This window comes from Staurois parvus, unplaced genomic scaffold (assembly GCF_062004578.1).
Source record: "Staurois parvus isolate SC_StPar_1 unplaced genomic scaffold, SC_StPar_1.0 ptg000352l, whole genome shotgun sequence".
Classification (NCBI taxonomy): Eukaryota; Metazoa; Chordata; class Amphibia; order Anura; family Ranidae; genus Staurois; species Staurois parvus.
In genome coordinates, this window is record NW_028318148.1 from 4,588,132 (window position 1) to 4,660,220 (window position 72,089).

The window sequence follows — 72,089 nt, forward strand, 5'->3', positions numbered from 1 at the left end:
GCAGTGCTAACACAGTCTAGTGATCACAAGTGATGATCATACTTGAGATTATCAAAAAATGATCAAGTCATCTATGGCCACTCACACTGTAACAAACATCTGTGCAATTACTACATAATACATTTGAGTGTAAGCTTCTCTACCAAACATACAGATGTGACTGGTGCAGTGTACTCTATACTGTACTAAGGAATATGTCAAAACTAATAATAATATTATTAGTATTAGGGTGTGACTGTGGTGGGACATAATAGTGTAGGGCCTTCTGATGCAAATGTAAATGGCGTAGTGTTTTCTGCACAGTATTGCAGCGTAAGTCAGAGTTATGTAAATGTATAATAACAGCATGTGACTGTGGTGGGGACATTAGAGTGTAAGCCCCTTTGTGGCTGTATCTGATGTCAATAGTATGGTGTTCCCTGTGCAGGTTTGCAGAATGCCAGAGCTGTATGAATATATATATGTATGTGACTATAGTGGTACATTACAATGTAAGCGTGCATGGTGAATTCACATTCATTTGAATGGCTCAGTATTCTCTGTACAGTTCTGCAGAAAATAACAGAGCTATATAAATGTATGACAATAGTGTCACTGTGGTGGGGCATTAAAGTGTAAGCTTCTGTGGTGCAGAAACTGATGTGAATGGTTTGGTGTTCTCTGTGCAACACTGTAGAATAGGGCAGAGTTATATAAAAGAAATAAAATAACTTGATAAAACTAGAACTTAACTACAGACAGACTGTATATAGTCCTTCCCCCGCAGCGTTTCTTCTTAAAACAGCCAAAATAGACACTAAACAACAAGGTGTACAGCAACAAGTACCCAACCTGGGGACTAGGGATATGTATCAGGGACTTAAAATGTATCTAAACCCAAAAATAAAAATGTAACATATTGCAGCTTACCAATCCTTAGATCTGGTGGCTGTATTTGTTTTTTTTTAAGCCTTTTCCCTTTATTTTCACCTGGTGATCCAGCTACTAACACTTCCTGTCTTAGGGTGTCTCCACAGTATGAGGGAACAACCAAGACATCTTGGACAGTAGCATTGTCTATCTGGGATAGTATAGTGTTATGCCTAGTACACACGGTGAGAAAATCAGATGAAAACTAGAAAAGCTACAATTTCTGGGGAAATTGTGTGAAGTGTTCTTGCCTGCTCACACACCTGGGTTCCTATGGCAACTCACTCTACAGAAACGGCAGAGAAGAGCGGTAAAAACAAACTGCTCCAACTTGCTCACTTCACTGATGGTTGCCATCTTCAAACGGTGGTAGTTTAATAATTATAAATCCTACACCGAAGAGCTTTATATTGTGAGAATCACAAGACCCGGACCTACATTTTGATGTATAGTATGTCTCTGAAATATTAAAAATGAAGGCACAGTCGCAGTTTAGAAATTGCCCTTCAAATTTGAGGTGGCTAGACTGGAGTTTCAATAAATGTCAATGGGCGGCGTGAGTTGCAAACAAATGGTCATATTGTGAAAACTATCAGGACTATGGCTTAGCAGTGGACATTTTTAGTGGCAGCAGGGATAGCTGAATGTTTTGATATAAGATTTGTGTAGATGGGCTTGAAAATGAGGGAGTGATGGCAGTTTAGAAATCATGTGCTGATTTTTCAGCTCACACTCTAGCTTTTGTCAGCTCCCACCCTAGTTTTGAACATTCCGCCATTCATTCCTATGGGACCAATTTCACCACAAAAATGCCGATATTTCGTGAACCATTGGTTGAAACGTTCCACAAAGTAATAACACACCAATCGGGAACAATCCGCACGTTTCGGTATCTTACTGTCTATGTAGTGTAAAAACTGTGGGAGGAGTTAGGGTGGTAAATGTGGCTATAATAATAAGAATATATATGTGAGATAACAGTAAGTGGTCTTGCCTTGCAAGAACACTTAAAAACAATTTCGGAACAATCATCCCACTTCTACTGCAACCTCCTGGGACATGTCATAGGTCTCAGGAGACTGTGGGACCATTCACACAGGGCAGCACGGCTCTCACATGTGCAGTGGGAAGCAGGCTATGAAGCCCCACTGTCACAGCCAGCTTCTCACAGTAAACATGTCAGTGCTGGGGGCCGGAGACCTGTGAAGAACCGACCCCTGGGAAAACAAAGCTGCATCCCTGGACTGGCGAGTGTCCTTTTAAAAGACAACAGCTACAGAATTTGTAGCTGCTGACTAATTTTTTTTTCAAACAGACAATGGTTTGTATCAATCGAACTGCTACTTTTGCTGGACAGCTTGGTGTGTTAAAGGAAGTTGAAAAACAACAGACATATTGGCAGGTCACCAGGTGAAAATAAAGGATAAAGGACTCAAAAAGAAAACGAATGCAGGCATTCATTAACTTATAATAATAATAATAATAATAATTAATTAGTAAGGTGCAATTTATAAATTTTTTAGATACATGTCAGAAAGAAAAAAATAATTAAACCAATTCCTGGTTACCCATGAGATCTATATTGTAAAAACTCAGGCGCGGTTACACGTAAAGCCCAGCTGTCTATAAGCCTGCATTTGCACCTGAGCAGAGTATATTCCTGGTGATAATTTTAAGCATTTTAAGATGTTTTTAGTTGTTTTTCAGGCATGTTTGCACATTTATCAAGTTTCAGGCATTTGCTTCCTGGGCTGGACAAAGGGAAGAGAGCATTTCTAGAGAAGGAAAAGAACTCTTCAGGTGCAAAAACATATGTATCATGCTTTCACAGGCGCTCCCATGAAGCAAAGTTTATGGGGCCTGAACATTAAAAAAAAAGAAGCTCATTTACTTTTTCTGAGTGTAGGGTGTAGTGTAGGATGTCTAAGCATACAAGTGAGAACAGGGACAATTAGGAAGAATGTGATTCTTCATGTTGAGCATAGTCAAGCATGGTCAGGTGTAGGGAAACAAGCTGATAAACACTCAGTGTGAATGGGGCTAAAATTATTACATACAGTAAATGACAGGAGGCTTACAGTTATCTTTGCACAACTGTTTGCTAATATATAAGAGAAAGCTAACATACTTTATAACACAGAAAAAAGGAGAAAGATTCTGAACAAAAAAGTCAGCTAGCTAACAAACTTGATTTTGTTTCGTTCTGCATACTGGTTAGACATCCTGCTCATGTTCCAGATGTAAAGTCTCTGTGGGGATTTTTTTATGTCTAATTACCTAGGCTTGTATTTACCAAATACGCAGTAGCAGATGAGCAGTGTGAGGATCTGGAACGGCTAATGGTTCCAAGTGATCATTGGATAATAACATCATCTGCTTCATCTATACTGCTGTGTAGCGTCTTAAAGCATGGTGCAAGCACTTCTGCAAAAACATCTTCGGGTCCTCGTGCTGTCTCGACATCTGCTTCCATTGGCTCTAGAAAGCATCTGTCTTTTTTATTTTATTGCAGTCTGAAGCTCAGCTTAAAACTCAGATGAACACTCTTTGTATGTAAAACAGTAAGATCCAATGACCCCATTATCATTTTACAAAAATTACTGGATTCCTGTGCCATAAGGCTGTTCATAGACAGTTTGATAAAGTAAGAATTGTTCTGACATTCAGCACTGCTTGTAATCATTTGGCTATTTCTACTCCTCGGTTGCTAATGGTCTCTTTTAAACATTTGGAAGTCTTTGTTATCACTCATGGTGATGATTTACTCTGCTATGGAGTGAAAAAGCAAGATAGAATGAATACTGCTGTCAGCACTGGGCACCATGTCTTAGAGCCAAAATGAATTATGTAAAGGGGACCTAGCATCTGATATATTTTTGATGTTAGATGCATACACATACACATTAGTGATGAGTTATTATTACACTTACAAATATTTATTACAATGTCTGCCTGATTTCTGTGGAAGGGGAGATTGAGTAAATGCTTCCTCCAGCCTACAGCAAACTGATAGCATCATCTCAACCCAGGCGAAATTAAGTGACTAAAGTTGTCCTTCTAATAATGAGCTCACAAATGGGCTTGTTGGAAAAGTTTTGTTCGATTAGCGCTGTAGCCAATCTGCTGTTGTGCTGAATAGTATATTCTGACTGCAGAGGAGTCCCTGCTGTTAGAATGCACTGGTACAGCAGAGTGGATTCCTCCATCCACCTTGCTTGTGTGAATGGGGAAATCTGTTCAGTTTTTTCTAAAAGCCTAAATCTCAAGGGCTGCCTTTTATGATAAAGGTGAAGCTTTTCTGAAAAGTTATACTGTTGCTGTATACTATGCCATGCCAGGAATGTATTTATTGAGAATTGTACAGTTATTATCAGGAGATAGTTGCCCTTCTATGACCATTCTAATAAAATAAACATTTCGAATGGAGCTTCCTAACTTTGTCCAGGTTCCTGTGAAGAAGTTTGAATTTAGATTCCGTGATGGCTTCATTTTATATACTGCTAGCTGACTGTGTATACAATGTGGTAGCACCAAATCTAATGCAGACCTGCCCAGTTATAGCAGGCTAAGAAAGAAAAGCAGACCTACAGTAGAAGTTCAAATTCAATTCTCTGCTTATGTATCTGGCAGGAAACAATGTATTTTGTTTACATATTGCAGTTTTTTTAAATCAATGGCGTTATGTTATGTTCATTTTATTTAGCAAGTGTGCTCAAGAAAGTACTGTAAAATTCTTTAAATCCAGCACAGCCTGCATCAGACATATCATTATTAACGCATTACAGCAAATTAACAGTTTTTTCTCCTCTGTGGAGTCCAATTAGTAAAATTGGAAGGAAACAAAAAGATGAGGTCATTGCGTAATTATCTGTTTGACCGACGCTTGTCTTGGCTCAACACCAAACAGGGAAAAATGCACAGAAAAAATGGTTTAAAAAAAGCCATCACTTCCAGAAAATATATACTTTCCAAGTTTCCGTCACTCTTTTTGGGGAAGAGACCCCCTCCCCCGAGCCAAGTAAAGCAAAATTCAGAAAGTGTGCGCTTAATTGATTCGAAGTCGGACAGCAGCAAGCTCTACAAAGTGATTCTTTAAGTGTAACCTGATGAGAGAACTTGCATGCCTGCAGATGTCAGGCAGAGTTCAAAAACAGCATGTGAAACGAGTTAAAATTTAACCCACAGCCTGCGAGAGGCTGGGCCCCGAAGCGCTGAGCACACTGGGTAAGCGCCTTATGTGTGGGTTCCAGTTTGTTCAGAGGTTTTTTGGATGAGACTGAACTAGTGAAAAAGACAGGCAGCTCCACAAACTTCTACAAGCTTCTGGCAATGGTAGTACAGCTTGGCTTCAGTGACTGAGAGGGACGCAGACTCCCTGAGTGCTATTTTTGTGTTAGCTGTATTATGCAATCATACAGGCAGACGTATTGATTGTGCCTGGCCAAGTCTCTTCTCCATTACCTTTTTTCTTCATGATAACGGGGCATCAACACACTGTGCAGATGTGTGCTGGATAGAATACTTGGTCCTGGAAACAGAGAACCCTATAGCCAGGTCAGTGTTCTAGCTCTTTGGCATTTCCTTCCATCGTGGTGGGTGCAATGTTTAAAAAAGAAGATTGGTATAACAAAGTAACACTGTGTAAATAACTCTATGATTGGCCATTGTAGGTCTAACTGCAGCCTACCCAACAGAATTCACTTCTTCCAGATGCAATACTTGCGAAAAAAAACCCAAAAAACAATAAAACCAATATGTATGTTGTATACTTAAAGTACACTGCTCAAAACACATCAGATCTCAATGGGGAAAAATATCATGCTGGATATCTATACTGATATGGATTGGGTAATGTGTTAGGAACGGAAGGATGCCCTATTGTTTGATGGAAATAGAAATTATCAACCTACAGAGGACTGAATTCAAAGACACCCTGAAAATCAAAATGAAAAAATTATGCAGCAGGCTAGTCCATTTTGCTGAAATTTAATTGCAGCAACTCAGAATGGTACTCAGTAGTTTGTATGGTCCCCATGTGCTTGTATGCATACCTGACAACATTGGGGTATGCTCCTAATGAGATGACAGATGATGTCCTGGGGTATCTTGACCAGGGCATCACTGAGCTCTTGGACAGTCTGAGGTGCAACCTGGCGGCGTCGGATGGACCGAAATATGATATCCCATAGGTGTTCTATTGGATTTTAGTCAAGCAAGCATGGGGGCCATCCAATGGTATCAATTTTCTTAATCCTCTAGGAGCTGCCTGCATACATCACATGAGACCAGGCATTGTCGTGCACCAGGAGGAACCCAGGACCCACTGAACCAGAGTAGGGTCTGACAATGGGTCCAAGGATTTCATTCTGATACCTAATGGCAGTCAGGGTGCTATTATGTAGCCTGTAGAGGTCTGTGCGTCCCTCCATGTATATGCCTCCCCAGACCATCACTGGCCTACCACCAAAATGGTCATGGTGAACGATGTTACAAGCAGAATAACATTCTCCGCGGCTTCTCCAGACCCTCTCATGTTTGTCATATGTGCTTAGGGTGAACCTGCTCTCATCTGTGAAAAACACAGGGTGCCAGTGGCAAAACTGCCAATTCTGGTGTTCAATGGCAAATGCCAATCGAGCTCTATGGTGCCGGGTAATGCGTACAGGGCCCAGTAGAGCACTCAGGCCACCCTCATGAAGTATGTTTATAATTGTTTGGTCAGAGACATTCACACCAGGAGCCTGCTGGAGGTCATTTTGCAGGGCTTTGACAGTGCTCATCCTGTTCCTCCTTGCACAAAGGAGCAGATACCAGTCCTGCTGATGGGTTAAGGACCTTCTATGGCCCTGTCCAGCTCTCCTAGAGTAACTGCCTGTCTCCTGGAATCTCCTCCAGGCTCTTGCTGGGAGACACAGCAAACCTTCTGGCCATGGCACATATTGATGTGCCATCCTGGGGAATTGGACTGCCTGTGCAATCTCTGTAGGGTCCAGGTATCGCCTCATGCTACCAGTAGTGACACTGACCCAAGCCAAATGCAAAACTAGTGAAAAACAGTCAGAAAAGATGAGTAGGGACACATCATGGGGTTCATTTAATCAACACTTGTATTTTGGTTTGAGAGCACATTTTCAGGGAGGTGCAGCATCACATTATTTGGCTTATTTACATTGAATATAGTGGGAACACTTTGTTGTTTGCAGCCACCTTAGTTTATTGTTCTTTTATTAGACACAATTCATCTTTTTGATATTAATTAGACATATTTTTTGGAGGCAATAATCATATTTAATATTTTTCTTCCTACAGATATACTTTAAAGCAGTTGTTAAGACAGAAGGTGTTTTACTTTACTGCATTGTATGCAGTAGGGTAAAATAAAACCTTCTGTGCGCAGCTCCGTCCTGAGCATGATCTCAATCCAGCAATGTGCACAAGAGCCAAGGCTTTTTCAGCTCACTTGCTCCTCATTGGCTCAGAGACCGTGACGAAGAGCAGGGGTGGGGCTGAGCACCTCTCTGTGAACACTCACGAGTGCTCTCAGAACAAGCAAATTGCTCTGGGGGCATTTGGCAGGGGGTGGAGCAAGGAGCATCGGCGGGGACCCGAGAAGAGGAGGATCAGGGCTGCTCTGTGCAAAACCATTGCATAGAGCAGGTAAGTATAACATGTTATTGTAATTTTAATAAAATAAAAAACAAAGCTTTACAATCACTTTAACAGTATGTAGCCAGACCATTTTTTTTAGAATAAAATTATGGCAATGGCAATTTTTATGGTGCACATTATCTGTGCATCTGTTTGTCAAATCTATGTTTTAGTACATACTATGCAGAAATTAATTTTAGTACACACAAACACAATAAAATCTCCATATTTTATTTAAAAAGAATGACAGATTGGCAAAAAAATAGATGCCAATTATGTAAAGCCTTTGTGTGAGCTTATGAAACAACCAAAAATTGTTACCCAAAATTGGCCATAGGAAACACTTAAAAAAAACAACTTTACTTAATTAACTAATTAATTTAAAGTTACTAATAAATGATTACCCTAAAACAGTAATGGGCTGAACACCCCCATTCAGTTTGCAAACATTTGAACCTGACAAAAGTTTGACCGTGAACTTCGAACTCAGTGCAAGTCTATGGGACTCGAATTTGTAAATTAAAAAATGCCCTTTTTAAAGGCTTATATGCAAGATATTGGCCATAAAAGTGGTATGCGGATTCGGGTTCTGCCCTGAGGGACATGAATGAGTGGGAAAAGAAAATTCAGAAAGTACCGTTCTAAAAAGGGCAGTCATTTTTCATTGCTTAAAGTAAAAAAAAATGATCATTCCTGGGGGATCCCCATAAACTACCTGCAAAGGTGCACATCTGTACAATGTACAGAACCTGCTGCACCAGGACTGACATTTTTTTAAGAAATTACATTTTATTAAAAAAAAAGAAACCAGCATGGGGTTCCCCCCTAATCCATACCCTTTAGGTCTGGTAGGAAGGTTAGGAGGGACCCCACAGTAATTTTTTTTTTAAGTTTGGGAGGTTCCTCCTAAAAGCCATACTAAGCCCTTTAGGCCTGATAGGTCTTTTAAGGGGAACCCCACTTCCCAAAATGGGGGAAACCGTGAATGGGGTTCCCCTTAAAAGCCATACCAGGCCCTGTTGTTTGTTTTTTTTTTGTTTGTTTGGGTTTTTTTTTAAATAAAAATGTTGGTCCTGCTGCAGCAGGTTCTATTCATTGTACAGAAGTGCAATTTTTTTGCTTTATTTTTATTTGTTTTTTTTAAGCGCTTCCCCGCCGCCGTATAGCAGATATACTGCTACACGGTGGCACGGGTACGCAAAATCATGTATATATACCTGATTTTAATTTCCGGGTAGGGGTTGCACGCCATACCCGTGCTACCATTCGCGGCCGCGGATATCAATCAATGGGTCCCAGCCTGTGATTACCCGCTGGCACCCGGTGATTACCGACAATCATTAACGGGAAGGAAGACTGTTTTGTTTACAGCACAGCCATCCTGAGCAGTCTGCTTACAATGAAGCACACCCCCCCCCCGCCCCCTAGTAAAACACTCCCTACACAGAGTTAACCCTTTCATCACCCCTCACATTAACACTTTCCTGCCCCAGTGTCATTAGTACAGTGTCAGTGCTGTATTTTAGCACTGATCACTGTATTGGTGTCACTGGGGTTGTCAGTGACACCTAGTTAGTTCCCCCCCAGTGTCAGAATGCCCGTTGCAGTCCCGCTATAAGTTGCTGATCACCGCCATTACTAGTAGGAAAAATAAAATCCCAGTATCTATACCGCCATTTGTAAATGCTATAACTTTCACATAAACCAATTAATTTACATGTATTGGGATTTTTTTTAGCAAAGACATGGAGCAGAATACATTTTGACCTAAATTTATGACAAAATTTGATTTTTTAAATTTTTTTTACTGGACATGTTTAATAGCAAAAAGTCCAAAATATTGTTTTTTTTCTCAAAATTGCCGGTCTTCATTTTGCTTATAGCACAAAAAATAAAAAATGCACAGGCGATCGAATACCACCAAAAGAAATCTCAATTTGTGGGAAAAAAGGACATAAATTTCATCTGGGTGCGGCGTTGCATGACTGCGCAATTGTTAGTTAAAGTAACGCAGCGCCGTAACACAAAAAATGGCCTGGTCTGGAAGGGGGGGAAATCTTCTGGAGGGCAAGTGGTTAATATTATTATTATTTATTTATGTATTCTCCTCTCTGTCATATATAGTAAGGGGTAGGGATTGTGCACTGTGAGAGCACAGTGCATTTTGGGGTGTTTGGTGGGCAAACAGTTGGTGGTGCCTTCACACACCATAACCTTTCAGAGTTATTCAGGATTAGACCCTGCTCTAAAAATTTAGATTATATACATCTGTCACAATTTGTTGAAAAAATGGCCCTTGGCTGTTGGTACTTCTGCACTGTAACCCTTACAGTTACTCTTGATGAGCACAGGAATTGGCAGTGCAGTGGCAGTAAAAAACTGAAATTATATGCACCTATCACACAGGTGCAGAAAAATTAGGCCTTGGGGGTGTTGGTGATGCCTGACCACTGTGACCCCTCAGCCCTGGTCCAGACTGATGCGGTGCGGAATTCGCACTAGTTTCTGTGCAATTAGCGCACTGCATCATAATTGCACCCCATTCATGCGAACCGCTGCGGGTATGTATTTTAAGTTAGCAACACACCGAAATCGGTTTGCAAAACATTATGCGATATGCAGAATCTGATCGCATAGGTGTTCATGGTGCAGATAAAAAAAAGGGTCCAGCACTATTTTGGTGCAGATGCAGTGCAATTTGAGCCATACAAAATGTACAGCTCAAATTACAACACACAGAAATTGCATGTGATTTGCACAGGAATGCGGCACGGGGGTACGGTTCCTGTGCGAATCACATGCAATATGCTGCACCGCATCAATGTGAACCAGGACTCACAGTTAATCTTGGTGAGCACAGGAATGGGCCCTGCTGTTAAAAATTGTTAAATGCATGATGGTGGGGCTATGGAAGGAGTAGCTGTAAAAAAGAGCCTGTGGAATAGGCCGCTTTGGCAACCGTGGTGAAAGGAGTGCTAGTATGAGCCTGGGTGACAGACGATGAGAAAGATGAGGATGGCTTAGTTATCCACTCCACCACCTCTTCTGCATGTTGTGGCTCAATAACACGGCCAGCGCAGGAAAAAATCGTGCCCTGCCTGCAGAGAATACACGTCCACAGCTAGCACTTTTCACTGTGGACAGAGTCTGCTTGCCCTCTTTTAGCTGCATGTGAGCGTCTGCCTCTCCTTGTTGGCCTTTCAGACATAAAGGAGTTTTTCTTAGGGAATTTTTATAACGTTTTATTTAGGAGTGTGGGATGGGAATTGGTGCCTGGGAGCAATACTTTTGTCCTTGGTGCACTATAAACTGTTTTATTTGTTTGTTTGTTTTTAATAAAGAAAAAGAAAAATAGTGGGTACAGCAATTATGGATGCTGGAAAAAAAAATAAATGTAAAAAAATTAAAAAGCTGCTGACACAGAAGGAGGAATACCTGTGATGCAGAAGGGGGAACAGTTATTGTGCCCAAAATATTTTTGCTGCTGCTAATGCAGCAGAAAAACAAAGTTAAATAACATTAAAAAAGAAAAAATTCAGAAAGCCAAAAAAAAACACCGCCCTACACTGTCACTGACTATACTATACTGTCTCCTAATACACCACTTACTAACCTCACTACTAACACCAACACACTACACAAGACTGCTGTGTAAACAGCCTTATATAGTGTGGGGCGTGTCACTGAGACTTTGGCCAATCATGGCTCTCACAGTGCATTGTGCTGTGATTGGCCAAAGCATTGCACCTAACCTGTGGTCAGAGCGCAGTGCATTGGGGGGCGCAGCTGGAGAATAGCCCGCCAAACGCCCTAACCATTCATGTGTTCGCAGAACACACAAACACCCGATGTTGAAGTCGAACTTATGTTCGACTCGAGCATCAAGGACATCTCTATCCTAAAATTTGGCTTCTCACTCTTGTGTGTACATCAATATCCAAAATGTGTTGAGCAGTCACTGTTTATGTGTGTATGTGCACCCTATGTCTAATCCAAACAATATAAACCTGACAGGGGCTTTCATCACCCTGCACAGTCTTCAACATTTAAAAAAAAAAATGTTGTGATCACAATACTTGATTTGCACTACTTAACATTTACAAACATATCAAAACATGGAAGAGCAAGCAAATAAAACTGTGAAAGTCACAGCAAAAATTACTATCAGGTAAAAAACAAATTACAGCATCCCTTTAATAGGCCATCTGGTGCCAATACAGACTGTGGGCATGAACAAGTGTCCATGTGCACACTTGGAAGCATGTGAAGGAATATGGACACTCCTGTGCACAACAGCATGGCTAACCATAATTCTATGTGCAGAGCCAACAGAAGAGATATGCACATGTTTTCAAGCCAGCTGGCTAACAAGAATTCCCTGCTATCGTCCCCTCCTTAAGGGCAGCATCTTGATGTCCCACTGAGCCTGCTTTTCTGGATGAAATTGGAAATATGCTTGTACCAACCATGGCACATGGACATTAAAGGATGGTTCCCAGGAATTCTCCTTCAGACTTGCATTCCATTTGATGAGGATCTGTGTCTGACTCACTTCTCTTCTTTTTGCAGTGCAGGAAAACTTCAATCTCGTGTTCTTCACTGCTTTCAATGAGCACCGGATCTGGAGTCTCTGGCTGTCGATCAGGAAAGATTTTGGGTACCGTTGGTTTTAGTAAAGAAACATGAAACACAGGGTGAGTCTTAAAGCTCAAGTGAGCAAAAAATGTTTTCTGTAATAAAAAGAGAAGGGGGGATCTGATACTGAAATCAGGTGTGGCTGTCTACAGGAAATCTAGAAGAATCAACTCAATGGCTTATGGATTCAAATCTTTGTAATTGAGAAATTTAGCAATGAAGGCTCATGGTGGAACACCCTGAGGAGGTGGGTTAGCCACCATACAGTGGGCACGCTCCACTACAAACATAGTAGAGAAAGCCTCCCTGCTGTAGGTAGTAATAAGAATGTTTTCCAGAAACCCAGCCGGGTTGACTTTCCCTGCGTCCTCGGGAAGGCCAATGAAGCGGAGGTTGTTGCGCCTCATCCGATTTTCGAGGTCATCCTGCTTCTGCTGCAATTGGGAGAGAAGATGGCTTGTCTGTTCAGAGCAGTCTTGTAGCGGGGGGGAGGGCATCCTCCACGTGACTCACCCGGTCCTCTGTTTCTGACATGCAGTCCCTGAGCTTCTAGAGGTCTTGCTGAATAAGGGAGATATCCACCTTGACCTCTTCTGTTTTCGAAGTAAGAGATGTTTGGCAGGCTGAAATAGCTTCCAGCACTCTGGCCGTCTCTGCTGATGGGGGTTCTTGTTCAGTAGTGGGGGAGTCGCCATCTTCCTCAGACATGCCCCACTCTTTATGCCTGTACTTTTCTAGTTTAGCACTGGCATCTGCTGTTTTCCAAGGGGGAGACATGAATAGAGATGTTAAGCTAACCCTCCGGTAGTGGACTGGGTCAAGTAGGCTGTTGTAAGATGCACAGGATACGTAGATGAAAGGGTAAATCCTCCGTGGAGCTCAGCTTACTCAAAAACTATTCCATGCCGTGCCAGGCCATGCCCCCTCACCTAAGCATTTTAAAGCCATCGGTCACCTTTACCAAAAAAACTGCCGATGCAGATAAGGGGCCTCACAGTTGTTACTGTTCACCCCTGCCATCACAGGAGTGAGCTCTCAAATGCTGAGCTCGGAGCTACTGCATCAGGGGAAAGAAAGCGCATGTAAGAGGGTTTGAATCAGAGAAAAAGCTTGTTGCTGTGATGAAGGGGTGAAAAGTAATAGTGGGCTTGCCCTTGCAACAAGGCAAGATGGAATAAGGCGATCTCTGGGAATTTTTCAGTCAGGTTTCATGCGGTATGTAAATGGCCTACACCTATAGCAAGGACATTATTCAACTTTGGTAAACGCTGCACAGTTTGTTTATATCTACAGACGTCCCCTATCTGCATATTCAGCTCTTTGGTAAGGGTGCCTTTAAGATTCTTAGGCAGGGTTATTTCATAAACCACTTAGTTGATTCTTTTTTTAATTGGAAACAGTCCCATGTATCTTGAACAAAACTTCTTTGAGGTGCAAATGAAGATTTACTGTAGACAGCTACACCTTATTGCCTGGTTTCGGTTTTCCCCTCCTCTTCTTACACAAAAAAATGTTGATCGCTTGAGCTTTAACGATGGCTCTTTGTATTAATTGGTTGTTAGAACTGAAGAATTTCAATCTATTATCTACTAAAGATTCCAGTGGTACATTGGGTAAGAAAGTAGGGTGAAACGCATAATTAGCATAGAAGGGGGACTGTAGAGTGGCATAGTGATTAGAATTATTATATGCAAACTCCACCAATGGGAGGAGAGATACCCAGTCATCCTGTGCAAATGAAGAAAAGCATTGTTAAGTATTGTTCAAGTAGATCAAAAACGAATTCTCCTGCGCTCTAGGGCTCAGACAGGTGGCGAACAGATGGAACCAGGCCTGGAGGGATCGTCCACCAATGCATAAAGGGCTGTGCGGCTCCAAAACAAGGCTGGGGAAGCCCAATCAACACTGCAGAATGAAATGAAAACGAGAAGCGCACCAACCTTGCGCATTACCTCAGTAACCAAAATTTATTAATTGTAAAAAATATACTCACAAACAGCGAATAAAATCAGGCATGTAAGTCCTCACAGGGACTTGAAGCTAACATGAGTCCCATCAGGGGAGTAGGTGTTCAGTACAGCTGACGCGTTTCGAAGGGGGTCCCTTCTTCCTCAGAGCTAACTGAACTGTGAGTGCTCTCTCCTATATATACTCCTGGACTGAACCTAGGCCCTCCCCACTGGGTTGGGCAGTCTCAGGTTAGTAGGAGGGGCCAAGATATCGTCAACAGACAATCACTATTTGTAATGCCATCAGAGAGAAATGATATAGACAAACGTAAAATATAAGATATAAAATATATAAAACCACATTTTGCATACACCACTTAGTATGCATGTAATATATCAACTTAGCGATGAACACCAATGGGAATGATGATAATAGATAATAAATGATGAAACATAATATATAGTAAATAGTTAGTCTTATTCCATGATTCATTAGTGAGCGATGTATCAAATGGACAATTCATCCAGAGGGCTTGTCATGATGCTGGATGAGTATATAGCAATTAATGTAAAAATAGACATAAATTGTTAGTCAATGGATGTCTTAATGGATAGGTGTCCATAGTGACACGAACACATGTATATATATGTAGACATATAAACCCACACACAAACCTTCAACCAGAAGCTGTGTGATGTGTGCTACCAGGCAGCTGCATGTGCTTCATGATCGGATGATGGAGAGGATTGGATCAGTAATCTTGGATCCGTAATAATGTATGGTCAGCAGCAGAGGGAGATCTTATGCTTCCCTCTATAGCTGTAGGTTTACCCTGTGTGTGGAACGCACGCTAGTATGGCATGGTCATGACTGTGCATGCGTGGACCATGCATGGACTCCATTCCAGGAGTATATATAGGAGAGAGCACTCACAGTTCAGTTAGCTCTGAGGAAGAAGGGACCCCCTTCGAAACGCGTCAGCTGTACTGAACACCTACTCCCCTGATGGGACTCATGTTAGCTTCAAGTCCCTGTGAGGACTTACATGCCTGATTTTATTCGCTGTTTGTGAGTATATTTTTTACAATTAATAAATTTTGGTTACTGAGGTAATGCGCAAGGTTGGTGCGCTTCTCGTTTTCATTTCATTCTGAAGTATTGTTCAAGTGTCTGGTTTGTCCTCTGGGTGGAATGCAGAAAATAAACAAAACGCTACGTTCAAGGCTTCACACAAGGCCGGAAGTAAACAGTACCCCACAGGTCAGACATAATGCTGACAGGGACACGGGGTAAAGCACAGTTTTTTTTAACAAAAGCAGAAGCAGTGCCGGCATCACCAGTCCCTTTCAAGGACATGAAGTGTGCCATGTTTGACAAGCGATAATCAACCACAAAAGTGGAAGTGAATCGTTCTGATGGGAGTAACTGCAATAAAGTCCTTGGAGATCATGCTTCACAGTTTGTTTTGTATATCTGACTTATTTCATAGGCAGACAGTACATGATTTATCTTAGTTTTTACAGTCCCACAATAAATGTGGCCACCAAAATTAATGGAGAATCAAATCTGAAGTTTTGCAGACTCCAAAGTGGCCTTTCAAAGGGTGAATGCAGCACATCTTAAGGACAGCAGCTCAAAGTTTCTCAGGAACAAAGATTTGTTTCCCACATCAGTAGATATTCTCTGTTGGAGTTGTAATTGCTGAGGAGGAGGAGGATGATGGTCTTCAACAGTTTCTTTCACTTGTGATAACAGATCAGCACCAGTTTGTGAAAGAACATACTTATGGATTCACATGACTTAAATATACTAAATCTCATATAAAGGTGCTGTACATGTAATTATGAATCCTATCTCCTACAAAATACATTTTTTTTCAACATATTTCTTTATTCAAAACATATGAGAAGACACACATTACAAGAACAGATTCCAATCAGATGCCAGATCAGCCTGGAGAAGTAAAACGTTTTTAGCTGGCAAAATAGTGGCAGGTACAGAAGACTAAACTGTATCATGAAACATACGTGAAAGTGCATATGGTTTGCAGTTCTTTGATCTAGGGCCATGCGTAATGGGAAACACGAATTAGGAAAGGAAAGTGCCCATCTTGCATGACAAGGCCTTAAATGTCTTGCAGTCCTTAAATATTAAAAATTTTTGTAGTCAGTAAAAATGAAAATAGGATGGTAAGCTTAAAAGGTAGTTTTAATGGCCAACAAACCCTGATCCCTCGCATCATAGTTGCTTTTGAAGGGGCTTAGTTTCAATAGCAATAGGGGCCTTTGACATTGAGATAATATGGTCCCAACAGAACTCTCAGATTCATCTTTCTCCAGAATTTAGCGTAATGTGGGGTCAGGGGATGCTTTAAGATAGGAGCAGATGTGAATAAAGCTTTCAACCTTTCAAAGGCTAATTGGGTTTCTGAGATCCAAAAAAAAGGAATATGTTGTTTGGTCAACTGGGTGATAGGTGAAATGATACCTGAAAGGTCCTTAATGAATTTACTGTAAAAATGGCAAATCATTGCACTGCTTCCATATCCTCAGGAGCAGGTCATTCTAACACTGCAGCCACTTTCTGGGAGTCCATGGCAATCCCATCGGTAGAGATCACAAGTCCCAAAAGTTGAACGGTGTTCCTTTCAAACTTACATTTTTCTGGTTTAGCATAAAGGCTATGTTTACAAAGTCTGTCCAAGATTTTCTCTACTTGGACCCGGTGAAGTTCTAGTGAAGTGAGGAAAATAAAGATGTTGTCTAAGTAGATAATGATGAAAAGATCAAGATAGTCCTGGACTATATATTTTATGAAATGCTGAAAGATGGCTAAGGGCATTGCAGAGACCAAAGGGCATGATCAGATGCATCCGTCAAATCTAATTTGGAGAATACTTGTGTACCTCACCATCTTTAGAAAGGTTCAGCAATGAGCAGTATAGAGTAACGGTTCTTTATGGTTTTGTTAAGTTCCTGATAGTCCACACAAGGCCAGAGGCTATGATTCTTCTTCTCAATGAAAAAATGCTAGTTCCTTCTAGATAGGTGGAGGGTAAATTAAACCCCTTTTTGATGTTCTCATCGATATACATTTCCATTTCTGGTTCAGTAAGAGGATACATCTGACCAAAAAGGATTTCTGCTCCCGCCAGCAGTTTGATTGGGAAATCATTTGTTCAGTGAGTTGGACTGGAATCAGCATTTTGTTAATGACATCCAGATTTTCCTGATAAACGTCAAGATTAAGCTTGACCGCTTCCAAATTAGGATTAATACTGAGAAAAGGGACGATCGAGGAGGAAATAGGTGGAAGACAGTATTTCTGGCAGTAGCTGCATGTGGATCAGTTAATGCAGGGGTTATGTGACTTCAAACAGATGCAATAATTGATATCTAATTGGTCATTTGATGAGTTACAGGACCAGACTTAAAGGATAAGTCCACCTTTGGAACATGTTACGTGTTACACCCGTTTTAAGGGTGGAACATGTAACATGTTCCCATAGCTGCAGCTGTGCCCGCCGCCCCCCTCCCTCTGACAGATAGTACGGGGAGAAGTTTTCCCGTACTATCTGTCAGATTTGAAAACAGCAAGGCCGCGTTGCTTATTCACAGAGTTCTGGCAGCCTTAGCGGCTGTTGGCTTGTAGTTTTCAATGAACTACCATTGGCGCTGTGGAGCGCTGTGGTAGTTCATTGAAGCTTCCTGTTAGAATATCTGCTTTCTCGTACATCCTGTATGGTAAGCAGATATTCTTCCAGGTCTGCAGGAGACCTACATGGCATCAGCGATCATGGCATCAGCGATTTACAGATTTACAGGCTCCTGCAGACAAAAATAATAAATGCACATCTAGAGGAGTCCAGAGATAGCACTAGGTGCTAGTGTGGAACAGAATCAGACAGTAGCAAAGGCACAAAGAAAGCTGGGGTCGGTATATGAGCTTGAAGCTACAAAACGTTCAGGTGCGAGTGCAGTCTAATGGGTATGTGGCCATTCAAGAACAAATCCAACTATTTGCATTTATGAGTTAAACTGACACTAAATGATAACCTTATTCTCCAAAAATAATATCTGCATCAATATTCATTAAATACAGTATGTCTCACTGTGTTTTTCTGCCTCCTTGAAATGTCCTTCATGAGCTCCCAGACCTCTCCTTTCCCCCCTCACTTCTGTTACTTCTATTTGTTTGGAATGAGCAGTGCACGTTAGTTGTGGTTATGCGCAATACTCTATGCACACTACAAATCCCATACTCCATAGTCCCAGGGCCATCCTAATAGCATCATGGGCACCTGGGCAAAGTAATGCACTGGGGCCCTTACAAGGGAGATGGCGACTTGTGGTGCACTACACACGCTGTGGCAAGAAGTGGATGTTGTTAAATTATGCCACATATTGGGTATGGCTTTTTATCCTGATTAGAAACAGCAAATAAACACAACCAGGAAATTATCTCAAATTAAATTTACCCCCTATACACACTGTCTCACCTTCTCTACACATTGCCCCCCTGTATACACGGATCTCTTTTCCCCGTATTAACTTTTTAAAAAAAAAAATTTTTGCAATTTTTTTTATTGTTCTACATTTTTTCATTTTTTTTACAACTCTCTTTGGGTTCTTCGGTGAGATATCATGGGTCTAAACTGATGTCTCACTTTTGGGACAGAGAAAGGGACTGGGGACATAGATTCTCCAATCCCTTTCTCTGTAGCCTCAGCTGCACAGGAGATCAATGAATGGGAAGCATTCTGAGGCTTCTTGTTCACTCACAAACTGAAGTATAGTAAACACAGTTTACTATGCTTTAGTTATGAATGAACTCACTCGCCGTGCTCATTAATGAAAGGAAGAGGCCAGTAAGTATTAAATATTTACCGACCCCCACCTCTCTCATGGCAGGCACGAGGCAGGGGGCACACAGTGGGGGCAACAGGAGAAATCGCATGTGGACACAGCCGGTGATCAGTGCAGCGGATGGCGGAAATTACTGGAACCAATCTTCTGTGTGGCCCTCCCTGCAGCAGCTGAAAGCTGAGGTGAGGGAGGAGGAGATTTCGGCTGCTTGCTGCTACACTGACAGCCACACAGAAGATCAATTCCAATAATTTCCCCCACCCGCTGCACTAAACACCCACTCTGTCCATATGCGAATCCCCCTGCTGAGGGGGGGTACTGCAAGGGCCTCCCATACACTTGGGGCCCCTGGGCAGTCAGCAGGGGTGCCCATGTATTAAGACGGCCTTGGTGCAGAGCCATGAGAAAAGACATGTGCATGCATATATTTCCGAGCCAGCTGGCTAACAGGAAATCTCTGATAGTATCCAAAAGGTAACAACTACTGCACTACTGAATTCTGTGGGGCATACAAGAAAATCTTTGTAGATCAGCGGCTGCAGTTGTTGATCAGTGTATTCTGGCAGTTGCAGGTACTGCTGTCAGAATACAATATCCCGGTGGGGGGGGGGTGTTGGGATTCTTCCATCCACCTTGTTTGTTTGGATGGAGAAACCGGATACTGTACATGTGAGATTATATGGCTCTTCACCACCAGCTGCATTTATTCGGTGGACATTTACCCTACTTTAAAACTTTAAATAGAGTAAATATGACCAGGGTCATGGATAAGGGTACCACCAGTCCTTCTGTACAGAGCCCAGGCCAGCAGGGGGGCCCAGGCAGCTGGGTGAATCCGATGTGGGCAGGGAGGGTGATCTTCAAGGCGGAGGGGGGGGCGACAATTACTGGAACTGATCCATTGTATGGCTCTCTCTGTAGCAGCTGAAAACTGGCTTCTTCTCCACTTCCTCCTGCTGGCTTTCAGAGAGAGCCATGCAGGGGATCGGTTCCAACAAGTGCCCCCCCCGCCACACCCATCACTCTCACTGTGCACCATACGTTTCCCCCTTCTTCCCAGGCGCCACTGTGTGTCCTCACGCCTGCAGTCCTGCCGGATTCCATCCTCTCCTTCCCACCAGCAGCTGCAAGCACCAATAGGATCCTCCAGGAGGGAGAGTGGGGGAAGGGTCTGGTAAATATGTCACATTTACCACCCCCTTCCTTTCCTGAATGAACACAATGAGTAATCAATACCGGTAGATTTGTCAAGCTCCATATTTTTTTTTCACATAAAGTATTTATAAAAAAATTAACATGATATAACATAACAAGTTGACCTGCAACATATTATCACACTATTACATGCACGTACAAAGTAAACAGTCATGTGTACACAGCATGAAGCAAATGAGTAGAAAAATCAACCATATAACAGGTGTAGCACTACCCCCTTAAAGGTTGCCAAATTATTTTCGGGCTCCATGTCACTCTTAACTTCATTCCAAAAGCCCAACCCTTGCTGATACCACCGTATACCTCTGGCCAGAGTAAACTCTCCCAATATTACCAGAAAATAGACTACAAGTTAGAGTGAACTGATACTTTATACTAGAATTGACTATGAGCACAGTAAAGCAGCACAAAATTATAGGCATGCATATAATAACAGTTATCACTCTTAGAAACTTTAGGCAAAGGTCAGCAAGCATATAGTAAAAATCTCAGTCAGTTCTGAAAGTCCTGCAATTTAGAATTTAACCAAAGGCCTGAACTTTGAGATGTTTCTGCCCCCAGTGAGTAAAGGAAAACTATTAAAGAGTAAGGCTAACTCACTTTGGGCCCTCAGAAACTGATGACAAGGTTCAAGTCTAAGGTAAGAAAATAGCTCTTTAATTAGGAAGGCTAATGTCCCTTTAACTGCAGTGGAAGATCTGCGCACTTGTTGGGGCCCAGTTGGTGCACTACAGGAATTCAGATCTCCTTGGTTGCAACAGGTGGAAGGCCCTCAAAAGGATTTATGCAAGCACAGATACTATCCCTTCAAGTGGTGTTTAACTTGGGCGGTACCCCTTTATGGCACAAGATGAGATGCACATTTTAAGCAAGAGGTTTAAAGAGTGGGCAGAAGCACTTAATTCCTCTTTAGGCCGCAGTAGCAAATGGCAACAATGACAAGTGTGCCATGATGGATGTAAACCAATTGCAGAGGAAACAGTGGTGTGGCTGGGCCGCAGAGGGCAGACACTGCAGCAGGCTCTGATGACTGGATTATGCTGCAGATGTTTTTGCTAATAAGCCGGGTGAACTAGGCCTCAACTTGTGAATACTGTCAGTAACTAGATTATGGCTGATTCAAAAGAATGCCAGTGACAACGTAATTGGCTGGATATTGGGACTCTCTCACCTGATCTGTGGCATCATCCCAGTCACTGGTGGTCTCGCTGTGGATGGCGGATCCCCAGCGGTCCTGTGGTTCCTCCTGCAGAGTTTGTTAGAGACTGAAGCACTCCGGGGTCATCAGCAAACAGGGTAGTTATCCAGATTCTTATGTCAGCGGTCTGCTATTCCTCCCTCTTTCTCCGCTCTCTCGCTCTGCAGCCTGGTCCAGTCCTCTGGCATTCTGCACAGCTTTCTCCTCACACCTTCCTTCCATCTCTCTCCCAGCTCACTTCCTGTCTCTTTTCCCAGGCTTCTACATTTATAAGCCTCCACCTACACTCCAGCTCCTTGGGGAAATGTAGTCACCTAATTTTCTGCCTTCTAACAAAGTCCTGCAGTTCAGCCTACAAAATCCATAAAGCTTTTCACCAGAGTGTGTACCACTAAGTTGCAGGACACTGCCACCTTGTGTCTCTTTTAATATCCTGCAGTCTGAATAATAGCAGGGTGCTACACAGGTAACATGTAAACAGGTTCCATTCTGGTTGTTATATGGTCCGGTTTGTGAGGTAGGAAGTGGTAACCCTCCAAGCTCCATTTTTTTTTGCCTTTTGTGGAACTGTGAGTTTGTGGTGGTCTTGTTCCAGATGATTTACAGCTTATTTGCTCCCCAAATCATTGTTGCTGTATATTTAGTATACTGAAATAACAATTTGATGGAAAAAATCCGTTCCATAGATGTCCACCAGACAAGGTAGTGGACTTCAGTATTTTTGGTGAAAATCTTTATAGAGAAATGCAATTCCAGCAAGATGGTCCTGTTACTACTCCATATATCTATAAAATAAACTCACTCAATTCCCACAAATCATGAAGTCAGGAAGTTGCTAACTTATTAAGGAATGATGGCTAAAATGACATTGCTCCATTATAAATAAATAAAATGTTGGAATTTAGCTCTTGATATTGTGATCCCCCAGCAGTTCATTTGCTTTAGCACATAAAACACATAGGGGTTTATTTACTAAAGGTAAATATACTGTGCACTGCAAATGCAGTTGCTTAAGATCCGAGGGGAAGCTCTGAAATGAAGCGAAGCTCTGCTGATTTTTTTTTCCATCCAATCATGTCCAAGCAAAAATGCTGTTTTTTTTATTTTCCTTGCAAGCTCCTCAGATCTAAAGCAACTGCACATTCAGTGCACTTGCAGTGCATAGCTTATTTTCCTTTAGTAAATCAACCCCAATGCATGGTGGAATCAGGTGAATTTAATATCTGGAATTTAACAATCAATGATTAAAATGCCCCCGAGTGCAACAAAACAGCACTGACCAAAAATATTGTCCACTATGCAGAACATTAATCACATGGAGGTAAGTGGTGAGAACGGCAAAAAAAAAATATAAAAAAAACAGAACTGTGAACTCTGATTGTGAGATTTGGGGAGCAACCCCCAAGGGCTTGATATGTATCCAAAAATCCTAATTCTGTGTCCTGATCCTTCCCAGGTACCCCTCCTGCTTCCGAAACCAAATCCTCCCAAACCTCCAGCACAGGTTACATCGCTGTTATTTTATGTTCTCAGTCAGGTTTGTACAAAGCCTTATTCATGTGGCCTTATGATTCATCCAGGCGAGGTCTGCAGAATGTGTGGGAATTGGTGGAAATGAGGGGTTTTCAGCAAAATAATCATGAAAAAAATTCTGCAAGGGGATGGCAGGGCCTTAATGGATTGCTGTGGAGACAGAGTATATTGAAGAACGGAACGTTCTAACACGGTAGGCTCGCACTCCACAGACTGACATAGACATCAAAGCTCATGTTAACCCTTTCATCACTGTACAAACCAAAGAAATGTGGAGAGAAAATCAATGGTGCCAGAAGGATCCATCCGGTGTTCTCCCCAGGGCCTTACTATTTTAATTGGAGCCTGGTAAAAAGCTCACTGCGATGCTCAGTACAAAGATGCAGGACTGAGCAGTTTTTGGTTTGAGCCCTAGAATCCCAGTGCACCAGCTAGGTAGTAGGCAGACTCTCTAAGGTAGGGGCGGACTGACAACTCATGGGGCCCCCGGGCAATAGGAGATCATGGGGCCCCTGTGTCCTTGCCCAAACTCAAAAAAGCCTATGAAACAGGTACCATGGGCATCTCATGGGGCCCCCTACTGACCCCGGGCCCTTTGGCAGTGCCCGAGTTTCTAAATGGTCAGTCCGCCCCTGCTCTAAGGTTAGTTTACTAAAGGACAATAGGCTGTTCACTTTGCAAAGAAAGTTGCACTTTGCAAGGGAGTTTTCCCCAAAGCTTAGTGAACGAGATGAAATTTCACTTTGCAAAAAATAACCACTCCCATGCAAGGAAACTGAAAATAGCATTTTTATTTGTACATGATTGGATGATGGAACTTAGCAGAGCTTCACCTCATTCACTTATCTAAGGGAAAACTCACTTGCAAAGCATACAGTATATTTACCTTTAGTAAATGAACCCCTCTATCACCTGATCTGTGTGCACTGAAGACAGAAGAAGCATCAGGGGTGAGGGGTCTAAAAAAAATTAGAAGACCTATGTTTCCATAAAGGGGATCTAAAACTACTTCAATAATATCTCATACGGACTTTTCAACCCCCTTGTGATAGTAATGAAGTTATGTAACAAAAACAAATGCCAGGGCCCCTTCATACCTCTGCATTTGGAATGGGCTCTTAATGCACCTCAATACATGAAAAAAAACACCTGCTTTATTTATGGCAATGCAGCACACCACAGTGCATACTAGGTACATTTAAGGCTACTGTACAGGTGAAACTCGAAAAATTAGAATATCGTGCAAAAGTTCATTTATTTCAGTAATGCAACTTAAAAGGTGAAACTAATATATGAGATAGACTCATTACATGCAAAGCAAGATAGTTCAAGCCGTGATTTGTCATAATTGTGATGATTATGGCTTACAGCTCATGTAAACCCCAAATCCACAATCTCAGAAAATGTGAATATTTCATGCAATCAATAAAACAAGGATTGTACATAGAACAATATCGGACCTCTGAAAAGTTTAAGCATGCATATGTGCTCAGTACTTGGTTTGGGCCCCTTTTGCAGCAATTACTGTCTCAGTGCGGCGTGGCATGGAAGCTATCAGCCTGTGGTAGTGCTGAAGTGTTATGGGAGACCAGGATGCTTCAATAGCGGCCTTCAGCTCTTCTGCATTGTTCGGTCTCATGTCTCTCATCTTTCTCTTGGCAATGCCCTATAGATTCTCTATGGGGTTCAGGTCAGGCGAGTTTGCTGGCCAATCAAGCACAGTAATCCCATGGTCGTTGAACCAGGTTTTGGTGCTTTTGGCAGTGTGGGCAGGTGCTAAGTCCTGCTGGAAAATGAAGTCAGCATCCCCATAAAACTTGTCTGCGGAAGGAAGTATGAAGTGCTCCACAATCTCCTGGTAGACGGCTGCATTGACCCTGGACTTAATGAAGCACAGTGGACCAACACCAGCAGATGACATGGCTCCCCAAATCAACACAGACTGTGGAAACTTCACACTGGACTTCAAGCATCTTGCAGTGTGTGCCTCTCCATTCTTCCTCCATACTCTGGGTCCTTGGTTTCCAAATGAGATGCAAAAGTTGCTCTCATCAGAAAAGAGGACTTTGGACCACTGAGCAACCGACCAGGTCTGTTTTTCTTTAGCCCAGGTAAGACGCTTCTGACGTTGTTTGTTGTTCAGGAGCGGCTTGACAAGCGGAATACGACATTTGAAGCCTATGTCCAGGATCCGTCTGTGTGTGGTGGCTCTTGATGCACTGACTCCAGCCTCAGTCCACTCCTTGTGAAAGTCCCCAACACTTTTGAATGGCCTTTTCCTGACAATCCTCTCCAGGCTGCGGTCATCCCTGCTGCTTGTGCACCTTTTTCTTCCACACTTTTCCCTTCCACATAACTTTATATTAATGTGCTTTGATACAGCACTTTGGGAACATCCAACTTCTTTTGCAATTGTCAATGATGGTTTTCTGCACAACTGTCAGGTCAGCAGTCTTTCCCATGATTGTGATTGCTACTGAACCAGACTGAGAGACCATTTAAAGGCTCAGGAACCCTTTGCAGGTGTTATGGCTTAATTAGCTGATTAGAGTGGGACACTTTGAGCCTAGAATATTGCACCTTTTCACAATATTCTAATTTTCTGAGATTGTGGATTTGGGGTTTTCATGAGCTGTAAGCCATAATCATCACAATTATGACAAATCACGGCTTGAACTATCTTGCTTTGCATGTAATCAGTCTATCTCATACTGAAATAAATGAACTTTTACACAATATTCTAATTTTTTGAGTTTCACCTGTATATGTTGGAAGTGTAATTTACAAAGAATGGCAGAGCATTGCAAAGCACAAATGAAAACAGCCTAAATGACTTCTTGCATGCACATACATACACAGCGTTAAGATAGATATACGAAAGTAATCACTTGTTGCATGACATGTTTGGTATCCCCATAACACACCAGAAGCAGAAGAATAGACTTAGGGCCATTATTGAGAATTAAAGAATTAATTTGCCTTTGCAAAAAAATAATTTGCAGTTAAGGGCAAGTAGATAAAAACAAACTGCACAGCTAAAATCAATATTAAAAAATGTACCTGTTATTGTTGTAGACCATTTTCACCCCTCCAGAGATCTGGGGTATATTTCAGGGGCTACAAACTAGATTTTTGTTCATAGCTCCCTCCCTAGTTCATTTAAAATTTCCTGCATCACTGCACAGATTAGCAGACCTCCATGAATCCCTTGTGGAGCTTTTGAAACAAGGGAATATTGCCTCAATTCATGCGGTGGAAACGTTTGGGGATTTTATTCCAACCTTTTCACAATACCAAAACTAAATGGGGTCATTCATTCCATATTGAATCTCTTGGCCCTAAATGTGTTCATTTGGGCTCAAAGATTCCACATTAAATACACCAGATCTGTCATAGCCTCCCTCCATCAGTAAGGCTTTCTCATCCCTGTAGATATCAAGGACTTGCATGCTTGCATGTTCTTAATTTTTCAGCACATAAGCAATTCCTCCACTTTGCTTCGGGTCCCAGCACTTCTGGTTTGTAGACCTGCCAGTTGGCCTGTCTTCCACACCCTGTGTGTTTACCAAGGTTCTAGCCCCAGTGCTTGCCTTGTTATGCTTCCAAGTAATTTCCATTATGGGATATCCAGACTTCCTCCTGCTGAGAGAGCCAGTGGCATAAGCCCTGACTTACAATATGGATTGGACAGTTCAGACCTTGAAAAGGTTAGATCCTAAACCTACAGAAGACTTTGATGGAACCAACTTATGCTTTGTGTATATGGATCAGATCCTAGATACTGCTTAAGCCAGAGTTTTTCTTCCACAATGTTCTGCTCCCAGTCTGGGACTGCTCAGTAGAAGAGTCAATCAGCTCTTTGTTTCTGTGTGCCAGTATTAGGGCTGATGGTAGCCTCCTTTGCGGCACTCCTGTTTGCCCAGTTCCACTCCAGACCCCTACAACTCAACATCCTATCATTCAGTCTCTTGACAAACCCATATTCCTGTCACCAAGGACCAGGATATTACTGTCTTGGCTCAGGAATTCAGCACTTGAGTTAGGGGAAATCATTCTTTGTGTTCTTTTTGAAGGTCGTCACAACACTGGCTGGCTTAAAGACTGGGGAGATGTCCTAGACACCTTGCTGGTGCAGGGGTCTTTGCTGCTGAAGGAATCCCATCTCCCAATCAACATTCTAGAACTTGGTGCTATTTGGTTTTCCCTACAACACTGGAGATCTCCAGTGAACGGTCATACAATCAGAATCTCTATGGACAATGCTAAGGCAGTGACATACATCAACCCTCAGAGAGGAACCAAAGGTCTTGCTATAGCTGAACTGTATAACTCTATACTGTAGAGAACCATTTCTGGGACAAGGACAAAGTGGTATTAAGGCCCAGAGCCTTCTTCTTTCCAAAGATGGTTTCAGCCTACCAGCTTATCTTTTAACTTTTTATTATTCCAACTTTATTTGATTTTGGAAAATAATGGTGACAGTCCAATAATATCAATAAAACAAAATATAAAGCATAAGTGTCAATCATCTCAATGCAGAACAATCAAAAAGTTGGCTTACCATTGGATATTAGGTACCTTAATAAGGACATTGTGCTTCCATCTCTCTGTCCTGCATCAGTACATCAGGAGATCTTCCTTCATTGCCTGGATGTAGTTCCAGCTGTGAGTCTACCTTGCAGTCACTGCTTCCATTAGGACTCTTTATCATCTCTGATGGTTCCTGCATAGGAGAACCAACTTTTCGTTTCAACATTTCTTGGTGGATATAGGCAGATAATCTGTTATGATCCGCCAGGTGGTGCCTCAGGCTGCCAACTGACAGACCTACTCAGAGCGTGGGGTCTAAGCCCGGGCTGTGCTTTCACCAGAGCCCCTGATGGTGGGGATGGACTTGAAACAGTCCCGGGCCAGGTCACGACCTCCGAGCAGGCCCGCCAGTGGCTGAGGAGACCCTTGGGGACAGGTACCGGGAGAGCCAGATATGAAGAGGATGGCGGCCCCAGCAGGGTAGTAACGGATCGTGGGCCCGTGAGGGTAAGCGGGGTACAGAATCGGTAGGCGAGAGTAGTCGGGTCACACGCAGGGTCAGCAGGGAAGTCAATCCGTAGAATGGTCAGGGCAATCCGGGTCAAACGCAGGAGCAGGCAGAATAGTCAGGACAATCCGGGTCAAACGCAGGAGCAGGCAGAGTAGTCAGGACAATCCGGGTCAAACGCAGGAGCAGGCAGAATAGTCAGGGTCAATCAGGGTCACAAGATAGGTGCAGGAACTCAGGATCACAGAAGACCTTGCGGCAATCTGTGACAGTGCAGGGCATCTTTAAATAGTGCGCCCTGCACTGTCATTGGCCGGCTAGGACGCGCCCCCGGCTGTCATTGGATGCCTGAGGCGCGCCCGCGGCTCCTACTGCGCATGCGCGGCGTCCTGTCAGCCGCGGCTCGCCGGGACCTAGTGCCTGTGTCCCGGCGTGATCCGCCGCCACTGCGCATGCGCGAGGGACGGAGCCGCGATCGCGGACCCTGGAGCCGTGGTCCCTGACATTGCCCCCCCCCAATGGGCACCCTCCGGGAGCCCCACTGATCTCTCCACCGCGGGTGAGCACGAAAAAACTCCCGGATGAGCCTGGGCGCGTGGACGTTCTGGGCGGGTTCCCATGAGTTCTCCTCAGGGCCATACCCCTTCCACTTTATCAGGAACTGTGTCTGGCCCCCCCTCCTTCGGCAACTGAGGATAGTCTCCACTTCAAATTCCTCCTGGTCACCCATAGTGACTGCCTCGGGAGGTCTGGATTCACGGTCCGGGAAGGGATCCGGTCTGGATGGCTTCAGGAGAGATACATGGAAGACAGGATGTATCTTGAAGGTCTGCGGAAGCTCGAGCTCGTAGGCCACCTCGTTAACCACTCGCTTTACCGGAAAGGGGCCGATGAACTTGGGTCCCAGCTTCCTTGAAGGACATAGCATCTTCAAGTTGGTTGTTGCTAGCCAAACCTGATCCCCTGGTTGAAGCAGTAATTCTCCTCTTCTCTTTCTGTCGAATGCCCTCTTACTGTCCTCTTGGGCTTTAGCGATGGCTTCCTGAATTGTCTTGTTATTGACAGAAAAGAAGTTCAAGATGTCTTGAGATGCTGGTACCGGATTCTCAGGCATCAGATCAGGGAGGAATGTGGGATGGTACCCATAATTGGAAAAGAACGGGGATTGACCCGTGGCTGAGTGACTCGAGTTGTTGTACGCGAATTCCGCGGAAGGCAGCAACGACAGCCAGTCGTCCTGAAGGTAGGATGTGTAGCACCGTAAGTACTGTTCCAGCGTCTGGTTTGTTCTCTCAGTTTGGCCGTTGGTCTGTGGATGGTAGGCGGATGAAAGCGACAGCTTGATTCCCAGCGATTTACATAAGGCGTTCCAGAACCTGGAGGTGAATTGGACCCCCCGATCTGATACTATATCTTCGGGAACACCATGAAGCCTAACCACTTCCTTGATGAAGATCCGTGCCGTTTCCGGTGCTGATGGGGTCTTCTCCAGGGGCACGAAATGTGCCATCTTTGAGAAGCGGTCAACGATCACCATTATTGCAGTGTAGCCCTGGGATGGTGGAAGTTCGACCACGAAATCCATGGCTATCATTTGCCAAGCCCGCTTGGGTATGGGTAATGGACGTAACAATCCCCATGCCCTGCTCCTGGAGGGCTTGTTCCTTTGACAGGTGGAACACGTTCGGACGTACTGCTCACAATCCTTGATCATGTCTGGCCACCAGAACGAGCGCCGTAGCAGATCCAGCGTCTTCGTTACCCCGAAGTGGCCCGCCATAGGATGGTCGTGGCAGTGCCCTAGGACCAGGGTTCGCACTTCTTCTGGGACCATGATCCGGTCTTCCTTCCAAATTAGCCCACCGTGGCTCTGGAGGGGTGATTCAGACGGAACTGGTAGTCCTACAGAAGCATCAAGAAGTCGGGAGCGAAGTTCCGTTTGTAGAGCGAGGAAACTTCCAGAAGGTAAGATGGTGTCAGGTAGCACAGCGTCGTCGGGGTCCTCAAACATGCGGGACAGAGCGTCTGGTTTAGTGTTCTTAGTACCGGGTCGGTACGTTATATGGAATGAGAATCGAGAGAAGAAAAGCGCCCATCTCGCTTGGCGAGGTCTCAGTCGTTTTGCCGTTCTCAAATATTCAAGGTTTTTGTGATCTGTGAATATTAGGATTGGGTGTGTGGCTCCTTCCAGTAAATACCTCCATTCTTCAAGGGCAGTTTTAATGGCCAGGAGCTCCCGATCTCCAATGTCGTAGTTGCGTTCCGCTGGAGTCAACTTCCTGGAGAAGAACGCCACAGGGTGCAGAAGTTCCTTGGTACCATTCCTTTGGGACAAAACCGCCCCTACAGCATTTTCGGAGGCATCCACTTCCAACACATATGGGAGAGAAGCATCTGGATGGCAGAGAATGGGAGCAGAGGTGAACAATTCTTTGAGCTTTTCGAAGGCTGTCTGCGCTTCGGGAGTCCACTTAAAGCGGACCCCTTGTTTCGTCAGTTGCGTGATCGGGGAGACCAGACCGGAGAAGTTCCTAATAAACTTCCTGTAAAAGTTGGAAAAACCGATGAAACGCTGTACCCCCTTTTTGTTGGCGGGTATTGGCCAATCTAAGATCGCCGTGACTTTCTGGGGATCCATCGCGACCCCCGCGGAAGAGAGAACCAGTCCCAAGAATGTGGTTTCGTGCTGTTCGAAACAGCACTTTTCTGCCTTTGCGTATAGCCCGTGTTGACGCAACCGTTCTAATACCCGTATCACATGACCCCGATGAACCTCCAGTGAAGGGGAAAAAATTAAGATGTCATCCAAATAAACCACCACAAAAATATCAAGAAGGTCACGAAAAACATCATTGATAAAGTGCTGAAAGGTCGCCGGTGCATTACAGAGCCCGAACGGCATCACCAAGTACTCGTAGTGACCGAATCTCGTACGGAACGCCGTCTTCCACTCATCCCCCTCCCTGATACGGACAAGGTTATAGGCCCCCCGCAGGTCTAATTTAGTGAATATCGTTGCCGATCTCAATCTCTGGAGGAGCTCGGGGACTAGGGGTAAAGGATAACGATTCTTTACCGTTATTTTGTTCAGGTCACGGTAGTCTATGCAGGGCCGTAGCGATTTGTCCTTCTTCTCTACGAAGAATAACCCGGCCCCGGCTGGGGATGTGGATGGACGAATAAATCCCTTCCGAAGGTTCTCATCAATGTATTCCCTCAGTACTCCTGATTCTGCTTCGGACAAGGGAAAGATACGGCCGAAAGAGATTTCAGATCCGGGTAGGAGGTCTATGGGGCAGTCGTAGGAACGGTGCGGAGGGAGAACGTCAGCTCCTCGCTTACTAAAGACGTCTAAGAAGTCATGGTAGGCCGGGGGAATAACCTGGGATAGATCGGTGTCACCATCCAAGCACAGGAGGAACCGGGGAACCACGGATCCTGTGACGTGGCAGTGACTTAAACAATAGGGTGAGCAAAATTGAACTGTTCCCTTTTCCCAGTCAATCTGGGGGTTATGGGCCCTCAGCCAAGGGAGGCCCAGAATGACTGGAAAAAGGGGGGATGCGATGGCATCCAAACGGAGGAACTCCTGGTGATGGTCTGCCATTGTGGTGAAAATGGGTGGTGTCTCCTGGTCCACCACCCCTGATTTTATACGAGACCCATCTGCCAAGAAGATGTTGAACCCCCTTTCTTTGGTCTGGAGAGGGATTTTTTGCCGGTGGGCAAAAGTCAGATCGATGAAGCAACTACAGGCTCCTGAGTCAACGATTGCGGTCACCGACAATGTTCCTCCGGGGAGCTGTAAAGACACAGGAATGGCCAGGTAACTCGACTGATCATCCCTTCCTGCGGGTAGAGTAAAAGAAACGGGCGTGGACTTACTCATTTTAGCAGGACAGGAGCGCACCTGATGACCAGCTTCCCCGCAGTACAGACATAGGTTCTGTGATAGTCTCCTTTGACGTTCCTCGACCGATAAGTGAGAACGGGCCAATCCCAGCTGCATGGGTTCCGGGTTGTCCCCTGTTTCTGTGCTTCGCGGATGGTTCCCTGGGGTTGGAGCTGTATCTCTGGAAGGAATCCATGCCACCCTTTGACCCTGACTGCTCCTTTCCAGCCGACGTTCCCTTAGTCTACGGTTAATTTGAATGGCCAACTCAATCAGTTTTTCCAGGGAGTCAGGTAGGCCTACTCGCGCTAGTTCGTCCTTGAGAGGCTCAGACAGCCCGATGCGGAACTGGTGACATAAGGCCGCATCGTTCCATCTGGTGTCGCCCATGCAACGCCTAAAATCGGACGCGTATTCTTCGGCTGTCCGGCGGCCCTGCCGCAGGGAGTATAGAGTCGCTTCAGCGGAAGCAGCTCGCTGAGGGTCGTCATACAAGACGGCCATGGCCCGAAAGAATTTGGTCACGGAGTCAAGATGGGGGTCGTGCTTCTCCATCAGACGGTGAGCCCAATCCTGGGGCTCATCCTGAAGGAGGGAGACTATAAACCCCACCTTGACGGTCTCAGTGGTGAACGTGCGGGGTTGTAAGTCAAAGTATAGGGTGCAGGCGTTCCGGAAGGCTCGGAAGCAGCTCCGATCACCACGGAATCGTTCCGGCAGAGGAACGCGGGGTTCAGGAGCTAGGGATGTGGCAACCGCTCCGGATACCGGGTTAGCGGGAGGTCCTGCAGGTGGAGGACTCTGAGCAGGGGGAGTCAGGGGGGCTATTGACTCCATGCGGTCCTCCAGTCGGGCGCAGCGACTGTGGAAGTTCTGAAAAGCCTGGGTCAAGGTGGCCAGGTGCTGACAAATATCCTCTAGGGACGCCGGTCCACTTCCTGGCTCTGTCATGGCCGCAAGGTACTGGTATGATCCGCCAGGTGGTGCCTCAGGCTGCCAACTGACAGACCTACTCAGAGCGTGGGGTCTAAGCCCGGGCTGTGCTTTCACCAGAGCCCCTGATGGTGGGGATGGACTTGAAACAGTCCCGGGCCAGGTCACGACCTCCGAGCAGGCCCGCCAGTGGCTGAGGAGACCCTTGGGGACAGATACCGGGAGAGCCAGATATGAAGAGGATGGCGGCCCCAGCAGGGTAGTAACGGATCGTGGGCCCGTGAGGGTAAGCGGGGTACAGAATCGGTAGGCGAGAGTAGTCGGGTCACACGCAGGGTCAGCAGGGAAGTCAATCCGTAGAATGGTCAGGGCAACCCGGGTCAAACGCAGGAGCAGGCAGAATAGTCAGGACAATCCGGGTCAAACGCAGGAGCAGGCAGAGTAGTCAGGACAATCCGGGTCAAACGCAGGAGCAGGCAGAATAGTCAGGGTCAATCAGGGTCACAAGATAGGTGCAGGAACTCAGGATCACAGAAGACCTTGCGGCAATCTGTGACAGTGCAGGGCATCTTTAAATAGTGCGCCCTGCACTGTCATTGGCCGGCTAGGACGCGCCCCCGGCTGTCATTGGACGCCTGAGGCGCGCCCGCGGCTCCTACTGCGCATGCGCGGCGTCCTGTCAGCCGCGGCTCGCCGGGACCTAGTGCCTGTGTCCCGGCGCGATCCGCCGCCACTGCGCATGCGCGAGGGACGGAGCCGCGATCGCGGACCCTGGAGCCGTGGTCCCTGACATAATCATTCAAGCTTATGATTTTGAGAATCAAGTGTCACCTTTTCGAAGACACACTCTACAAGATCTGTAGGCACTTCATGGGTGTTTTGGCATCAGTCAATTGTTTCTCATTTTTTCAAGGCTGCCACTGGGTTTTCTGTTCACACATTATTTAAGTTTTCTAGGTGGATGTTCAGGCCTTATCTGATGCCAGCTTTGAGCGTAATATCCTTCGGGCAGCATTCTGACCTGCAGACAATTCCCATTTTGTTGTATACAGGAGGCCTGTTCTTTTTGTTTGCTGTGTCGCCCACCCCTCATTTGGACTGCTTTCGGATGTCTCAGCTGTCTATGAACCCTGTTTCCTTTAATGAATGAGAAAGATTTGGTTTTCTGCTCACCCTAAAATACTTTTTGTGGAGTTCATTGAAGGATGCAGGACCACCCCTCTATGATGATGATCTTGCTTTTGGTACTGTTTTGTTACAAAATTGAGGCATGCTGGGAGTGGGAGGGGTTATAGCAGGCTGGCCACAGTTTAACCCAGTTATTTCTAAATCATATGTTGCTCATTGACCTCCAAGAAAATATTGTACAGTAAATACAAAAATCCAATTTTCTTTTACAAAGAGTTTTATTATAGATTAAGCAAAGATAAACAAACATTCGGGAACACAGATTCATTGACCAACAAATGTACAAAAATCCAATTTTCAAGTGTTGTTTGCTTAAAATTCTGGGCGTTGTAGTTTTGTTCTGTTTTGCAAGCACATGCAATTTGAGGCCAGATATATTTGGTACTTATCAACTCAAAACAATCTTGAATTTTAAAATCAATGAAAATGTTAAAAATTTTATTGTGTTTGTATTTACTGACACAATAGTCTTTTTTAACACAAACAGAGACTTAATAAACGTTTCTATTTCTAAGTACCTCCCCTTTTTATTTTGACTGCCTGGCCAAGTGTTCATCCTACCCAGCTGAATAAAATTTCCCAGGAGAACATTGTATGAACGGATGTACTGTTAATGATATATTGCTGACTCAACATAATTGAAATCAGATACTGCAGAATATTTGGGGAGATCATTCCACAATTTCTATCATGGCTGAAACTACATGGGCTCCCGTTGTAGTGGTATCTGCTGGTTGCTTCTTACTAAATGAAGAAATGTAATAGAGCAGGGTAGAAAGTTCATCTTGTGGCTTTAGATAAAAATCACATTTATGAGCTATGCACACTTTCCATCCCTAAAGTGCTCTGCTGTGTTCACCAATAGTGTGATTTACAGGCTAAATACCTTTTTATAGGAGCCAAAATATTTGGTGTCCCTCGTGGATTAAATTACACAGCAAAGGGCATTTCCCACATCAAGGGGAGACGTTTCTGTTTCTGGAGCCTCAGCTTTGTGTAACCTCCAGACTGCTACATCCAATGTCTCCCCACCTGCATTTCACACCACCAGATGTGGAGTAACACGTTGCAAATCAGGAGCATTGCCAACGTCTGAAGTGCATTCCCTTTTTCTTGAGTGGCAAAGATCTTAAACACATTGCATTACATGGTATGTAATCTGTAACTTAGACTGTTATTTGTAAATATGTTGTTAACATTGGTGTAGATAGATGTGTATAGGGGGAGGGGGACATGGGGTCCAAAGCCCCCCTCCTGAGCGTCTTATCCAAGTGACCAGTGCTGTCATGCTGCTCGGCAACAGTCAGTATAATAAAATTGGCGGGCTAGGGGTCTGTACTGCAGCTGGCACTACTTTTAGTATTGCAGTGGTTCACTGTGCTGGGTGACAGGTAGAGTAGGGACTGACAGCTGACAAGCAAGGGACGGGGAATGTGGGCAAGGAGAGTGATTGTGTGCTGCAGGGCAAGTACTGGAATCAATTCCTGTGTGGCTCCCCCTGCAACAACTGAAATACGTCTTTTCCCCCTTTCCTACCCACTGCTGCATGGGGGGCCCAAAGGGGGATTGGTAACTGCCTTCCCAGTGTTCCAGTCACTCTCGCTTTTCACACTCCTCTCTTGTCTTCTGTCTGGGCCCCCGTCTGCCTGTCACCTGATCCTGATAGCAGTACCGATCACTCACTGTGTTCATTCATAACTGTAGCATAGTAAATTGTTTACTTTGCTTCAGCTTGTGAATGAACTGGAAGGCTCTGTACAGAGCTCTTCCTGTTCATTTATCTGCAGTGCACCTGGGACTGCAGAGAAAGTTATTAGGAAATCTACTGTACAGTGGGGATCGAAAGTTTGGGCACCCCAGCTAAAAATGTGTATTAATGTGCATAAAGAAGCCAAGGAAAGATGGAAAAATCTCCAAAAGGCATCAAATTACAGATTAGACATTTTTATAATATGTCAACAAAAGTTAGATTTTATTTCCATCATTTACACTTTCAAAATAACAGAAAACAAAAAAATGGCAACTGCAAAAGTTTGGGCACCCTGCAGAATTTATAGCATGCACTGCCCCCTTTGCCAAGCTGAGACCTGCCAGTGTCATGGATTGTTCTCGATCATTGTCTGGGAAGACCAGGTGATGTCAATCTCAAAGGTTTTAAATGCCCAGACTCATCTGACCTTGCCCCAACAATCAGCACCATGGGTTCTTCTAAGCAGTTGTCTAGAAAACTGAAACTGAAAATAGTTGACGCTCACAAAGCTGGAGAAGGCTATAAGAAGATAGCAAAGCGTTTTCAGATGTCAATATCCTCTGTTCGGAATGTAATTAAGAAATGGCAGTCATCAGGAACAGTGGACGTTAAAGCAAGATCTGGAAGACCAAGAAAAATATCAGACAGAACAGCTCGCAGGATTGTGAGAAAAACAATTCAAAACCCACGTTTGACTGCACGATCCCTCCAGAAAGATCTGGCAGACACTGGAGTTGTGGTACACTATTCCACTATAAAGAGATACTTGTACAAATATGGTCTTCATGGAAGAGTCATCAGAAGAAAACCTCTTCTACGTCCTCACCACAAAAATCATCGTTTGAACTTTGCAAATGAACATATAGACAAGCCTGATGCATTTTGGAAACAAGTTCTGTGGACCGATGAGGTTGAAATTGAACTTTTTGGCCAGTATGAGCAAAGGTACGTTTGGAGAAGAAGGGGCACAGAATTTAATGAAAAGAACCTCTGTCCAACTGTTAAGCATGGGGTTGGATCAATCATGCTTTGGGGTTGTGTTGCAGCCAGTGGCACAGGGAACATCTCACGAGTAGAAGGAAAAATGGATTCAATAAAATTTCAGCAAATTTTGGATGGTAACTTGATGCCATCTGTGAAAAAGCTGAAGTTAAAGAGAGGGTGGCTTCTACAAATGGATAATGATCCTAAACACACCTCGAAATCTACGGGGGATTACATCAAGAGGCGTAAACTGAAGGTTTTGCCATGGCCTTCACAATCTCCTGACCTCAACATAATTGAAAATCTATGGACAGACCTTAAAAGAGCAGTGCGTGACAGACAGCCCAGAAATCTCAAAGAACTGGAAGACTTTTGTAAGGAAGAATGGGCAAAGATACCTCAAATAAGAATTGAAAGACTCTTGGCTGGCTACAAAAAGCGTTTACAAGCTGTGATACTTGACAAAGGGGGCAGTACAAGATATTAACTCTGCAGGGTGCCCAAACTTTTGCAGATGCCATTTTTTTTTATTTTTTTATTTTGAAAGTGTAAATGATGGAAATAAAATCTAACTTTTGTTGACATATTATAAGAATGTCTAATCTGTAATTTGATGCCTTTTGGAGATTTTTCCATCTTTCCTTGGCTTCTTTATGCACATTAATACAAATTTTTAGCTGGGGTGCCCAAACTTTCGATCCCCACTGTATGTGTTCAATTCCTCTCTCTGTATCAAAAATGAAACATCAGGGGCTTGTTTAGAACCCTGATATTTCACAAATCTCTCCCCAACAGCGTTGTGAAAAAAATGTAAAAAATTAAAAATGGTAAAAAATAATAAAAATTGTAAAAAAATAATTAAAAAGAAAATAAATTAACGGCTCATTCACACGGGTTCTCTGGCTCATGAAGCATAAATGAGCAGCTTGTTTGTGTGACTGGAGCCACCCGTTACTCTAATGTCTAATGTCCTAATTTTACAGGTGAGCAGGTGCACCTGCATCCACACGCCTGTCAAATTAGGACTTGCAACTTTGTTCATATGTTCGTACAGCTGCAGCGTCCCCACAGCATAACATAGGCTGCCTGCAAACAGCTCCAGCCACTTAAAAAAAAAAAACATCCCCACTGTACAGGCCACAGGCCCATGTACTGTAAATGAGCCCCAAGACCTCAGTCACAATGGCTGTTCTTCTGGAAGGTTCTCCTCTCTCCACAGAGAAACCCTGGAGCTCTTTCAGAATGACCATCGGGTGCCTGGTTACCTCCCTGGCTAAGGCCCTTCTCCTTCGAACACTCATTTTGGTCGGGCGGCCAGCTCTGGGAAAATTCCTGGTGGGTCCAAACTTATTCCATTTACAGATGATGGAGGCCACTGTGCTCATTGGGACCTTCAATGCTGCAGAAATGTTTCAGTACCCTTCCCCAGATCTGTGCCTTGATACAATCCTGTCTCAGAGTTCTACAGACAATTCCTTGGACTTCATGGCTTGGTTTGTGCTCTGACATGCACTGTTAACTGTGGGACCGTATACAGACAGGTTTATGCCTTTCCTAATCATGTCCAATCAACTGAATTTCCCACAGGTGGACTCCAATCAAGTTGTGGAAACATCTCGAGGATGATCAGTGGGAACAGGATGCACCAGAACTCAATTTTGAGTATCAAAGGCTGTGAATACTTATGTACATGTGTTTTTTTTTTTTTTTTATTTAATAAATTGAAAAAAATTTCAGAACAAACTTCTTTCATGTTGTCATTATGGGGTATTGTTTGTAGAATGTTGAGGGAAAAAAATGAATTTAATCCATTTTAGAATGAGGCTGTAACATAACAAAAAGTGGCAAAAATTAAGCTCTGTGAATTCTTTCTGGATGCACTGTAGATACCAAATATGTCAAGCCTTAAAATTGTGTGTGCCCAAAAACTGCAACAATCTTTGGTACCCCAAATTGTCTATAGTTAAAAGCCTTTGTTATTCATGAACGATCACTCTCAAATGATTGTTCTCACTCTGGCATTAGCAGTGGTCTGTAACCTGTGTAGTGCAATATTTTTGTACATTTTTGTACGTAGATGCACCTGCGGCATGTGTTTATGTTCTTATGTACATGTATGTGGGGGAGGGACTTTTTTTATGTATTATATCTTACTGTATGTAGATAATTAATGGATGTTCACTGATCTACCTCCCCTCCATTTTACCTTCTGACACCCATGTTGGTAACTTGTCTGCAAGTGGCACAGCAAAGCCCAGGATACATGGCGGGGGTATTAGTACTTCAAAGGGCTGTGGAAGTGATCATTTTCACCTTAAACAAATTTAACACATTCTTGGCTGCTATAGCTCAGAGACTGGTATTGACCACAGCACCCCAGAAGGAGTGATGGAGTTTGCTACAGGACAGATCTCAGGTTGCAATCTCCAAACACAAATGCAGGCTAAGCTTACCAGATACTGAGATAGCTAAGACTCCCTGGCATGTACTGGTACAGGAAGGAAAGTATCCTGCAACCCAGGGGTGCTGGGAACACAGATGAAGCAGGGAAAATCACATGCAGCACTGAGGCACTGGGAATACAAGAACAGTTATAAAATACTCTAACATTTTTGTAGAAGCAGTCTGCATGCCTAGGTGCTTGATTTTATACACCTGTGTCCACTGAGGTGATTGGAACACCAATCACCAATAATTTGGAGGGGTGTCCCAATAATTTTGGTAATATAGTGCATCTGCTAGCCTTTTCCATCCCTGAGGAATGGGAGGTCTGTGAAAAAGAACCATTAAAGCGGGAGATAAACACTGCTTGTTCATTTGTACCTACAGATAAGCTGTGCACCATTTAGGAGATATTCACTACTTCTACAGCTTGTGATGTCACCAGCGTATGCACACTGCACTCTAAAGGGACTCATGCTCTCCCTTTAGAGCACTTTACCATGGCCGTGACTCCCGTGTGCATGCACAGGAGTGACATAATCATAATTCAAATGGCCGGAGCTCGCGAACCTGGAAGAAAGACCTGAAGAAGGCAGTGACAGGGCCCCGCTAAAGGGTTTCTTTTTAAGGCAAATCTCTCATAATGTTCTAGTATGCAATGCATACTAGCACATTATAATATTGCCCTTCAGGGGGAATTTTTTATTTTTTGGTGGGGAAAGTTTACTACTGCCTTAAGGCAGAAATTTGACTCTTGATATTGCTCAAGACCAAAAACTGATAAAGACCAGACTGCAGGAAAGACAGGATTCAACCCATGGAGAACTTCCTAGGATGGAATTTCCTTGTTTCGCACCAAGAGGAATACACTTTGCAATTCCAAATTTGTGAGAATTCAATTTCCTAGCTATTAAGAGTGTAGGGATGACTGAATCCAATAGGCCTTTGTCCCTCTGGACTTGCGCCAGTTTAGTGTGGAAAAATCACCAGAATGTCTTCCATCCTGATCCTGTGCAGTAGCAGAGGAAAAAGCTTCAGAGGAGGAAAAGTGTAGATCAGGTTGAACTGATCCTACAGCATTATCAGAGTACCCACTGCTAAGGCTAGAGGGTCCCTGAATCTGAAGACAAACTTGCTCTATTTCTGGTTAAACATGGAAGCTAGGAGTTTCACATCCAGCATTCCCTTACCTGCCTCTTAACCTGTCCATTGATATATGTGCTCCCACTGCGGAGGCTGTGGAAATTTTAGAGTTAGATTCACAGCATACAGAGGACCCTATATGCAGGACTGTGGCTTATGTATGTATTTGTGTGCAAACAAAACCCTCTGTTTTTAACATAAACTGTTAGACAGGGCCAAAATTGGTTGTTTTGCAGGCGGGCTAGCAAGTGTGCTGGGAAATCTTTTGTTTGTTTGTGATGCCAGCATTCCATGCCTGGGATGAGCACATTAGTCAGGGCTGGATTGTGAATTTCTGCCCAAGGCAGAATCAGAGCCATTTCTCTTTGAGCTGTGAGACCTCTGGTACTTTCCTGTTGTCAATGTTAATCACTGCAGTGGCATTGTTGAACTGAAACTTGGAGACAAAAAGTCCAGCACTGAAGGGATAAATGAATTTCCCTGAGTACTAGAAAACGCATCAGGAGACAAACTTGCTCCAGTGACCAAGTCCCTTGTACCAGAAAGGTACCTAGGCTTCCTTCCTAGGCTGATAGGCTGGAATACATCTTAAACAGTTTCAAACCACTGGGAGAAAGGTTTCTCCTGATTTCAATGGTTAACTTGTGACCAACCATGCAAGGGCAAGCCTGGTCCTGCTGGTCAGGCATATTCGACGATCGAGAGACTGCACCCTTTTGTCCTATGTTGCTGGAATATTGAGTTGCAACTGCCTGGAGTAAAATTGAAAAGCATATGAAACTGCTTTAAAGGAGGACACCAAGACCCTCGTTCAAACTCCTGGACTGAAAAGTCCAAATGTGGGAGCAGGGCAGAGTCTAGATTTCATCCAGGAAAAAGAAAACCTTAGAGCCATATTTAAAATCAGGCCTAAATTTTCCAAAGCTGATTTCTGGAAATGTAGTATCCACCTGAATCTCTGTAGGGTCTGCATGGTTCAATGGACATTGGCCGAGACAGCTTGAGTCAACTGTTCCCTCACAAGAATGTCATTCTGATATCCCATTATGGGGATGCCCTGAGAGTTTAGTACAGCAAGAACAGGGGTGAGCACTTTGGTGAAGACTAAATGTGCAGTAGACAGGCCAAAAGGGAAGGGCAACATTCTCTGTCAATAGACAGCTTGAAACCTCTAGATTTCTGGGACATAGACTAGGGCCAGTTAGGTGAAGAATAGTGTGAAGGTCAGTCAATCTTTGTGGGGATGTTGGCAAGTTTGACCACATTAAGCGGGGCGGAATCAGATACCAAAATTCTAGTTTGTAGCCCCTGGGTACAATGTTCTGTACCCAAATATCTGAAATATCCTGGGATCAGATGGCCATGAAGGCCAACAGATGCACTTCAACTTTGACAATTCCTCAGTGTGATGACAATCTGCTCACAGATGTGGAGGACTTGGGGTTCAGGACTTATGGCAGAACCTGTCAAATTTTGGAGGGTAGTCAGTCTGTTTGTAAATTGTTCTTCTTAGTTCGATTTCCCCCACTAGTAGGGTCCAATTGTCCTTCATCCTAGTCTACTAGTAGTTGAATGTCTGGTTGATTGTAGTAACCCCTGTTTGGTGGGGTTTCTAGCTAGTGTAGCACCCTCTTATATAGGTGCGCTTATATACAGTAGGTGCTAGGATTTTGTATAGTAGCTGTGTTTCTCTGCTTAACAGAGAGTCTGTTAGATAAATTCAGTTTGGCATTCTGCTTAAGAGTGCTGCAATTGATTAGTCATGTCTGTTAGTGATGCTCTGGTGTTGAATGAGTTTGTCTTGAACTCCACCTGCCTCCTGGAAGCTATGAGAGCCTTCCAGAACATAAGCAGAAGCTAGGCAAATGAACAACATGAATATGGATATAGCCCTGGCCATTTACAGGGGAGAGTGGCCCCATTGCATGCTGGGAGCTGGTATTTTTTTTCGGTGAGCACATGGACTCTTTCCTGGAGAGGATTGCACTAAGCCAGGCTGGAGGCAGGCTTGCTTCACCTGGCAACTGCTGCCATGTGGCCTCAGGTGGGTGGCCTGAGGGCCTGGAGTTAGAGAGTGACCCTGGTTCTTCAGTAATCTGACTGTGGGGAGCTGTCTGCCAAAGATTTGTCTGGTATCACTGGAAGGTGTCGCTTGGAAGATTGGAAGGAGGCTATTATTCTGTCCTTGGGCCTTGTGAGTACAGACACTGAGAGATCTTGGGGACTCTGTGTGCTTTGCTACCCTTCTGGTACTTGATAATCAGCGTAGCTGTGAAAAAAAGGGCGCACTGGCTACTGTTCTGAAGAGCTTGTCCTTTTGTTGCTACTGCATAGGACTTTGCTCAGTTTCTGTTACTTTTGGACTGCACAGTCCACAGTCTGCCGTAACTGGTTTGTACCTGTGGAGCTCTGCCCTGCTACTACTACTACAACTGCTAAAGGGACATTGCTCACTTATAAACTACTTGTTGCTATTACTAAAGAGAAGTCTGCTATCCGCTTCTACTCTGCTATCTGCTCAACTAAGAGATCAATCAGATGTCCTCAACTGTAATTAGTTCTAATTCCGGAGTATCCTACTGAATTACCCATCCCTATTCCCTATTCTACAAAAAAATACAAAAACAATGTCCCCTAGATATTGAAGACAACGAGAGAAAGTGTGTGTGCGCACCTGGCTGTCAAATACCTTGTGCCTGGCTGCAGGGCAAAGATAGGGGAGACCCGGGCAAAAATACAAGCAGCTTCTATGGGGATATTCTATGAGGGTAGTGCTGCACTAGTTTTGTATAAACACTAGAGATGAACGAATCGAAGTAGGCGAAGTGGAATTCGCTTCGAATATTAGAAAAATTTCGATTCGCGCCGAATCCGAAAATAAGCAGACTTCGGATGCGCGAATCGAAATTTTTCCTAAAATGGCGGCGACATGTGCGGCGACGGAGCGGGGATGTCTGGGAAGGCGCGCAGACAAGGCGCGCTGACCCATAATGCATTCATTCATGACATGTGATCGCATTAGCCAATCAGCAGCCAGCCAGCACTGTGTAATGGTCGAGCTATAAATGGCGGCCATTTTAGAATTCTCCATTTGCCTCCAGTCATTCAACAGAGGCAGACCTGGCTGTATTCAGGGAGAGAGTTAGGGACACAGAAACGTTACTTAGGGACATAGAAACGTTAGTTAGGGACACAGAAACGTTACTTAGGGACACAGAAACGTTACTTAGGGCCACAGAAACTTTACTTAGGGACACAGAAACGTTACTTAGGGACACAGAAACGTTACTTAGGGCCACAGAATCGTTACTTAGGGCCACAGAAACGTTATTTAGGGCCACAGAATCGTTACTTAGGGCCACAGAATTGTTACTTAGGGACAGACACAGCATTGTTACTGAGGGACACAGAATTGTTACTGAGGGCCACAGAACTGTTACTTAGGGCCACAGAAACGTTACTTAGGGCCACAGAATTGTTACTTAGGGACAGACACAGAATTGTTACTGAGGGACACAGAATTGTTACTGAGGGCCACAGAACTGTTACTTAGGGCCACAGAAACGTTACTTAGGGACACAGAATTGTTACTCAGGGACAGACACAGAATTGTTACTTAGGGACAGACACAGAATTGTTACTGAGGGACACAGAATCGTTACTTAGGGCCACAGAAACGTTACTTAGGGCCACAGAAACGTTACTTAGGGCCACAGAATTGTTACTTAGGGACAGACACAGAATTGTTACTGAGGGACACAGAATTGTTACTGAGGGCCACAGAACTGTTACTTAGGGCCACAGAAACGTTACTTAGGGCCACAGAATTGTTACTTAGGGACAGACACAGAATTGTTACTGAGGGACACAGAATTGTTACTGAGGGCCACAGAACTGTTACTTAGGGCCACAGAAACGTTACTTAGGGACACAGAATTGTTACTCAGGGACAGACACAGAATTGTTACTTAGGGACAGACACAGAATCGTTACTTAGGGCCACAGAAACGTTACTTAGGGCCACAGAAACGTTACTTAGGGCCACAGAATTGTTACTTAGGACAGACACAGAATTGTTACTGAGGGACACAGATTTGTTACTGAGGGCCACAGAACCGTTACTTAGGGCCACAGAAACGTTACTTAGGGCCACAGAAACGTTACTTAGGGCTACAGAAACGTTACTTAGGGCCACAGAATCGTTACTTAGGGCCACAGAAACGTTACTTAGGGCCACAGAATTGTTACTTAGGGACAGACACAGAATTGTTACTGAGGGACACAGATTTGTTACTGAGGGCCACAGAACCGTTACTTAGGGCCACAGAAACGTTACTTAGGGACACAGAATTGTTACTCAGGGACAGACACAGAATTGTTACTTAGGGACACAGAATTGTTACTCAGGGACAGACACAGAATTGTTACTGAGGGATACAGAATTGTTACTGAGGGACACAGAACCGTTACTTAGGGCCACAGAAACGTTACTTAGGGCCACAGAAACGTTACTTAGGGCTACAGAAACGTTACTTAGGGCCACAGAATCGTTACTTAGGGCCACAGAAATTTTACTTAGGGCCACAGAAACGTTACTTAGTGCCACAGAATTGTTACTTAGGGACAGACACAGAATTGTTACTGAGGGACACAGATTTGTTACTGAGGGCCACAGAACCATTACTTAGGGCCACAGAAACGTTACTTAGGGACACAGAATTGTTACTCAGGGACAGACACAGAATTGTTACTTAGGGACACAGAATTGTTACTCAGGGACAGACACAGAATTGTTCCTGAGGGATACAGAATTGTTACTGAGGGACACAGAACCGTTACTTAGGGCCACAGAAACGTTACTTAGGGCCACAGAAACGTTACTTAGGGCTACAGAAACGTTACTTAGGGCCACAGAATCATTACTTAGGGCCACAGAAACTTTACTTAGGGCCACAGAAACGTTACTTAGTGCCATAGAATTGTTACTTAGGGACAGACACAGAATTGTTACTGAGGGACACAGATTTCTTACTGAGGGCCACAGAACCGTTACTTAGGGCCACAGAAACGTTACTTAGGGACACAGAATTGTTACTCAGGGACAGACACAGAATTGTTACTGAGGGACACAGAATTGTTACTGAGGGACACAGAATTGTTACTCAGGGACACAGAATTGTTACTGAGGGACACAGAATTGTTACTCAGGGACAGACACAGAATTGTTACTGAGGGACACAGAATTGTTACTGAGGGACACAGAATTGTTACTCAGCGACAGACACAGAATTGTTACTCAGGGACAGACACAGAATTGTTACTGAGGGACACAGAATTGTTACTGAGGGACACAGAATTGTTACTCAGCGACAGACACAGAATTGTTACTCAGGGACAGACACAGAATTGTTACTGAGGGACACAGAATTGTTACTGAGGGACACAGAATTGTTACTCAGGGACACAGAATTGTTACTCAGGGACAGACACAGAATTGTTACTCAGGGACAGACACAGAATTGTTACTGAGGGACACAGAATTGTTACTGAGGGACACAGAATTGTTACTGAGGGACACAGAATTGTTACTCAGCGACAGACACAGAATTGTTACTCAGGTACAGACACAGAATTGTTACTGAGGGACACAGAATTGTTACTGAGGGACACAGAATTGTTACTCAGGGACACAGAATTGTTACTCAGGGACACAGAATTGTTACTGAGGGACACAGAATTGTTACTGAGGGACATAGAATTGTTACTGAGGGACACAGATTTGTTACTGAGGGCCACAGAACCGTTACTTAGGGCCACAGAAACGTTACTTAGGGACACAGAATTGTTACTCAGGGACAGACACAGAATTGTTACTCAGGGACAGACACAGAATTGTTACTGAGGGACACAGAATTGTTACTGAGGGACACAGAATTGTTACTCAGGGACACAGAATTGTTACTGAGGGACACAGAATTGTTACTGAGGGACACAGAATTGGTACTCAGGGACAGACACAGAATTGTTACTCAGGGACAGACACAGAATTGTTACTGAGGGACACAGAATTGTTACTGAGGGACACAGAATTGTTACTCAGCGACAGACACAGAATTGTTACTCAGGGACAGACACAGAATTGTTACTGAGGGACACAGAATTGTTACTGAGGGACACAGAATTGTTACTGAGGGACACAGAATTGGTACTCAGGGACACAGAATTGTTAATCAGGGACAGACACAGAATTGTTACTCAGGGACACAGAATCGTTTAATTAAAGAGTATGTCAGACAACATGCATAGGAGTGGCAGAGGAGGCAATGTTTTAGGAGCGAGCAGACGTGGCAGCAGAGGAAGGGGTCGAGGCAGCACTAGTCGCAGCCAGAGGCCAGTGCTCCCGGTGTCATCCAGCGGTCGTGTCTCCACCGACAACCCTGCCGTCATCGATTGGTTGGCTCGGTCGTCTTCCTCTTCCCAGGTCACCTCTGACACCTACAGCCAACGGTCGGTGGGTACGTCAGACACAACCGTTAGTTGGCATGGCCCGGGAGCAAGCCCACTGAAATCACGTGTCCTCGACCTGCCCCTGTCCTTTGGTGTTCCCTCACCAAGCGAAGTATCGTATGCTGAGGGCTCAGCCCCACTGTACAGTGAGGAAGAGCTAACAGAGGGCGGTCAGGAACGGGGGGAGACATCCGCCTCTTCAGCAGCCAGGCGAAGAAGTAGTGGCGAGGAGAGTGGCTCGGTAGCCGGTCTAGAGACAGGTCTGTCTCCTGACCCACACGCAGCCGAGGGGGCTAGTAGTGAGGCGGAGACCCTAATTGATGATGATTATTACATTACATTACATTACATTGAGTTTATATAGCGCCAAAGGGTTTGCTCAGCGCTGTACAATAGAGGGGGGGACAATACATGAAACATTACAGCAGCTACGAACAGCACACGAGGGGTAAGAGGGCCCTACTCTTTCGAGCGTACAATCTGGGAGGGAGGGGGTAGTGGTACAGGAGGAAGTGGCTGTGGGGGATGGAGTGGTAGGAGGAATGAAGGAGAGCAGCAGTTAGGTGAGGGTGGGGTAGGCTTCCCTGAAGAGGTGGGTTTTCAGGGAGCGCCTGAAGGTGAGGAGGGAAGGTGACAGTCTGATGGATTGGGGTAGTGAGTTCCAGAGGATGGGGGAGGACCTGGAGAAGTCTTGCAGACGTGCGTGTGAGGAGGAGACCAGGGAGCAAGATAGAAGGAGGTCCTGTGAAGAGCGAAGGGTACGGATAGGGTGGTACTTGGGAATCAGGTCGGTGAGGTAGTTAGGGGCAGTGTTGTGAATGGCTTTGTAGGTCAGAGTGAGTAGTTTGAATTTGATGCGTTGGGCGATAGGGAGCCAGTGGAGGGAGAGGCAGAGGGGGGTGGCAGAGGTGGAGCGGCTGGTGAGGTGGATGAGTCTGGCAGCTGAGTTCAGGATGGTCTGAAGCGGGGAGAGTTTGCACTGGGGTAGGCCGGTGAGGAAGGAGTTGCAGTAGTCAAGGCGTGAGATAATCAGGGAGTGCACAAGTAGTTTAGCGGTGTCTGGGGTAAGGAAGGTGCGTATTTTGGCGATATTGCGGAGGTGGAGCCTGCATGTGTTTGTCAGTGATTTGACATGAGGTTGGAAGGAGAGGTTAGAGTCCAGAATGACCCCAAGGACTTTGGCTTGCGGGGCGGGATTGATGGTGGTGATGTTAGTAGTGATGGATAGGATGGGGGGGGGGGCGCGGGCAGGAGGGAAGACGAGAAGCTCGGTTTTGGAGAGGTTGAGTTTGAGGAAATGGAGCGACATCCAGTCAGAGATGTCGTTTAGGAGGTGAGTGATGCGGGCGGAGAAAGTGGAGGTGAGGTGAGGGGTGGAGAGGTAAATTTGAGTGTCATCAGCATAGAGATGGTAGTTGAAGCCGTGGGAGTGTATGAGTTTGCCAAGGGAGGAGGTGTAGATGGAGAAGAGAAGGGGTCCAAGGACAGAGCCCTGGGGGACCCCAACAGAGAGGGGGAGGGAAGGGGAGGTGGCACCATTGTAGGAAACGCTGAAGGAGCGTCGGGATAGGTAAGAGGAGAACCAGGAGAGAGCGGTGTCTCTGATGCCAAGGGAGAATAGTTTATTAAGGAGGAGGGGGTGGTCAACTGTGTCGAAGGCCGCGGAGAGGTCCAGGAGGAGGAGGACAGAGTAGTCGCCTTTGGCTTTGGCGGTAAGTAGGTCGTTGGTGATTTTGAGGAGGGCGGTTTCGGTGGAGTGTAGGGGACGGAAGCCGGACTGTAGTGGATCAAGGAGGTTGTTGTCAGTTAGGTGGGCGCTTAGGCGGTTGTAGACTAAGCGCTCCAGGAGTTTGGAAGTGAGTGGCAGCAGGGAGATGGGTCTGAGGTTGTTTGGGTCAGAGGGGTCCAGGGAGGGCTTTTTGAGTATGGGGGTGATGTGCGCATGCTTTAGGGGGGAGGGGAATACGCCGGTAGAGAGGGAGAGATTGAAGATGTGGGTGAGGGAGCAGATGAGGGAAGAGGGGGGTGACTGGAGGAGTCGAGAGGGGATAGGGTCTAGGGGGCAGGTAGTGAGGCGGGCTTCAGAGAAGACCCTGGTGACTTCCTCAGTGGTAGCGGGGCTGAAGGAGTGCAGAGCTGGTGGGGTTACGGTAAGCGGGGTCTTGGGTGTGGAGGGGGGCAGTGCGGTTGCGAGGTCAGAGGAGGGAAGAGATGAGGGGGAGATAGGGGGGGGGAGGCTAGGTGGGGAGGTAGATTGCGAGTTGACTATGTCCTGACGGATAGCATCAATTTTATTGTGGAAATGAGTGGCAATCTCGTGGGCGGTGAGTGAGGTACTGAGTGGAGGAGGGGGGGGAGAGAGCAGGGAGTTGAAGGTGGAGAAGAGTCGGCGAGGGCAGGAGGAGAGGGTGTTAATCAGGTTTACGAAGTAAGCCTGCTTGGCGGCGTGGAGGGAGGAGGTGTAAGTGAGGAAGGCAGATTTGTAGAGGGAGAATGAACGGGGGGACCTGGTTTTGCGCCATAGTCTCTCCAGCGCACGACTGCGACGTTTGAGGCATTTAGTGTGGTCGTTCTGCCATGGTTGGAGCGGTCTGGGTTTGATGTAGCGTGTGGTTAGGGGTGCCAGAGAGTCTAGGGTAGCTGATAGTGAGTTGTTGTACGTGTTAGTGGCTAGGTCAGGACAAGACAGTGGAAGGATGCTGTCGTGTAGGCGGTCGGCAGCTGAGTGGAGGGGGGCCGGGTTCAGGTTGCGAAGGTTGCGGCTGGTGATGGTTTGGCGCTCTGGGGGGGGGGAGTTAGGGGAAGGGGAGATGGAGAACGTGAGGAGGTGGTGGTCAGAGAGAGGGAAGGGGGTGTTAGAGAACTGGTTGAGGGTACAGAGGTGGGAGAAGACGAGGTCCAGGGTGTTCCCAATGATGTGGGTGGAGGATTGAGTGTGCTGTGTGAGCGCGAAGGAGGAGGTTAGGTGGAGGAATTGGGAAGTAGCCGGGCTGTTGTCATTGATGGGGATATTGAAGTCCCCGAGGATGATGGTTGGTAGCTCAGAGGAGAGGAAGAAGGGAAGCCAGGCAGCGAAGTCATCCAGGAAGCGGGGTATGGATCCGGGAGGCCTGTAGATCACTGCGATCCTTAGGGGGGTGGGTGAGAAGAGCCGGATGCAGTGAGCCTCGAAGGAGGAGAAAGTTAGGGAGGGAGGGTTAGGGAGGACCTGGAAGGTGCTCAGCGGTGATAGGAGCAGGCCGACCCCACCACCTTTGTGACCGCTCAGTCTTGGTGAATGGGACCAGACGAGACCTCCATAGGAGAGTGCCGCAGGGGAGGTGGAGTCAGTGGCCTGTACCCAGGTTTCGGTGATGGCTAGGAGGTTAAGGGAGCGGGAGATAAAGAGGTCATGGATGGCAGTAAGTTTGTTGCAGACCGAGCGGGCGTTCAGGAGTGCAACCGAGAGAGGGGGGATGGATGCGGGGAGAAGGGGCACAGATATGAGGTTGAGGGGGTTACGGCAGCTGGCGGGAGCAGGGGGGTCCCTAGAGGAGGGGTGAGGTGGCGAGGGGCCAGGGTTCGGGGAGATGTCCCCAGCAGATAGGAGAAGGAGAAGGGTGAGGAAGGTGGCATGGGAATGGGAAGTGTAGGAGCGTGTGGGTCTGATAGTGGTGGCACGTGGGTCGACGGGGGAGTGGAGTAGTAGGAGGAGGTGGTGAGTGCCGTAGTGGGGAGAGGGGAGTAGTGAAGGGGCAATGTAGAGCTGTTTTGGGGGGTAGAGGGAGGCGATTTTTGGGATGGTGGAGAGGAAAATGAGGAGGAGGAGTGCAGGAGGCATGTTGGGGTGGGTGGGGTGACAGTTGGGTCAGGGGAGGTGAAGGGATACAGGTCAGGGCAAGGTGGTGTGGGGAATCTGTATTACCGTGGGAGAGTCATTTGAGTCCTTCTGTAGGGGAAGTGAGGGTGGAGGGCGGCAGCTGGTTGGCAGCAGTCTGTGGGTGCAGTAAGCTGGCGACCATGGGTGCTGTGGCATGTCTTCCGTGGGTACGGTGGTTCGGCTAGTGGAGGGGTCGTAGGGTGCGATGGCTGGGGGTGATGGTAGGCACGGCGACTGGTGATGCTGGCGGCTCGGTGACTGGGGTTGTTGAGGCCAGGCGTCGGGTGCTGAGGGCTCGGCGTCGTGAGGCGCTGAAGGTGTTGAAGGATCGTCATTAGAGTCGAGCGGGGCGTTGCGGTAGCGATCGTCGGCCCTGCGTGGTTTGTGCTCAACCGTGATCTGTTGCGGCCGGTAGGAGAGACCGCGGCTTCAAGGGTCGTGGTGGGCCATTAGTCGCCGGGGCGTCGCCAGAGGGAATAGCGTGCCGGAAATCAGGGTGCTGGGCGAGCGTTCCCTGGTGTGGTGGCTGGCTGGTAATCCCAGGTGGGGTGGTGGGCAGGGGATCCCCGGTGGGATGGTGGCCGTGCTATCCCTGGTGGGGTAGTAGCGATCCCTGGAGGGATAGTGGCTTAGGGTCCCTGGTGGTTTGGGGTTTCAGGTGGATGGTGGGATCCCTGAGTGAGTGAGTCCCTGGAGGCTGGCGGTGTGATGGTGGTTGGGCTCCCTGGTGGGTAGTGGGCGCCCCTGGTGAAGTACCTGGTGTCCTGGAGCGTCGGGGTGGAGGTGGATCCCTCCTGGGTTAGCAGGACCGTTGGTGGTGGTGGTAGCTTCCCGGAGCAGCGGAGGCGTCCCGCCGCGGCCGCAATTCCCGCCGCGATTCCAGCCACGGCTGGCAGGAAACACCGCGGCTTCGGGTGCCGCGGTAGGCCTCAGGCTGCTGCGAACCACCGGAGCTCCGCTGGAAGGACGGAGTGACTGTGGGTGTTGGTGGGGACCTCGGCAGCAGACACAGGGGCCCGGATGGGCCCTGATGGCAGCGGTAGGGGCGCAGGGGTGATCCCCTGATCGGCGGGGACCGAGGAGCGGAGTGGCAGTAGTCCGGGCTGATGTCCGGCGATCCTGGTCGGCCGCGCCAGAAATCGAGGCCGCGGCTTCAGGTGCCGGGTAGGCCGCAAGTCCCGGAGCTCCGGGAGAAAGGTCCAGTGGCCTTCCCTGGCTGGCGAACAGGGACCGGAGGGTCGTGGGGCCCCCGTCAGGGTCCGCTGCCGCCCAGATGGCAGCGGATTGGGGCCGGGGGAGCAGGAGCTCGCCGAGACACGTCCGTCTCGCCGGACGTCCGGATAACAATATGATGAGGCTGATCGCACTTGGCAGCCTCGTCGTCATCAGGCTATTGCTTCCGCATCATCAGGAGAAGAGGGTGGCAGCTTGGCAGCGAGCAAAACAGTCGGTGGGTTGCCCAGGAGGCAGCAGGGTCGCAGCAGTGTCAGTGGAGGCAAACGGCCACGGAGTAGAGCACCAGCTCCACTGCTGGTGGGTTCCATTTTGTCATAGGGTGCTGGCAGATTACGGGCCTCCCATTGCTGCTGCCAGGCCCGTAATCTGCCATGGGCCCCTGTACCGCCTCCTCATGCTGCTGCCAGGTCCAGAGTGTCTCATGGGTCCCTGTACGGCCTCCCATTGCTGCTTTCTCCATCGCCACACTCTGCCATGTGCCACTTTCAGATCTCCTCACACTGCTGGTGTGTTCCATTTTTTTTCATAGGGTGCTGGCAGATTACGGGCCTCCCATAGTTGCTGCCAGGCCCCTAATCTGCCATGGGCCCCTGTACCGCCTCCTCATGCTGCTGCCAGGTCCACAGTGTCTCATGCCATGTGCCACTTTCAGGTCTCCTCACACTGCTGGTGTGTTCCATTTTTTGTCATAGGGTGCTGGCAGATTACGGGCCTCCCATAGCTGCTGCCAGGCCCCTAATCTGCCATGGGCCCCTGTACCGCCTCCTCATGCTGCTGCCAGGTCCACAGTGTCTCATGCCATGTGCCACTTTCAGGTCTCCTAACACTGCTGGTGTGTTCCATTTTTTGTCATAGGGTGCTGGCAGATTACGGGCCTCCCATAGCTGCTGCCAGGCCCCTAATCTGCCATGGGCCCCTATACCGCCTCCTCATGCTGCTGCCAGGTGCAGAGTCTCTCATGGGTCCCTGTACGGCCTCCCATTGCTGCTGTCTCCATCGCCACACTCTGCCATGTGCCACTTTCAGGTCTCCTCACACACTGCTGGTGTGTTCCATTTTTTGTCATAGGGTGCTGGCAGATTACGGGCCTCCCATAGCTGCTGCCAGGCCCCTAATCTGCCATGGGCCCCTATACCGCCTCCTCATGCTGCTGCCAGGTCCACAGTGTCTCATGCCATGTGCCACTTTCAGGTCTCCTCACACTGCTGGTGTGTTCCATTTTTTGTCATAGGGTGCTGGCAGATTACGGGCCTCCCATAGCTGCTGCCAGGCCCCTAATCTGCCATGGGCCCCTATACCGCCTCCTCGTGCTGCTGCCAGGTCCACAGTGTCTCATGGGTCCCTGTACGGCCTCCCATTGCTGCTGTCTCCATCGCCACACTCTGCCATGTGCCACTTTCAGATCTCCTCACACTGCTGGTGTGTTCCATTTTTTGTCATAGGGTGCTGGCAGATTACGGGCCTCCCATAGCTGCTGCCAGGCCCCTAATCTGCCATGGGCCCCTGTACCGCCTCCTCATGCTGCTGCCAGGTCCAGAGTCTCTCATGGGTCCCTGTACGGCCTCCCATTGCTGCTGTCTCCATCGCCACACTCTGCCATGTGCCACTTTCAGGTCTCCTCACACTGCTGGTGTGTTCCATTTTTTGTCATAGGGTGCTGGCAGATTACGGGCCTCCCATAGCTGCTGCCAGGCCCCTAATCTGCCATGGGCCCCTGTACCGCCTCCTCATGCTGCTGCCAGGTCCAGAGTCTCTCATGGGTCCCTGTACGGCCTCCCATTGCTGCTGTCTCCATCGCCACACTCTGCCATGTGCCACTTTCAGGTCTCCTCACACTGCTGGTGTGTTCCATTTTTTGTCATAGGGTGCTGGCAGATTACGGGCCTCCCATAGCTGCTGCCAGACCCCTAATCTGCCATGGGCCCCTGTACCGCCTCCTCATGCTGCTGCCAGGTCCAGAGTCTCTCATGGGTCCCTGTACGGCCTCCCATTGCTGCTGTCTCCATCGCCACACTCTGCCATGTGCCACTTTCAGATCTCCTCACACTGCTGGTGTGTTCCATTTTTTGTCATAGGGTGCTGGCAGATTACGGGCCTCCCATAGCTGCTGCCAGGCCCCTAATCTGCCATGGGCCCCTGTACCGCCTCCTCATGCTGCTGCCAGGTCCACAGTGTCTCATGCCATGTGCCACTTTCAGGTCTCCTCACACTGCTGGTGTGTTCCATTTTTTGTCATAGGGTGCTGGCAGATTACGGGCCTCCCATAGCTGCTGCCAGGCCCCTAATCTGCCATGGGCCCCTATACCGCCTCCTCATGCTGCTGCCAGGTCCAGAGTCTCTCATGGGTCCCTGTACGGCCTCCCATTGCTGCTGTCTCCATCGCCACACTCTGCCATGTGCCACTTTCAGGTCTCCTCACACTGCTGGTGTGTTACATTTTTTGTCATAGGGTGCTGGCAGATTACGGGCCTCCCATTGCTGCTGCCAGGCCCGTAATCTGCCATGGGCCCCTATACCGCCTCCTCATGCTGCTGCCAGGTCCAGAGTCTCTCATGGGTCCCTGTACGGCCTCCCATTGCTGCTGTCTCCATCGCCACACTCTGCCATGTGCCACTTTCAGATCTCCTCACACTGCTGGTGTGTTCCATTTTTTGTCATAGGGTGCTGGCAGATTACGGGCCTCCCATAGCTGCTGCCAGGCCCCTAATCTGCCATGGGCCCCTGTACCGCCTCCTCATGCTGCTGCCAGGTCCACAGTGTCTCATGCCATGTGCCACTTTCAGGTCTCCTCACACTGCTGGTGTGTTCCATTTTTTGTCATAGGGTGCTGGCAGATTACGGGCCTCCCATAGCTGCTGCCAGGCCCCTAATCTGCCATGGGCCCCTATACCGCCTCCTCATGCTGCTGCCAGGTGCAGAGTCTCTCATGGGTCCCTGTACGGCCTCCCATTGCTGCTGTCTCCATCGCCACACTCTGCCATGTGCCACTTTCAGGTCTCCTCACACTGCTGGTGTGTTACATTTTTTGTCATAGGGTGCTGGCAGATTACGGGCCTCCCATTGCTGCTGCCAGGCCCGTAATCTGCCATGGGCCCCTATACCGCCTCCTCATGCTGCTGCCAGGTCCAGAGTCTCTCATGGGTCCCTGTACGGCCTCCCATTGCTGCTGTCTCCATCGCCACACTCTGCCATGTGCCACTTTCAGATCTCCTCACACTGCTGGTGTGTTCCATTTTTTGTCATAGGGTGCTGGCAGATTATGGGCCTCCCATAGCTGCTGCCAGGCCCCTAATCTGCCATGGGCCCCTGTACCGCCTCCTCATGCTGCTGCCAGGTCCACAGTGTCTCATGCCATGTGCCACTTTCAGGTCTCCTCACACTGCTGGTGTGTTCCATTTTTTGTCATAGGGTGCTGGCAGATTACAGGCCTCCCATAGCTGCTGCCAGGCCCCTAATCTGCCATGGGCCCCTATACCGCCTCCTCATGCTGCTGCCAGGTGCAGAGTCTCTCATGGGTCCCTGTACGGCCTCCCATTGCTGCTGTCTCCATCGCCACACTCTGCCATGTGCCACTTTCAGATCTCCTCACACTGCTGGTGTGTTCCATTTTTTGTCATAGGGTGCTGGCAGATTACGGGCCTCCCATAGCTGCTGCCAGGCCCCTAATCTGCCATGGGCCCCTGTACCGCCTCCTCATGCTGCTGCCAGGTCCACAGTGTCTCATGCCATGTGCCACTTTCAGGTCTCCTCACACTGCTGGTGTGTTCCATTTTTTGTCATAGGGTGCTGGCAGATTACGGGCCTCCCATAGCTGCTGCCAGGCCCCTAATCTGCCATGGGCCCCTATACCGCCTCCTCATGCTGCTGCCAGGTCCAGAGTCTCTCATGGGTCCCTGTACGGCCTCCCATTGCTGCTGTCTCCATCGCCACACTCTGCCATGTGCCACTTTCAGGTCTCCTCACACTGCTGGTGTGTTACATTTTTTGTCATAGGGTGCTGGCAGATTACGGGCCTCCCATTGCTGCTGCCAGGCCCGTAATCTGCCATGGGCCCCTATACCGCCTCCTCATGCTGCTGCCAGGTCCAGAGTCTCTCATGGGTCCCTGTACGGCCTCCCATTGCTGCTGTCTCCATCGCCACACTCTGCCATGTGCCACTTTCAGATCTCCTCACACTGCTGGTGTGTTCCATTTTTTGTCATAGGGTGCTGGCAGATTACGGGCCTCCCATAGCTGCTGCCAGGCCCCTAATCTGCCATGGGCCCCTGTACCGCCTCCTCATGCTGCTGCCAGGTCCACAGTGTCTCATGCCATGTGCCACTTTCAGGTCTCCTCACACTGCTGGTGTGTTCCATTTTTTGTCATAGGGTGCTGGCAGATTACGGGCCTCCCATAGCTGCTGCCAGGCCCCTAATCTGCCATGGGCCCCTATACCGCCTCCTCATGCTGCTGCCAGGTGCAGAGTCTCTCATGGGTCCCTGTACGGCCTCCCATTGCTGCTGTCTCCATCGCCACACTCTGCCATGTGCCACTTTCAGGTCTCCTCACACTGCTGGTGTGTTACATTTTTTGTCATAGGGTGCTGGCAGATTACGGGCCTCCCATTGCTGCTGCCAGGCCCGTAATCTGCCATGGGCCCCTATACCGCCTCCTCATGCTGCTGCCAGGTCCAGAGTCTCTCATGGGTCCCTGTACGGCCTCCCATTGCTGCTGTCTCCATCGCCACACTCTGCCATGTGCCACTTTCAGATCTCCTCACACTGCTGGTGTGTTCCATTTTTTGTCATAGGGTGCTGGCAGATTATGGGCCTCCCATAGCTGCTGCCAGGCCCCTAATCTGCCATGGGCCCCTGTACCGCCTCCTCATGCTGCTGCCAGGTCCACAGTGTCTCATGCCATGTGCCACTTTCAGGTCTCCTCACACTGCTGGTGTGTTCCATTTTTTGTCATAGGGTGCTGGCAGATTACAGGCCTCCCATAGCTGCTGCCAGGCCCCTAATCTGCCATGGGCCCCTATACCGCCTCCTCATGCTGCTGCCAGGTGCAGAGTCTCTCATGGGTCCCTGTACGGCCTCCCATTGCTGCTGTCTCCATCGCCACACTCTGCCATGTGCCACTTTCAGGTCTCCTCACACTGCTGGTGTGTTCCATTTTTTGTCATAGGGTGCTGGCAGATTACGGGCCTCCCAAAGCTGCTGCCAGGCCCCTAATCTGCCATGGGCCCCTATACCGCCTCCTCATGCTGCTGCCAGGTCCAGAGTCTCTCATGGGTCCCTGTACGGCCTCCCATTGCTGCTGTCTCCATCGCCACACTCTGCCATGTGCCACTTTCAGGTCTCCTCACACTGCTGGTGTGTTCCATTTTTTGTCATAGGGTGCTGGCAGATTACGGGCCTCCCATTGCTGCTGCCAGGCCCGTAATCTGCAATGGGCCCCCGTACCAACTCCTCATGCTGTGACGTTGCAACAAGGTGGAATTCAACCCTACATATGTTAGACCGCCTTTACGAACAGCGAAAGGCCATCACAGATTTCCTGATGTTACAAGCGGATAAAGGTACTCCCTGTGTAACTTAGATGTCAGCCATTGGCAGCTCATGCGTGACACCTGCGCTTGCTCAGGCCCTTTGAGGAGGCCACGCTATTCGTGAGTCGGCAGGACTATGGGATGAACGACGTCATTCCTCTGTTGCACGTCCTGGAACAAATGCTGTTAACAATGGCTGGTCAGGGTGCGGTAGACGTGGCGCACAGATCTCAATGCCACATGACCCCTGTGGGGGCAGGACAGGAAGAAGAGGAGGAGGTAGAGGAAGACATTGGTGCTCAGGAATTATTGAGTGAAATGGGTGGTTTTTCCACTCAGCGGACAGGAGTGGAGGAGCAGGAGCATCTGGTAGAGGAGGAGGAGACAGAGGACCCAGACGCACCGTGGCAGTATGCTGTGGAGATGGAGGCAGGGAGTCCCTCGCATTCCTTGGCACAAATGGCCCATAGCATGCTCGCTTGCTTGCATAGCGACAGCCGAATAATAACCATCAGACAGAGGGATGACTTTTGGCTGTCCACCTTGTTGGACCCTCGCTACCGTTCAATAATGGTGGCCTTTTTCACACCTGCTGAGAGGGAGGCCAAAATAACGTACTATAAAAACCACCTATGTAGTCAGCTGGTCTCTGCCTTTCTGCGCCAACGTCCATCCTCAGACACTGTGGGCCCTGTGTGCTCGCGTTCGGCTGCCATGGCAGCAGGGGAGGGGTGGGGTGGTAGGAGCAGTGGCAGCTCCACCAGCAGCAGCTGCCTCAGTCTGCAGTCGATGATGAGTAGCTTTCTTCACCAGCGCAGTGAGGAAACTACTAACCAGCCGCAGCAGCAGCAGCATCAGGTGGACCTGGAGCAGGACCTCAAACAACAGGCTTAGGCCTACTTGGACAGCACCCTGCCAACCGAGGTAGACAATCCCCTTGACTACTAGGCAACGAAACTTGACCTTTGGCCCCAACTAGCTGAATTTGCCCTTGAAAGGCTGTCATGCCCGGCCAGTAGCGTGGCATCGGAGCGCGTGTTTAGTGCGGCAGGAGGTATTGTAACTCCGCGGAGGACACGACTGTCCACCCAAAGTGTGGAGAGACTCACGTTTGTGAAAATGAATCAGGCGTGGATTACTCTGGATTTCAAACCACCAGTTCCTGACACAACTGACTAAATCCGCCATGAATCATGCCCCAAACATGTGCCACTTTCAGGTCTCCTCACACTGCTGGTGTGTTCCATTTTTTGTCATAGGGTGCTGGCAGATTACGGGCCTCCCATTGCTGCTGCCAGGCCCGTAATCTGCCATGGGCCCCTGTACCGCCTCCTCATGCTGCTGCCAGGTCCAGAGTGTGTCATGGGTCCCTGTACGGCCTCCCATTGCTGCTGTCTCCATCGCCACACTCTGCCATGTGCCACTTTCAGGTCTCCTCACACACTGCTGGTGTGTTCCATTTTTTGTCATAGGGTGCTGGCAGATTACGGGCCTCCCATAGCTGCTGCCAGGCCCCTAATCTGCCATGGGCCCCTGTACCGCCTCCTCATGCTGCTGCCAGGTCCACAGTGTCTCATGCCATGTGCCACTTTCAGGTCTCCTCACACTGCTGGTGTGTTCCATTTTTTGTCATAGGGTGCTGGCAGATTACGGGCCTCCCATAGCTGCTGCCAGGCCCCTAATCTGCCATGGGCCCCTGTACCACCTCCTCATGCTGCTGCCAGGTCCACAGTGTCTCATGCCATGTGCCACTTTCAGGTCTCCTCACACTGCTGGTGTGTTCCATTTTTTGTCATAGGGTGCTGGCAGATTACGGGCCTCCCATTGCTGCTGCCAGGCCCGTAATCTGCCATGGGCCCCTGTACCGCCTCCTCATGCTGCTGCCAGGTCCACAGTGTCTCATGGGTCCCTGTACGGCCTCCCATTGCTGCTGTCTCCATCGCGACACTCTGCCATGTGCCACTTTCAGGTCTCCTCACACACTGCTGGTGTGTTCCATTTTTTGTCATAGGGTGCTGGCAGATTACGGGCCTCCCATAGCTGCTGCCAGGCCCGTAATCTGCCATGGGCCCCTGTACCGCCTCCTCATGCTGCTGCCAGGTCCACAGTGTCTCATGCCATGTGCCACTTTCAGGTCTCCTCACGCTGCTGGTGTGTTCCATTTTTTGTCATAGGGTGCTGGCAGATTACGGGCCTCCCATAGCTGCTGCCAGGCCCCTAATCTGCCATGGGCCCCTGTACCGCCTCCTCATGCTGCTGCCAGGTCCACAGTGTCTCATGCCATGTGCCACTTTCAGGTCTCCTCACACTGCTGGTGCGTTCCATTTTTTGTCATAGGATGCTGGCAGATTACGGGCCTCCCATTGCTGCTGCCAGGCCCGTAATCTGCCATGGGCCCCTGTACCGCCTCCTCATGCTGCTGCCAGGTCCACAGTGTCTCATGGGTCCCTGTATGGCCTCCCATTGCTGCTGTCTCCATCGCCACACTCTGCCATGTGCCACTTTCAGGTCTCCTCACACACTGCTGGTGTGTTCCATTTTTTGTCATAGGGTGCTGGCAGATTACGGGCCTCCCATAGCTGCTGTCAGGCCCCTAATCTGCCATGGGCCCCTGTACCGCCTCCTCATGCTGCTGCCAGGTCCACAGTGTCTCATGCCATGTGCCACTTTCAGGTCTCCTCACACTGCTGGTGTGTTCCATTTTTTGTCATAGGGTGCTGGCAGATTACGGGCCTCCCATAGCTGCTGCCAGGCCCCTAATCTGCCATGGGCCCCTGTACCGCCTCCTCATGCTGCTGCCAGGTCCACAGTGTCTCATGCCATGTGCCACTTTCAGGTCTCCTCACACTGCTGGTGTGTTCCATTTTTTGTCATAGGGTGCTGGCAGATTACGGGCCTCCCATTGCTGCTGCCAGGCCCGTAATCTGCCATGGGCCCCTGTACCGCCTCCTCATGCTGCTGCCAGGTCCACAGTGTCTCATGCCATGTGCCACTTTCAGGTCTCCTCACACTGCTGGTGTGTTCCATTTTTTGTCATAGGGTGCTGGCAGATTACGGGCCTCCCATTGCTGCTGCCAGGCCCCTAATCTGCCATGGGCCCCTGTACCGCCTCTTCATGCTGCTGCCAGGTCCAGAGTGTGTCATGGGTCCCTGTACGGCCTCCCATTGCTGCTGCTAGGAGGCAGCAGGGTCGCAGCAGTGTCAGTGGAGGCAAACGGCCACGGAGTAGAGCACCAGCTCCACTGCAGCCTACCACCACGGCCAGTAGTGGTGCCGGTGTGCACGGAGGAAGTAGCAGTCAGCCAGTGAGGAGTAGCGGGGGCAAAGTTTCCTACTCGGCGGTGTGGCAATTTTTCGTCAAGCCGCCCGAGGAAGTAAACGTAGCCGTATGTCGACTATGTGGCCAGAAAGTCAAGCGTGGCCAGGGGGCCCATGTTGGGACTACAGCGTTGCGTCAGCATATGCAGCGTCGCCATTCGGTGGCCTGGGAAAACCGTGATAAAGATACGGCGGTTCTGCCTGCCCCAGCCCAGGGTTCCATTTTGTCATAGGGTGCTGGCAGATTACGGGCCTCCCATTGCTGCTGCCAGGCCTTAATCTGCCATGGGCCCCTGTACCGCCTCCTCATGCTGCTGCCAGGTCCACAGTGTCTCATGGGTCCCTGAACCGCCTCCCATTGCTGCTGTCTCCATCGCCACACTCTGCCATGTGCCACTTTCAGGTCTCCTCACACTGCTGGTGTGTTACATTTTTTGTCATAGGGTGCTGGCAGATTACGGGCCTCCCATTGCTGCTGCCATGCCCCTAATCTGCCATGGGCCCCAGTACCGCCTCCTCATGCTGCTGCCAGGTCCACAGTCTCTCATGGGTCCCTGTACGGCCTCCCATTGCTGCTGTCTCCATCGCCACACTCTGCCATGTGCCACTTTCAGGTCTCCTCACACTGCTGGTGTGTTCCATTTTTTGTCATAGGGTGCTGGCAGATTACGGGCCTCCCATAGCTGCTGCCAGGCCCCTAATCTGCCATGGGCCCCTGTACCGCCTCCTCATGCTGCTGCCAGGTCCAGAGTCTCTCATGGGTCCCTGTACGGCCTCCCATTGCTGCTGTCTCCATCGCCACACTCTGCCATGTGCCACTTTCAGGTCTCCTCACACACTGCTGGTGTGTTCCATTTTTTGTCATAGGGTGCTGGCAGATTACGGGCCTCCCATTGCTGCTGCCAGGCCCGTAATCTGCCATGGGCCCCCGTACCGACTCCTCATGCTGCTGCCAGGCCCGTAATCTGTCATGGGCCCCTGTTGTCGCTTGTTGGCATATTCCGCTCGTTCAGATGCTCCTTCTCCTGCTACTCCTCTTCACGGATTCCGTCAGCAGTCTTTCTTGGAATCCGTTTCCAAGAGACAACAGTTTGCGAGCACGCACCCGATGGTGCAGAAGCTGAACGTCCTCCTGTCCAAGTTGCTGCTGCCAGGCTCGTAATCTGTCATGCGCCCCTGTACCGCCTCCTCATGCTGCTGCCAGGTCCAGAGTGTGTCATGGGCCCCCGTACCGACTCCTCATGCTGCTGCCAGGCCCGTAATCTGTCATGGGCCCCTGTACCGCCTCCTCATGCTGCTGCCAGGTCCAGAGTGTGTCATGGGTCCCTGTACGGCCTCCCATTGCTACTGCCAGGCCCGTAATCTGCCATGGGCCCCCGTACCAACTCCTCATGCTGCTGCCAGGCCCGTAATCTGTCATGGGCCCCTGTACCGCCTCCTCATGCTGCTGCCAGGTCCAGAGTGTGTCATGGGTCCCTGTACGGCCTCCCATTGCTGCTGTCTCCATCGCCACACTCTGCCATGTGCCACTTTCAGGTCTCCTCACACTGCTGGTGGTTTCCATTTTTTTCATAGGGTGCTGTATGGCCTCCCATTGCTGCTGCCTCCACCGCGACACTGTGGCTCCACACTCTGGTTTTGGCCCCGTGACTGCCCAAATGAGTGAAGTGTACGGTGATTCTAAGATCGACGGCACTCATCTGCATGTCATACTGACTGTCAGTATTATTTCTCTTCCCCAGCAGACTCCAAGGGCATTTAAATTAAAGGTACAGTGTTCTGCACTAATATAAAGGCTCTCTGAAGCCTAGAAACACCCTTTTATAAGTTAAATTCGCAGCGAATATATTCGACTCGAATCGAAATTTTTTCACGAATTCGCCGAATCAGTCGAATCGAATTTTTGAATAATTCGCTCATCTCTAATAAACACTAAAGTGGTACTGCAATAAAAATTGCTCAGGTCTATCCAGAAAAGTGGTGGTGGGCTGACATGAGCAATTGCTTGGGAAACAAGTGTCCCCTTCCTTTTCTGGTGGCAACCTAAAATTATATGTAGCACCGAACCAGCAGCAGCATAGGAGATGGACTGAGTTAGTAGACCTGCACCCCATGGACCAGTAAGGGGAAGGAGCATTCTGGTGGGAAACTGGATTAGCTATTACCCAGGACTGTCTTCTCTTAAAGTGACAGGCACTGGATCCCCTGCCAAGGGGATTCACCCATAACAGCTGGATAAGGAGTATCTAGGGTCTGGGGTGGTACTACAGGAGATGCTGGCTAGCTGGACTATAGGGGGACCCAGAACTCAGCGACTCCTAAGGGGGTAGTGCTACATGTGGGGGCTCATAATTCCAGGATCTCCTGTAGTAACCTGCAAAAGAGGATCATTAAGGGAGGCCTGTCAGTGTCCCTGATCACTGCCACACCAATTATATGATGACGTTATACTGGTGATAGTATGTTAAAAAAAATTTTACTTTTTTTTTTCTTCATTTTCCATAAAATTATGATAAAAAATTACAACTTCCAAAAACTTGCCATGTCTCTTACTTATTACCTCAGACTGTCTACTTTTCAAAAAGGGGTAATTTGAAGGATATCTATACCATCCTCACATTTGTGGGCCTCAAAAAATGAGAACGATTTTCAGATATATACAATAGTTTGTGGACTATAAATTTACGAAGAACAATTATTTATTTGCAAACTTTTATAACAGAATCGAAGAAAAACTTTTTTTTTTTAATTTTCTGTCTTTTTTTGTTTATGTAGCAACAAATAAAAACACAGTAGTGATCAAATACCACCAAAAGAAAGCTCTATTTGTGTGAACAAAATGATAAGAATTTAGTTTGGGTACAGTGTTGCATGACTGCTCAATTGTCATTCAAAGTGTGACAGTGCTGAAAGCTGAAAATTGGCCTAGGCAGGAAGGGAGTAAAAGTGCCCTGTATTGAAGTAGTTAACTTTAAAAGTCAACTCCAGCAAAAAAAAATATTTTTACTTTTTTATGGGACAAGGAACTAAGTAGTCTGTCAATTTTTTGTTGCCATCTCTGTAGACACTGGGAAAATTTTCTACTCATTCCCTGTACTTTAAATGTAATGAATATGTTGATATTTGAAGGTCCATAGCCCTTCAACTATTCTACTTTAAACTGGTTGTAAACCCTTACATCAGTTCAAAGTCCAGAATTGTCTGAAATTACACACTGCAGAGCTCAGTGAGGAGCACTCGGAGAGATAATTGAAGGAAAGGGACAGCCCCCCTTCATATGGCACACAGGAACAGAGCTGTGGCTGTCAATCACAGGCTGTGTGCTGGAGATCCCTCCTCATCACCTTTTTTGCCTTGGTGTCTGTCACATACCTGGGGAGCCTGACGTGGAGAGGAGGCGTCCTTTTACTACTCCCGCTCGGAGCCCCTGATACTGGGAACAGAGGGCGCAGAGCCAGGAGTGGCACGAGTGCCGGGTAGGTCTGGAGCTGGCGGCAGCCAAGTGAAGACCCAGGAGATGCGGATGCAAGCCCAGTGCAGATGCAGGAACATAGGTGCAGCAGCAGCCAGGTATGGCGAGAATCAGGAAGCGAGAGTCTAAGGGCTCATGCACACTACAGTTAATAAACTCACGTTTAGGAGTTGTTCAGCATTTTTTCAGCAACCCCTGAACTCACCCTAATGTTTTCCTATGTGTCCATGTACACATCTTCGTTTAGAGTCGTTTACAGGCATTTGAGTTTACAGTCCTTTTGTGAACACAGAAAACTTGCGTTCAGCAGTCAATTTTATCAGTATTTCAAACGCAAAACGCTTGTAAACGTGACAAATCGCGTTTATAAGCATTTTCATTCGAAATTTTTTTTGTAACTCTTCCAGTTCTCAATGCTGGCCAGAGCCTTTTTTCATCATGAAAAATGCATGCAAAGCGTTTTCAAGGTACTCAGATGAACAAAGCACTGAACACAGGATGTTCCTACCAAGCTTGTCACACATTGTAATGACCAATTCACACCTCAAACCTCTCCCACCCTTGGAAACAAAAGATATGTTAATGACCATTCACACTTCAAATTCCTCATGAAGACCCCCTGCCAGGTGACCTTAATGACTCACTCCACCAGACACCTTCCCACCCTTGGAAACAAAAGAAATGTTAATGAGCAAGTCACACCTAATTATCTCAACAAATACTGCTGTCTCTGCTTCTACTCTGTATTTCTCTGAAACAGTCTGAAATTGTTAATAATTTACCACTTTTCAGTGTATTCTGGGCATTTGGGAGGTTCTCCTGTGCTTATCTTTAACTAGTAGCCGACCGCAGATAGCCGAATGACGGCTTCACTGCGGCCGGCCAGTTCTGGGTGGACGTCATATGACGTCCCACCAGAACGCGCTCTCCTGCGCACCCCAGGGGGCGTGCACCCGGCGATCTCCGTGATCGCTGTGTCCTACGGACACAGCTGATCACGTGATGTGGTAAAAGGCCAATCACAGCGGCCTTTTACCACCTGATCAGCGGTGTCCAATGACACGCTGATCAGAGGGAAATGCAAGTGCCGGTTCTCGGCTGCACTTTCCTCACGCTGTCAGATCGTGAGGAAAGTACTGCCGAGAACCGGCAGTTGTCAGAGCGAGGATCGGCACCGATCATCAGGGCACTGATGATCAGTGCCCTGATGATCGGTGCCCAGCAGTGCCACCCGCAAGTTCCGCCCACCTGTGCCCAGCAGTGCGCCCACTAACTCCGCCCACCTGTGCCCAGCAGATCACCCACCTGTGCCCAGCAGTGCACCCACCTGTGCCCAGCAGTGCATCCACCTGTGCCACTCTGCAGTGTCACACACCTGTGCCCAGAAGTGCCACCTACCTGTGCCCTGCAGTGCCACCCACCTGTGCCCACCAGTGCCACCCACCTGTGCCCACCAATGCCACCCACCTGTGCCCACCCACCAGTGCTGCCCACCAGTGCCACCCACCAGTGCAGCCCAGCAGTGCTGCCAGTCAGTGCCACCAGTCAGTGCCCAGTGGTTGTGCCAGTCAGTGCCGCCAGTCAGTGCCCAGCAGTGATGCCAGTCAGTGCCGTCTATCAGTACCCATCATCAGTGGCACCTATCAGTGCTGCCTATCAGTGCTGCATATTAGTGCCGCCTATCCGTGACACCTCATTAGTGCTGTCTATCAGTGCCGCCTATCCGTGCCACCTCATTAGTACTGCCTATCAGTGCCCTTTAGTGCTGCCTATCAGTGCCCATCAGTGCCGCCTATCAGTGCCCATCAGTGCTGCCTCATCAATGCACATCAGTGAAGGAGAAAACTTACCTGTTTGAAAAATTTTATAATAGAAACAAAGAAACTTTTTTTTTTTCAAATTTTTTGCAACTTTTTTATTTATAGCGCAAAAAGTAAAGTGCCCAGTGGCGATTAAATACCACCAAAAGAAAGCTCTATTTGTGAGAAAAAAATGATCAAAATTTCATATGGGTACAATGTTGCATGACCGCGCAATTGTCAATCAAAGTGCGGAAGCGCTGAAAGCTGAAAATTGGCCTGGTAAATAAGGGGGTATAAGTGCCTGGTAGGCAAGTGGTTAAAAAACGTTTCTAAACGCACACTCACATAAACGTGCATGAAAGTGTTAAGCAAATGCGGCTAAACAGACGTTTTTTAACCTACATTTTCCAGCAGTCAGTTTCCATCATTCAGAAGTGTCCCATGTACATGGGGCCTAACAGACACATACAGTATAAAGGTCATCAGAATTATTAAAAAATAAATAAAAGTTGCCATTATGTATGCTTTCGTATACACTGAAAACACAGCGTTAACACTTTGTCTGAGCCTAAGAACTTCATTAATATAGTCAGGGACTGCTTAGCAACCAGCAACTGTGGAGACAATGAACACTTTGGTGAGAAGTATGTCAGATACTGTATATAGTGCAGGAGTCTGTAAGGCAGAAAACAGAGTGCAGGGGTCAGCGGTGTGCAATTGTATAGAGCACAAGGGTCAAGAGTATGTAACATACAGAGTGCTGCAGTCATTGTTGGGTATGGAATACATTACACAGAGTGCAGGGGTCCAGGTTTGTAATGCAAAGAGTTAAAGGGTTGGGAGTACAATATGTAACACACAAAGTGCTGCAGTCAGTGCTGGGTTTAGGAGTATATGACACACAGAGAGCAGGGGTCAGGAGTAAGTAATGCAAAGAATGCAGGGGACAAGAGTGGGTAGCACACAGTGTAGGAGTCAGGAGAGTGCAACCCCCCCCCCAAGCAATATTCTCCCCCACTTTACCCTTTCAGCAAAAGTCATTACTCCCAAATCTGCCCCCAGCACAAATCCTCTGACCCACTACAAGCCCCAAACCCCCCCTTCTAGCACAAATCCTCTTCACTTTCAAATTGTCCCCCAGCACGAATCCTCTTATCCCCTAGTGCAATTCTGTCTCTCCCTAAAAAATAACAGACTTCAGATACAGCTCAACTCTATGTAGAAAGATGTTTTTCCTCCTAGGCTCCTCTTTCTGTTGTGCATGATACATATCAGAGCCTAGCAGGAGCAGCTTCCATTGGCTCTGACATTTAGTATTTTGACAGGCAGCTGATGGAGAAAGATGCTTGCTGCTGTTGGATAGACAATCATGCCATCAGAAACCTGGGGACCCGAGGATGCCCTCCGCACAGGAGATTCGAGATACATGCTCTGGATGCTTGGTGTTAGCATGCCCAGGTGAGGTACATTGGTGGAGCCAACTGTTGGAACTCGTTCTGGCATTGGGCTCTGAAACTCTGTACAGATTTTGTTGAACTTGCAGGACAGTCCCTTAAAGTCCATAAAAGTTGGGATGCTCAAGGTTACATTATGGGAAGGCTACATCACCAGTGCATCCCCCATCAGATGATGAGTACTGTCATATGTTCCAGGAGTTCAAGGCAGAGTTACTGGATCTAAAGAGATACTGTATCTGCCTTTGGTGGAATTGGCCAGAAGAATAAGAAGTGAAATAAAAATAATGTAAGCAAAGAATAAAAGGCCTGCAATTGCCATAAGTTGTCATTACTAAACTTTTTTAAATGTTATTTGTTGTATTTTTTATGAAAATGGTGAAGTCCCTCAATAACTGAGCTTTTGAAAACCACAGTGAAAGTCCTTTTGTTGTGACATTTGAGGACTAAATACCCCACAATTCCTGCAGCTACAGAGGTCAGTTAGGGCTTGTTTTAAGCTCATTTACTGATTTAAAAAAATGTAAATATCTGAATGTCTTTAACCTATCACAATTCTACTTTACTCTACTTTCTACCTTACTCTAATTTCTTCTGGCTGCTGCAGTGCATTATGTTGTGCACTAACATGCATTGCAGCATACAACAATAGCTCAAAATTTGAACGTGACTCTTATATTTTTTACAGTGCACCACAACGCATGGCATGGCTTTTAACTATCCTAAACCTGTTCAGTATAGAGTACACAAATAATGTACAAATGAACAAAAAAAGGAGAACAAAAAAACAACAAACAATTAATAAACTAAACTACCCTAACTACAACATCCAAAAAAATCACACCTCTAACTAAGGTGAAAAAAGCAGTCTTTGTAAGGTTTTTTTCTCAACAAATATCACCTAATCAGCTTATGCTTTTTCCAAATTATGTTCACACAGCACACCGTAATTCCCAGCATTGCATTGTCTTGTATTATGGTGTGCTGCAACATATGTGTTGGAGATGCATTGGCTTAGTGAATTGTAGTACTATTAAAATAAAACGCCACGCAACACAATAACACATGAGTTACTGCATCACAAAAGTTTGTTTTCAGTCTTGGGTCTATTCAGAAATGTTACTTTTATTAACCCTTTGGAGACAGTGAGCATGTAGGTGTGGAGCAGTGTGATGCAGCAGCAATAACACAGAGTCCAGGTGCAATCTAACTTGTATTGGAGCAATGCAAACAGTTACAACAAAACTGGAGGAAAGACACCACAACCAGAAATACTCACAGTTCCCAACAGCTGGTAAAGTGCAGGTTTCAGCTTAACCGACAGTGCCTGGCCGTCTTGTAGCCAAGCAGGAATATGTTCAGAGAAGTTGCAAACTATATTCTTTCCCTTCTTGTCAGGAACCTTTCCCTACTTCTAGTTCTGTCCCTAAGAGGTGTGGTACATGACCCTACTCTACTCACACATAAGTGCGTGCCAAAACCTGGGACAAGGGACTTATAAAGCTTCTGCTGACCCAGGATGGCCTCCAAGGGTCACCCAAATGCAGCAAAGCCAACTGGAATGCTGTTTTCAGGGGTCAGGAATCCATAGAGAACTTAGGTTTCTCCCGCTGTGGTACCACTCGGGTCGACCGCCACATATAGTGGAAACAGTAGACTGCACATGCAAACATGTAGGATGTGATTGATTATTACAGGATTTTGTCCATGATGCCTTGTGGACTCTACTGCAGACATAGCTGGGATTAGGAAACATTCTGGATGCATTTCCCAAACTCACATTCAGGGTTGTAAAGAAGATGATGACTGTATGATGGCAACCAGAAGGCTTTAACTATTGAGGCAGCTGGGTGCAGGATTACAATGAATATCACAACCTATAGAGAGGCTGGCTGTGTCTCCTACTTTTATTCAAATTGACACAATGGGGGATTCAATAAAGCACTTTACAACACTTTTCTGATGGCAGGTACTATAAAATGGTCTGCACCAGATTTAACAATCCTTGCTATCGGTTTTGGTAACTTTAACAATTTGTATATTCAGCTATTTCTTAAAAGCTCCACTCATACAAAGTGATATTATGGCTTCACTAAATTAAAAAAAAATTACTTCCACTTTGCAGAAAACAAAACTGGAGGTAATTAAGACCAACTCTAACTCAGAACACAGAGACGGGAATAGTGTCTGTCTATGTATATTGTGTAGCAGAGCGGCTTATTTGCTGTCACCATCCCTTCCCTCCTACCTGTCACTGTTAAAGATGCTGTCAGCTTCATAACCAGCAGACTACCTAGCAACAAATGATGCTGACAGTAGTCGGAGCCTCATGGGGAAGCTGAGGGACTAGTTGCCCTATCGGGTTTGCTCACTCTGACTGACAGTAGGCAGATGGAGGATTCTATAGCCAACAGCAGACTGTCTTTTGGCTATGGATCCACCCACCCAACTGCCAAACAACTGTGCACGTGCTCTGTCTGTGTGATAGCTGCAGCGACACGATGTACCATATATACATTGTGACCTTAGTGTGCCTCTGCACATGGGGTCTACCCCGAATTTCTGTACCTGTTTCCAATAGGTACGTGAATCCGTTGCCCACAATGACATTTGGATGCGGAGGCACAATGGAATTCTAAGGACTGTAAATATTTATTTATTTCAGGTACTTGCATCAATTTACACAGCACTTTACATATATAGTGTACATTCACATAATTCCCTAACCCTCAAGGTCCTAACTTACATTCATACATACACATACTAGGGCCAATTGAGACAGGATCCAATTAACCTACTGAGTACCCAGAGGAAACCCACGCAGGCATAGGGAGAACATGCAAACTCCAGGCAGGTGGCACCGTGGCTATGATTTGAACCAACGACCCTAGTACTGCCAGGTGGAAGTGCTAACCATTTAGCCACTGTGCTGCCCATAGATACTTGTTATGTATTCTCCAGCATTTATGTTTGATTGGCCTCTACCTTAGGGGCTTGTTTAAAACGGATTTTCTGCTCCAAAGAATCTCTCAGAAATGATCAGCTTTGAAAAAGTTATAACAAATGAAAACAAACAGCGAATATGCTGCTACAGTGGTTTTGGCAATAATCACTGAGGTCTTGTAAAAAGCCAGCGTCTACCAGAGTCAACAGTCCTTAAAGCTGGAACTGAGATCAGCGTTTTATTGAGAAAGTTTACCCTGTAAAAGTTGATTAGTAAAATCCTAATTTTGTCAGACAGAAGACATGGTGTGTTCACCTATTTTTGGTCTCTATGGAGCCTGCTTTGGAAGAGCAGAATTCACACTGATAAAGGTGCATATAGGTAGCAGGGAGAAAACACAGACAGTGAAATCACAGGAAGATTTGTTGCTGCATGCTGAGCATGTTGGAGCTTCATCAGCTGCCAATTCTGAGTGTGCGTTCTGTGGCATTCCAAGCATAGTTTTCAATGAGGTGCTGAGAGACGAAGACAGAGTTGGCCATATGTTACCTACACCTGTCCTCAGAGAAACTGGAGCACAGCAGAGGTGAAAATATGTCTTATAGAATGGTCATCAAACTGCAGAGTCCTACGGATGTTCCTGTGCAGGTCGGCCATTTCTACAGGAAGCTAATCAGATGACACTTCAACACTGCAAGCTTTCTGTTTTCACTTTCTTACACTAATATTTCCTCTTCATCTCTCTACTATTGTCTGACTACATTTTTTGTGTGCAATATTTGAGGCAGACGCAGTTTTAGTCTTCTTTCTATGTCAACATATGACACACAAATAAGGATGAGCAAGATTAAGAGTTTTTACTTCCCCAAAATTTGAGCTAAAATTAGTAGATTTTTTGGGGGACAATGAGTAAGGTGAAATGAATGCATTTTTAGTGTTTTTTAAAGATTATTGTTATAATAATACAGGATTTATATAGCACCAACAGTTTGCTCAGTGCTTTAAAAGATGAGGACAGACAGCACAGTTATAATACACTATAATTCAATACAGAAGGAATCAGAGGGACCTGCTCATTGGAGCTTACAGTCTAAGAGGGAGGGGAAAGTCATACAAAAGGGAATAACAGTGGGGAATGAGCTGATGGAGAAAATAAAGGTACAGTGGTTAGATAGGGGCAGGATAGGAAGTGTTTTCAGGGATCATCTAAAAGTGGACAGAGTAGGAGATAGTCGGACAGATTGGGGTAAGGAATTCCATAGGATGGGAGAGACTCGGGAGAATTCCTGGATGCAAGCATGGATGCAATGACCTTTAAATGGATCCTGAGTGTGACAGAAGATCCTTTTAACTATCCTGGAACTATTCTGTGCCAAAAAAACAGCCTCTCATTAGACTTGTTATTTTACAATTTTTTTTTAAATAAAATTTAAAAAAAAGCAACCAAAGAGAAGAAAAAAAAACATGCCTTCTAAATATTTATTTTTATTTATTTATTTCAGGTACTTATATAGCGTTGTCATTTTACGCAGCGCTTTACACACAGTTGTGTTCAAAATAATAGCAGTGTGTTGAAAAAAGTGAGTAAAGCTCAAAATCCTTCTAATAGCTTTTATTTCAATACACACAAATGCATTGGGAACACTA

At 47.0% G+C, this 72,089-nt stretch overlaps 1 long non-coding RNA gene across 1 annotated transcript; it reads left to right on the top strand.

Moving 5' to 3' along the window:
* Nucleotides 1-12,123: 12,123 nt before the first annotated feature.
* LOC149456666 (uncharacterized) lies at nt 12,124-38,481 on the top strand. Its single transcript, XR_016313834.1, has 3 exons — nt 12,124-12,251; nt 22,877-22,957; nt 38,326-38,481. It is a non-coding gene; the product is annotated as an uncharacterized LOC149456666 (long non-coding RNA).
* Nucleotides 38,482-72,089: the final 33,608 nt, after the last annotated feature.